This window comes from Triticum aestivum, chromosome 6D (assembly GCF_018294505.1).
Source record: "Triticum aestivum cultivar Chinese Spring chromosome 6D, IWGSC CS RefSeq v2.1, whole genome shotgun sequence".
Taxonomy (NCBI): Eukaryota; Viridiplantae; Streptophyta; class Magnoliopsida; order Poales; family Poaceae; genus Triticum; species Triticum aestivum.
The window spans coordinates 475,459,385-475,531,473 of record NC_057811.1 but is presented as its reverse complement, the minus strand read 5'-3'; the positions used below and the strand labels follow the sequence as shown (position 1 = coordinate 475,531,473).

The 72,089-nt window shown below is 45.8% G+C and overlaps 2 protein-coding genes and 1 long non-coding RNA gene across 3 annotated transcripts; all 3 read left to right on the top strand.

Annotated features, from left to right (window-relative positions):
• Window positions 1-33,141: 33,141 nt before the first annotated feature.
• On the top strand, window positions 33,142-33,782 carry LOC123142849 (uncharacterized). Its single transcript, XR_006470597.1, has 2 exons — window positions 33,142-33,301; window positions 33,398-33,782. It is a non-coding gene; the product is annotated as an uncharacterized lncRNA (long non-coding RNA).
• Window positions 33,783-36,320: 2,538 nt separating this feature from the next.
• On the top strand, window positions 36,321-40,320 carry LOC123142123 (uncharacterized). The gene is made up of 2 exons (XM_044561137.1): window positions 36,321-37,542; window positions 40,063-40,320. Exons 1-2 carry the CDS (start codon window positions 36,383-36,385, stop codon window positions 40,115-40,117), a joined length of 1,215 nt encoding a protein of 404 aa, XP_044417072.1. The 5' UTR covers window positions 36,321-36,382; the 3' UTR covers window positions 40,118-40,320.
• Window positions 40,321-49,115: 8,795 nt separating this feature from the next.
• Window positions 49,116-56,599, top strand: LOC123142745 (amino acid permease 6-like). Its single transcript, XM_044561513.1, has 5 exons — window positions 49,116-49,389; window positions 49,466-49,559; window positions 51,911-52,265; window positions 54,129-54,356; window positions 56,177-56,599. The coding sequence occupies exons 1-5, from the start codon at window positions 49,116-49,118 to the stop codon at window positions 56,597-56,599; spliced, it is 1,374 nt and encodes a 457-aa protein (XP_044417448.1).
• Window positions 56,600-72,089: the final 15,490 nt, after the last annotated feature.

Below are 72,089 nucleotides of genomic sequence, written 5' to 3'. Positions count from 1 at the left end.
GGACCTCTCCCCGCTGCCCATCGCCGCCATGGCCGCCGTCGGGCTCTGCTCAAATCCGAGCAGCCCCGAGCTCCTCCCCTCCTTCTACCACCACCAGTAGAACCCCACCACTCCGGCCACCATCCCCATGCCCTTTTCCCCTCGCCAGAGCCGCTATGGCCTCGAGTCCCATCTCCACCCGAAACCCCCTCTGCCGGAGTGCTTGCTGCTCTCAACCCGCCCTCCTCGAGGTCCGTTCTGTCCTAGAGCGGGTCGGCCTCTTCGCCCTGAGCACGTGGGTAGGTCGAGCGCCGCCTACGGTGGCCGGAGTCGCCGGCGATCGTCGTCGGGGCGGCCGGCCTCGCCTCTGCCTCCGCGCGCGTCGGGAGGAGGAAGGAGGAGCCAGGAGGAGATTGATAAGACGGACCCCACTTGTAAGCCTCTAAGCCGCCCGGCCCCGCCTTGCAACGCTGGATAAGTGGAGGTGTATTCCTCGAAATACGTCTTCCCAGCTGGAAAGTGTAGTTTCGTTCTGTTTCAGCCCAGAATACGTTTCCTCCTTTCTGTAAGCGTATTTCCTCTCTGTTTCAGCCCAAAATGCGTTTTCTTAATCAGAAAGCCTATTTCTAACTTTCCGCCTCTGTCTTATCCACTCAGGGACTTGTTTGTGATGATATTTTTGCAGAAAAGTCCCTGAACTTCAACCCTTCATATCTTTTTAACCACAACTCCAAATGAGGTGATTCTAAAGCCCACATCTTCGTCTCGTCGAGCCCGTTCTATTGGTTTCATTTTCATGATGGTTTGACACTGTGAAAATGACCTTTTTGCCCTTGCACGTAAACAGCCCCTCCGAGAGAGAACTGTTTCCGGCAAATCTTTCTGCGGCTTCACCGCACTTCTCCCTGAAGTATTCTTCATCCCCAGGCAAGCCACAATACCCACTTGCATGATAGTCATGCAGTAGCCATGGTTTTCAACTTGAATATTTATTAAATGATTGCTTGTTTAAAATATGGTTATCGTTGTTTCGGTGATGCTTCTGGGTTAGTGCTTACTTGCTTGCTATGTTGTTATGCACCTGGTTATCATGCCCTGCTAGTTGCTAGTATTACTTTCATATTGCCATGCTTGATAGTAGTACATGTGGGTTGGTCATGTTCTTCGGTGCATGACTAACGTCGGTTACCGAGTACTGTTAATATGTGTTGTTCCTTTGCTGTTAGTTGGTTAAGTGTTACTCGGTAATGTTATTGATGAGTTCTTGCATGGTATTTATGGTTGATGCTAGTGGTCATGTTATACTATGAGTAGTGTTGCACTTGTAATATTTATGCTCGTCATTATGCCATGTTCAGATTATTCATGTCGAGCTTTATAGACAGTAACATTACCATCAGCGTCAGTCTTCTTCTTGAAGATCCATTTATTCTCGATGGCCTGCCGATCATCGGGCAAGTCAACCAAAGTCCACACTTTGTTCTCATACATGGATCCCATCTCAGATTTCATGGCCTCAAGCCATTTTGCGGAATCTGGGCTCACCATCGCTTCTTCATAGTTCGTAGGTTCGTCATTGTCTAGTAACATAACCTCCAGAATAGGATTACCGTACCACTCTGGTGCGGATCTTACTCTGGTTGACCTACGAGGTTCAGTAACAACTTGATCTGAAGTTTCATGATCATCATCATTAACTTCCTCATTAATTGGTATAGACGTCACAGGAACCGGTTTCTGTGATGAACTACTTTCCAATAAAGGAGCAGGTACAGTTACCTCATCAAGTTCTACTTTCCTCCCACTCACTTCTTTCGAGAGAAACTCCTTCTGTAGAAAGGATCCATTCTTGGCAACGAATGTCTTGCCTTCGGATCTGTGATAGAAGGTGTACCCAACAGTTTCCTTTGGGTATCCTATGAAGACACATTTCTCCGATTTGGGTTCGAGCTTATCAGGTTGAAGCTTTTTCACATAAGCATTGCAGCCCCAAACTTTAAGAAACGACAACTTTGGTTTCTTGCCAAACCACAGTTCATAAGGCGTCGTCTCAACGGATTTAGATGGTGCCCTATTTAATGTGAATGCAGCTATCTCTAATGCATAATCCCAGAACGATAGTGGTAAATCGGTAAGAGACATCATAGATTGCACTATATCCAATAAAGTACGGTTATGACGTTCGGACACACCATTATGTTGTGGTGTTCCAGGTGGCACGAATTTGTGAAACTATTCCACATTGTTTTAATTGAAGACCAAACTCGTAACTCAAATATTCTCCTCCACGATCAGATTGTAGAAACTTTATTTTCTTGTTACGATGATTTTCAACTTCACTCTGAAGTTCTTTGAACTTTTCAAATGTTTCAGACTTATGTTTCATTAAGTAGATATACCCATATCTGCTCAAATCATCTGTGAAGGTCAGAAAATAACGATACCCGCCGCGAGCCTCAACACTCATCGGATCGCATACATCAGTATGTATTATTTCCAATAAGTCAGTTGCTCGCTCCATTGTTTCGGAGAACGGAGTCTTAGTCATCTTGCCCATAAGGCATGGTTCGCAAGCATCAAGTGATTCATAATCAAGTGATTCCAAAAGCCCATCAGTTTCTTCATGCGCTTTACACCAATATGACCTAAACGGCAGTGCCACAAATAAGTTGCACTATCATTATTAACTTTGCATCTTTTGGCTTCAATATTATGAATATGTGTATCACTACGATCGAGATCCAACGAACCATTTTCATTGGGTGTGTAACCATATATGGTTATATTCATGTAAACAGAACAACAATTATTCTCTAACTTAAATGAATAACCGTATTGCAATAAACATGATCAAATCATATTCATGCTCAACGCAAACACCAAATAACACTTATTTAGGTTCAACACTAATCCCGAAAGTATAGGGAGTGTGCGATGATGATCATATCAATCTTGGAACCACTTCCAATACACATCGTCACTTCATCCTTAACTAGTTTCTGTTCATTATGCAACTCCCGTTTCGAGTTACTACTCTTTAGCAACCGAACCAGTATCAAATACCGAGGGGTTGCTACGAACACTAGTAAAATACACATCAATAATCTGTATATCAAATATACCTTTGTTCGCTTTGCCATCCTTCTTATCCACCAAATACTTGGGGCAGTTCCGCTTCCAGTGACCAGTCCCTTTGTAGTAGAAGCACTTAGTCTCAGGCTTAGGTCCAGACTTGGGCTTCACTTGAGCAGCAACTTGCTTGACGTTCTTCTTGAAGTTCCCCTTCTATCCCTTTGCCCTTTTCTTGAAACTAGTGGTCTTGTTAACCATCAACACTTGATGCTCTTTCTTGATTTCTACCTTCGTCAATTTCAGCATCGCGAAGAGCTCGGGAATTACTTTCGTCATCCCTTGCATACTATAGTTCATCACGAAGTTCTACTAACTTGGTGATGGTGACTAGAGAATTCTGTCAATCACTATTTTATCTGGAAGATTAACTCCCACTTGATTCAAGCGATTGTAGTACCCAGACAATCTGAGCACATGCTCACTGCTTGAGCTATTCTCCTCCATCTTTTAGCTATAGAACTTGTTGAAGACTTCATATCTCTCAACTCGGGTATTTGCTTGAAATATTAACTTCAACTCCTGGAACATCTCATATGGTCCATGACGTTCAAAACGTCTTTGAAGTCCCGATTCTAAGCCGTTAAGCATGGTGCACTAAACTATCAAGTAGTCATCATATTGAGCTAGCCAAACGTTCATAACGTCTGCATCTGCTCCTGCAATAGGTCTGTCACCTAGCGGTGCATCAAGGACATAATTCTTCTGTGCAGCAATGAGGATAATCCTCAGATCACGGATCCAATCCGCATCATTGCTACTAACATCTTTCAACATAATTTTTCTCTAGGAACATATCAAAATAAACATAGGGAAGCAAAAACGCGAGCTATTGATCTACAACAGAATTTGCAAAATACTATCAGGACTAAGTTCATGATAAATTTAAGTTCAATTAATCATATTACTTAAGAACTCCCACTTAGATAGACATCCCTCTAATCCTCTAAGTGATCACGTGATCCATATCAACTAAACCATGTCCGATCATCACGTGAGATGGAGTAGTTTCAACGGTGAACATCACTATGTTGATAATATCTACTATATGATTCACGCTCGACCTTTCGGTCTCCGTGTTCCGAGGCCATATCTGTTATATGCTAGGCTCGTCAAGCTTAACCTGAGTATTCCACGTGTGCAACTGTTTTGCACCCGTTGTATTTGAACGTAGAGCCTATCACACCCGATCATCATGGGGTGTCTCAGCACGAAGAACTTTGGCAACGGTGCATACTCAGGGAGAACACTTATACTTTGATAATTTAGTGAGGGGTCATCTTATAATGCTACCGTCAATCAAAGCAAGATAAGATGCATAAAAGATAAACATCACATGCAATCAATATAAGTGATATGATATGGCCATCATCATCTTGTGCTTGTGATCTCCATCTCCGAAGCACCGTCATGATCACCATCGTCACCGGCGCGACACCTTGATCTTCATCGTAGAATCGTCGTCGTCTCGCCAATCTTATGCTTCTACGACTATCGCTACCGCTTAGTGATAAAGAAAAGCATTACAGGGCGATTGCATTGCATAAAATAAAGCGACAACCATATGGCTCCTGCCAGTTGCCGATAACTCGGTTACAAAACATGATCATCTCATACAATAAAATTCAGCATCATGTCTTGACCATATCGCATCACAACATGCCCTGCAAAAACAAGTTAGACGTCCTCTACTTTGTTGTTGCAAATTTTACGTGGCTGCTACGGGCTTAGCAAGAACCGTTCTTACCTACGTATCAAAACCACAACGATAGTTTGTCAAGTTGGTGCTGTTTTAGCCTTCGCAAAAACCGGGCGTAGCCACACTCGGTTCAACTAAAGTTGGAGAAACTAACACCCGCCAGCCAACTGTGTGCAAAGCACGTCGGTAGAACCAGTCTCCTGTAAGCGAATGCGTAATGTCGGTCCGGGCCGCTTCATCCAACAATACCGCCGAACCAAAGTATGACATGATGGTAAGCATTATGACTTATATCGCCCACAACTCACTTGTGTTCTACTCGTGCATATAACATCAACGCATAAAACCTGGCTCTGATACCGCTGTTGGGAACGTAGTAATTTCAAAAAAATTCCTACGCACACGCAAGATCATGGTGATGCATAGCAACAAGAGGGGAGAGTGTTGTACACGTACCCTCGTAGACCGAAAGCGGAAGCGTTAGCACAACGCGGTTGATGTAGTCGTACGTCTTCACGATCCGACCGATCAACTACCAAACGCAAGGCACCTCCGAGTTCAGCACACGTTCAGCCCAATGACGTCCCTCGAACTCCGATCCAGCCGAGTGTTGAGGGAGAGTTTCGTCAGCACGACGGCGTGGTGACGATGACGATGTTCTACCGACGCAGGGCTTCGCGTAAGCACCTCTACGATATTATCGAGGTGGATTATGGTGGAGGGGGGCACCGCAGACGGCTAAGAGATCCAAGGGATCAATTGTTGTGTCTAGGGTGCCCCCTGCCCCCGTATATAAAGGAGCAAGGGGGGAGGTGCGACCGGCCAGGAGGGGCGCGCCAAGTGGAGTCCTACTCCCACCGGGAGTAGGACTCCCTCCCTTTTCCTAGTTGGATTAGGAGTGGAGGGGGAAAGAGGAGGGAGAGAGGAAGGAAAGGGGGGCGCCGCCCCCCCTCTCCTTGTCCTATTCGGACTAGGGGGGAGGGGCGCGCGGCCCTGCCCTGGCCGCCTCTCCTCTTCACAACAAAGGCCCACTATGGCCCATTAAGCCCCCGGGGGGTTCGGGTAACCCCTCGGTACTCCGGTAAAATCCCGATTTCACCCAGAACACTTCCGATATCCAAATATAGGCTTCCAATATATCAATCTTCATGTCTCGACCATTTTGAGACTCCTCGTCATGTCCGTGATCACATCCAGGACTCCGAACAACCTTCGGTACATCAAAACATATAAACTCATAATATAACTGTCATCGAAATGTTAAGCGCGCGGAACCTACGGGTTCGAGAACTATGTAGACATGACCGAGACACCTCTGCGGTCAATAACCAATAGCGGAACCTGGATGCTCATATTGGCTCCCACATATTCTACGAAGATCTTTATCGTTCAGACCGCATAACAACATACGTTGTTCCCTTTGTCATCGGTATGTTACTTGCCCGAGATTCGATCGTCGGTATCTCAATACCTAGTTCAATCTTGTTACCGGCAAGTCTCTTTACTCATTCCGTAATACATCATCCCGCAAATAACTCATTAGTTGCAATGCTTGCAAGGCTTAAGTGATGTGCATTACCGAGTGGGCCCAGAGGTACCTTTATAATCACCCAGTTACGTTGTGACGTTTGGTAGCACACAAAGTGTTCCTCCGGTAAACGGGAGTTGCATAATCTCATAGTCATAGAAACATGTATAAGTCATGAAGAAAGCAATAGCAACATACCAAACGATCAAGTGCTAAGCTAACGGAATGGGTCAAGTCAATCACATCATTCTCCTAATGATGTGATCCCGTTAATCAAATGACAACTCATGTCTATGGTTAGGAAACATAACCATCTTCGATTAACGAGCTAGTCAAGTAGAGGCATACTAGTGACACTTTGTTTGTCTATGTATTCACACATGTATTATGTTTCTGGTTAATACAATTCTAGCATGAATAATAAACATTTATCATGATATAAGGAAATAAATAATAACTTTATGATTGCCTCTAGGGCATATTTCCTTCAGTCTCCCACTTGCACTAGACTCATAATCTAGATTACACAGTAATGATCTAACACCCATGGAGTCTTGGTGCTGATCATGTTTTGCTCGTGGAAGAGGCTTAGTCAATGGGTCTGCAACATTTAGATCCGTATGTATCTTGCAAATCTCTATGTCTCCCACCTGGACTTGATCCCGGATGGAGTTGAAGCGTCTCTTGATGTGCTTGGTTCTTTTGTGAAATCTGGATTCCTTTGCCAAAGCAATTGCACCAGTATTGTCACAAAAGATTTCCATTGGACCCGATGCACTAGGTATGACACCTAGATCGGATATGAACTCCTTCATCCAGACTCCTTCATTTGCTACTTCCGAAGCAGCTATGTACTCCGCTTCACATGTAGATCCCGCTACGACGCTTTGTTTAGAACTGCACCAAACTGACATCTCCACCGTTCAATATAAACACGTATCCGGTTTGCGATTTAGAATTGTCTGGATCAGTGTCAAAGCTTGCATCGACGTAACCATTTAAGACGAGCTCTTTGTCACCTCCATAAACGAGAAACATATCCTTAGTCCTTCTCAAGTATTTCAGGATGTTCTTGACCGCTATCCAGTGATCCACTCCTGGATTACTTTGGTACCTCCCTGCTAAACTAATAGCAAGGCACACATCAGGTCTGGTACACAGCATTGCATACATGATAGAGCCTATGGCTGAAGCATAGGGAACATCTTTCATTTTCTCTCTACCTTCTGCATTAGTCGGGCATTGAGTCTTACTCAACCTCACACCTTGTAACATAGGCAAGAACCCTTTCTTTGCTTGATCCATTTTGAACTTCTTCAAAACTTTGTCAAGGTATGTGCTTTGTGAAAGTCCTATTAAGCGTCTTGATCTATCTCTATAGATCTTGATGCCCAATATATAAGCAGCTTCACTGAGGTCCTTCATTGAAAAACTCTTATTCAAATATCCCTTTATGCTATCCAGAAATTCTATATCATTTCCGATCAATAATATGTCATCCACATATAATATCAGAAATGCTACAGAGCTCCCACTCACTTTCTTGTAAATACAGGCTTCTCCAAAAGTCTGTATAAAACCATATGCTTCGATCACACTATCAAAACGTTTATTCCAACTCCGAGAGGCTTGCACCAGTCCATAAATGTATCGCTGGAGCTTGCACACTTTGTTAGCTCCCTTTGGATCGACAAAACCTTCCGGTTGCATCATATACAACTCCTCTTCCAGAAATCCATTCAAGAATGCAGTTTTCACATCCATTTGCCAAATTTCATAATCATAAAATGTGGCAATTTCTAACATGATTCGGACAGACTTAAACATCGCTACGGGTGAGAAAGTCTCATCGTAGTCAACCCCTTGAATTGGTCGAAAACCTTTTGCAACAAGTCGAGCTTTATAGACAGTAACATTACCATCAGCGTCAGTCTTCTTCTTGAAGATCCATTTATTCTCGATGGCCTGCCGATCATCGGGCAAGTCAACCAAAGTCCACACTTTGTTCTCATACATGGATCCCATCTCAGATTTCATGGCCTCAAGCCATTTTGCGGAATCTGGGCTCAGCATCGCTTCTTCATAGTTCGTAGGTTCGTCATTGTCTAGTAACATAACCTCCAGAACAGGATTACCGTACCACTCTGGTGCGGATCTTACTCTGGTTGACCTACGAGGTTCAGTAACAACTTGATCTGAAGTTTCATGATCATCATCATTAACTTCCTCATTAATTGGTATAGACGTCACAGGAACCGGTTTCTGTGATGAACTACTTTCCAATAAAGGAGCAGGTACAGTTACCTCATCAAGTTCTACTTTCCTCCCACTCACTTCTTTCGAGAGAAACTCCTTCTGTAGAAAGGATCCATTCTTGGCAACGAATGTCTTGCCTTCGGATCTGTGATAGAAGGTGTACCCAACAGTTTTCTTTGGGTATCCTATGAAGACACATTTCTCCGATTTGGGTTCGAGCTTATCAGGTTGAAGCTTTTTCACATAAGCATCGCAGCCCCAAACTTTAAGAAACGACAACTTTGGTTTCTTGCCAAACCACAGTTCATAAGGCGTCGTCTCAACGGATTTTGATGGTGCCCTATTTAACGTGAATGGAGCCGTCTCTAAAGCATAACCCCAAAACGATAGCGGTAAATCAGTAAGAGACATCATAGATCGCACCATATCTAGTAAAGTACGATTACGACGTTCGGACACACCATTACGCTGTGGTGTTCCGGGTGGCGTGAGTTGGGAAACTATTCCGCATTGTTTCAAATGTAGACCAAGCTCGTAACTCAAATATTCACCTCCACGATCAGATCGCAGAAACTTTATTTTCTTGTTACGATGATTTTCAACTTCACTCTGAAATTCTTTGAACTTTTCAAATGTTTCAGACTTATGTTTCATTAAGTAGATATACCCATATCCGCTTAAATCATCTGTGAAGGTGAGAAAATAACGATACCCGCCACGAGCCTCAACATTCATTGGACCACATACATCAGTATGTATGATCTCCAACAAATCAGTTGCTCGCTCCATGGTTCCGGAGAACGGTGTTTTAGTCATCTTGCCCATGAGGCATGGTTCGCAAGTACCAAGTGATTCATGATCAAGTGATTCCAAAAGTCCATCAGTATGGAGTTTCTTAATGCGCTTTACACCAATATGACCCAAACGGCAGTGCCACAAAAAAATTGCACTATCATTATCAACTCTTCATCTTTTGGCTTCAACATTATGAATATGTGTATCACTACTATCGAGATTCATCAAAAATAGACCACTCTTCAAGGGTGCATGACCATAAAAGATATTACTCATATAAATAGAACAACCATTATTCTCTGATTTAAATGAATAACCGTCTCGCATCAAACAAGATCCAGATATATTGTTCATGCTCAACGCTGGCACCAAATAACAATTATTTAGGTCTAATACTAATCCCGAAGGTAGATGTAGAGGTAGCGTGCCAACGGCGATCACATCGACTTTGGAACCGTTTCCCACGCGCATCGTCACCTCGTCCTTAGCCAGTGTCCGCTTAATCCGCAGTCCCTGTTTTGAGTTGCAAATATTAGCAACAGAACCAGTATCAAATACCCAGGTGCTACTGCGAGCTCTGGTAAGGTACACATCAATAACATGTATATCACATATACCTTTGTTCACCTTGCCATCCTTCTTATCCGCCAAATACTTGGGGCAGTTCCGCTTCCAGTGACTAGACTGCTTGCAGTAAAAGCCCTCAGTCTCAGGCTTAGGTCCAGACTTGGGTTTCTTCTCCTGAGCAGCAACTTGTTTGCTGTTCTTCTTGAAGTTCCCCTTTTTCTTCCCTTTGCCCTTTTTTCTTGAAACTGGTGGTCTTATTGACCATCAACACTTGATGCTCCTTCTTCATTTCTACCTCCGCAGCCTTTAGCATTGCGAAGAGCTCGGGAATCATCTTATCCATCCCTTGCATGATATAGTTCATCATGAAGCTCTTGTAGCTTGGTGGCAGTGATTGAAGAATTCTGTTAATGACGCTATCATCCGGAAGATTAACTCCCAGTTGAATCAAGTGATTGTTATACCCAGACATTCTGAGTATATGCTCACTGACAGAACTATTCTCCTCCATCTTGCAGCTGTAGAACTTATTGGAGACTTCATATCTCTCAATCCGGGCATTTGCTTGAAATATTAACTTCAACTCATGGAACATCTCATATTCTCCATGACGTTAAAACGTCATTGAAGTCCCGGTTCTAAGCCATAAATCATGGCACACCGAACTATCGAGTAGTCATCAGCTTTGCTCTGCCAGACGTTCATAACATCTGGTGTTGCTCCTGCAGCAGGTTTGGCACCTAGCGGTGCTTCCAGGACGTAATTCTTCTGTGCAACAATGAGGATAATCCTCAAGTTACGGACCCAGTCCGTGTAATTGCTACCATCATCTTTCAACTTTGCTTTCTCAAGGAACGCATTAAAATTCAATGGAACAACAGCACGAGCCATCTATCTACAACAACATAGACATGCAAAATACTATCAGGTAATAAGTTCATGATAAATTTAAGTTCAATTAATCATATTACTTAAGAAATCCCACTTAGATAGACATCCCTGTAATCCTCTAAGTGATCACGTGATCCAAATCAACTAAACCATAACCGATCATCACGTGAAATGGAGTAGTTTTCAATGATGAACATCACTATGTTGATCATATCTACTATATGATTCACGCTCGACCTTTCGGTCTCAGTGTTCCGAGGCCATATTGCATATGCTAGGCTCGTCAACTTTAACCTGAGTACTCTGCGTGTGCAAAAACTGGCTTGCACCCGTTGTAGAAGGACGTAGAGCTTATCACACCCGATCATCACGTGGTGTCTGGGCATGACGAACTTTGGCAACGGTGCATACTCAGGGAGAACACTTTTATCTTGAAATTTAGTGAGAGATCATCTTATAATGCTATCGTCAATCAAAGCAAGAGAAGATGCATAAAAGATAAACATCACATGCAATCAATATAAGTGATATGATATGGCCATCATCATCTTGTGCTTGTGATCTCCATCTCCGAAGCACCGTCATGACCACCATCGTCACCGGCGCGACACCTTGATCTCCATCGTAGCATCGTTGTCGTCTCGCCAACTATTGCTTCTACGACTATCGCTACCGCTTAGTGATAAAGTAAAGCATTACAGGGCGATTGCATTGCATACAATAAAGCGACAACCATATGGCTCCTGTCAGTTGCCGATAACTCGGTTACAAAACATGACCATATCATACAATAAAATATAGCATCATGTCTTGACCATATCACATCACAACATGCCCTGCAAAAACAAGTTAGACGTCCTCTACTTTGTTGTTGCAAGTTTTACGTGGCTGCTACGGGCTGAGCAAGAATCGTTCTTACCTACGCATCAAAACCACAACGATAGTTCGTCAAGTTAGTGCTGTTTTAACCTTCTCAAGGACCGGGCGTAGCCACACTCGGTTCAACTAAAGTTGGAGAAACTGACACCCGCCAGCCACCTGTGTGCAAAGCACGTCGGTAGAACCAGTCTCGGGTAAGCGTACGCGTAATGTCGGTCCGGGCCGCTTCATCCAACAATACCGCCGAACCAAAGTATGACATGCTGGTAAGCAGTATGACTTGTTTCGCCCACAATTCACTTGTGTTCTACTCGTGCATATAACATCTACGCATAAAACCAGGCTCTGATACCACTGTTGGGGAACGTAGTAATTTCAAAAAAATTCCTACGCACACGCAAGATCATGGTGATGCATAGCAACGAGAGGGGAGAGTGTGTCCACGTACCCTCGTAGACCGAAAGCGGAAGCGTTAGCACAACGCGGTTGATGTAGTCGTACGTCTTCACGATCCGACCGATCAAGTACCGAACGCACGGCACCTCCGAGTTCAGCACACGTTCAACTCGATGACGTCCCTCGAACTCGGATCCAGCCGAGCTTTGAGGGAGAGTTCCGTCAGCATGATGGTGTGGTGACGATGATGATGTTCTACCGACGCAGGGCTTCGCCTAAGCACCGCTACGATATGACCGAGGTGGATTATGGTGGAGGGGGGCACCGCACACGGCTAAGAGATCCAAGGGATCAATTGTTGTGTCTCTAGGGGGTGCCTCCCTCCCCGTATATAAAGGAGTGGAGGAGGGGGAGGGGCCGGCCACCCTTGGCGCGCCCCATGAGGAGTCCTACTCCCACCGGGAGTAGGACTCCCCCTTCCATGTTGGAGTAGGAGAGGAGAGGGAAGGAGAGAGAGGGGGAAAGGAAAGGGGGGGCGCCCCCCTCCTTGTCCAATTCGGACTTGTAGGGGGAGGGGCGCGCGGCTGCCCCTTGGACGCCTCTCCTCTTCCACCACTTGGGCCCATGAGGCCCAATAACCTCCGGGGAGGTCCGGTAACCCCCCGGTACTCCGGTATATATCCGATAACCCCTGAAACCATTCCGGTGTCCGAATATAGTCGTCCAATATATCAATCTTCATGTCTCGACCATTTCGAGACTCCTCGTCATGTCCATGATCACATCCGGGACTCCGAACTACCTTCGGTACATCAAAACACATAAACTCATAATATAACCGTCATCGAACTTTAAGCGTGCGGACCCTACGGGTTCGAGAACTATGTAGACATGACCGAGACACGTCTCCGGTCAATAACCAATAGCGGAACCTGGATGCTCATATTGGCTCCCACATATTCTACGAAGATCTTTATCGGTCAAACCGCATAACAACATACATTGTTCCCTTTGTCATCGGTGTGTTACTTGCCCGATATTCGATTGTCGGTATCTCAATACCTAGTTCAATCTCGTTACCGGCAAGTCTCTTTACTCGTTCTGTAATACATCATCCCGCAACTAACTCATTAGTTGCAATGCTTGCAAGGCTTAAGTGATGTGCATTACCGAGTGGGCCCAGAGATACCTCTCCGACAATCGGAGTGACAAATCCTAATCAATACGCCAACCCAACAAGTACCTTCGGAGACACCTATAGAGCACCTTTATAATCACCCAGTTATGTTGTGACGTTTGGTAGCACACAAAGTGTTCCTCCAGTAAACGGGAGTTGCATAATTTCATAGTCATAGGAACATGTATAAGTCATGAAGAAAGCAATAGCAACATACTGAACGATCAAGTGCTAAGATAACGGAATGGGTCAAGTCAATCACATCATTATCCTAATGATGTGATCCCGTTAATCAAATGACAACTCATGTCTATGGTTAGGAAACATAACCATCTTCGATTAACGAGCTAGTCAAGTAGAGGCATACTGGTGACACTCTGTTTGTCTATGTATTCACACATGTATTATGTTTCCGGTTAATACAATTATAGCATGAATAATAAACATTTATCATGATATAAGGAAATAAATAATAACTTTATTATTGCCTCTAGGGCATATTTCCTTCACGGAAATCAGGGAGCATATGGCCTATGGGTCCAGGCGCTAGGAGACGGTAGCACAGTATACATACAACCGGTTTGGATGACGGTCCAATTATAAGATAGATGTTTAGTCATCTAGGCCTATTTTCGCCGGCTGTGGCATTATATTCCTTTTCGTTTGAGTTTGCTTGCGAACCTCTGTTGAACTTTGTAGTTTGCTGCTAATTTGTTTAGTAATATGGCTATGAGCATCACTTGATGCAGAGGCCAGGGGTAATCCTCCTTTCCCAAAAAATTGTCCTTCGATGACGTATGTGGTTCTCGTTGCCTCACATGGTGCTCAGGTTTGCTCATTTGGTGATGGACGTCGACTAGGACGCCAAGAGGGCGCGTGATGGTCATCTTGGTAGAACATTACCCTTCAATGCTGGCTCATTGTGTCGGGGCCTCGAGGGTGGCTGTGACTCTCCTAGTTCTACAAGGTGAAGGGTGATCACTGGTCGAGCTAGTACCATTTGCGTTTCTGGACATGAGGATTCGTTTCGACCAATCAAAAACATTCCTTCCTGCTCTTCTCTGGTTATTCCCCTGATAGTGGGTGCTAAATATAAAGTTTAGAGGTGTCGCTAGGCATACCTCGCTTCTGGTTCTCTTTCTCTGGTCCCCTTGTTCTTGTTGGAATTTTGCTAGTAGGCCTTTGGCCCAAAGCCCAACTAAAATTCTGAAATTCTCTTGGCCCATTCATGCACACATGTGAGTGGAGTGAGTGAGACTAGAGTTTAGTCCCACCACGGAAGTTGAGAGAGACTTGCACCTCTTTATAAGGTGAGCTCTTCTACCACTTGTATGAGCATGAGAAGAGGAGACCTACACGCGCGCTCCTCCTCGCTCGCCTCGCCACGCCACGCCACGCCACGCCTCGTCACGACGCGCCGCGGGTTGCGGGATTGAGCCGAGCCGAGGACAGAGCTATGCACGTTGTCTATATTTTTGCTGCTCAGGAAAATTAATGAGTCATTAATTAATAATTAACGGACGCGTTAATTACTGAAACGTTTTCGATTCTTTTGGATCGTGACGACTCGGACGTGGGGTTTACTCCCACGACCTACCTGGCCCGCACTATATAGTCAGGCAGACGTCTACCCTAGCCGCCGCCGCTTCGTATGGTTTCTCACCACCGTTCCAGATCATTGCGCCGCCAAGCAAGTCTTCTCCATCCCTCCTTTCGGCCTGCACCGGAAAAAGGGACAGCAGGCCTCCGAAACCCCGCCTCTCGTGATCCTGTATGGGAGAGGGGTGATCAGGTTTTTGGGGAGCGCACTCGCGCGACTGCTGGCAGCGATGACTTCGCGAACGGCGACTTCTTCCCCGACCTCGGCAACCTCATCCTCGACGATATGGGCGACAACGTCAACACCGGCGGTGCTGCTCCCGCTCCATCGTATGTGATTCTATCCTTCTTGTTCGAGATCGTCGTAGAATTCATGTTTCTAGTATGTGCCCTAGATGTGATCTGTTCATCTACTATGCTAGTTCGCATGATTAGTTTAATCTCTGCTATTGCTGTCATGATCTATTTCCTATTTATTCGGATTAAATCTCGTAGTAATTTGCTCATATTTCCAACAATCCAAAAACCTGATGATAGGCAATTTACTCCGAGTGGTTTTGCTGCGCATCTGAAGCCGCCTGCCTTTAAGGGGGCGCAATATAAGAGGTGGCGCACGAGAGCAGTCTACTGGTTTCAGACCATGGGCTGCTATGACGCCACCAAGGGAAAGCCTGAGGGCGATCTTAATCCAGCATAACTGGAAGCCTTTGAGAAGATCGATACTCTCTTTAAAGGCGCTCTTCTGAGTGTTCTGGATGATTCCATTGTGTATTCGTATATGTCGTTTGAAAATGGCAAGGACATGTGGGCTGCGCTCGAGGCCAAGTTTGATGCCTCGGACGCCGGCAGCGAGTTGTACGTCATGGAGCAATTCTATGACTACAAGATGACTGATGAGCGCTCTGTTGTACAGTAAGCTCATGAGATACAGTCGCTCGCAAAAGAACTTGAGTACTTCAAGTGTGTGTTGCCGGACAAATTTGTTGCCGGAGGCATCATTGCCAAGCTTCCACCTTCGTGGAACAATTTTGCTACTTCCCTGAAACACAAGAGACAGGAGTTTTCCGTTGCGGATCTCATTGGTACTCTTGATGTTGAAGAGAAGGCGAGAGCAAAGGACACACGTGCTCGAGTTGCTGAGGGAGCTTCTAGTGCCCACATGGTACAGAAGAAGAACTTCCAGCCCAACAAGTTCAAAAACAACAAGAACAAAACTCAGGGCAAAGGCAAGTTTGATACAAAGAACAAGCCATCACATTCTACCAACTTCAAGAAGAATTCTCATAAGAAGGGGAAGGGACTTTGCCATGTCTGCGGTGATCCTAATCACTGGGCTCCAAAGTGTCCTAACCGCTTTGAGGAGCGCGAACATGAGAAGAGCGGCAAGTCCGCTAATGTTGTCATCGGTGATACTGATATGAAGGAATCAGGGTACGGTATTTTTTCTACCATCCTTTCAGTATTTCAATCCCCTGATTGGTTAATTGACACCGGTGCCAATGTACATGTTTGTGCTGACACCTCCATGTTTTATTCTTACCAGGCAACAGGGACTTCTCCCGTGCTGATGGGGAACGGGTCACATTCCATCGTTCGAGGTGTTGGTACGGTCGATCTGAAGTTTACTTCGGGGAAGACCGTGTGTTTGAAGAACGTTCATCATGTGCCGTCCATCAATAAAAATCTCGTTAGCGGTTCCCGTTTATATCGAGATGGTTTTAAGTTGGTTTTTGAATCCAATAAAGTTGTAATTTCTAAGTGTGGACAATTTGTTGGAAAAGGCTATGAGTGCGGAGGCTTGTTCCGCTTATCTTTGTCAGATATTTGCACTAAAGTTATCAATAATGTTTGCCACAATAATGAGTCTGATGTTTGGCATTCACGACTTTGTCACATTAACTTTGGTTGCATGACGCGGTTAGCCAATATGAATTAATTACAAAAGTCTCTACTGTCAAAGGCTCAAAGTGCCAAGTATGTGTGCAAGCTAAGCAACCTCGCAAGTCCCATAAGATTGCAGAGGCAAGAGACTTGGCGCCACTAGAGCTTATACATTCTGATCTTTGTGAGATGAATGGCGTGTTGACAAAAGGTGGAAAGAGATACTTCATGACGTTGATTGATGACTCCACTAGATATTGTTATGTGTATCTTCTGAAATCAAAAGATGAGGCTTTAACTTTCTTCAAAAACTATAAAGCTGAGGCAGAGAACTAACTTGATCGAAAAATTAAACGGCTTAGGTCTGATCGTGGTGGAGAGTATTTTTCCAATGAATTTGATTTGTTTTATGCGGAACATGGTATAATCCATGAGAGGACGCCTCCCTACTCACCCCAGTCAAATGGGGTAGCCGATAGAAAGAACCGAACTCTAACTTATATGGTTAACACCATGTTAGACATTTCGGGTCTATCCAAGGAATGGTGGGGGGAGGCGCTAATGACTGCGTGTCATGTCCTAAACCGAGTTCCCACAAAGCATAAGACCATGACTCCATTTGAGGAATGGGAAAGGAAAAGGTTGAAACTCTCTTACCTACGTACTTGGGGTTGTTTGGCGAAAGTCAATATACCAATTCCCAAGAAGCGCAAGCTTGGACCAAAAACCGTGGATTGTGTTCTTCTGGGCTATGCTTTTCATAGCATCGGCTATAGATTTTTGATAATAAAATCTGAGGTATCCGATATGCATGTTGGTAAGATTATGGAGTCAAATGATGCAACTTTCTTTGAGGACATATTTCCTATGAAGGATATGTCGAGTTCATCAAATCAGGAGATATCTACTCCATCTAGTGAGGAATTCGATGTAATTCCTGAACCCACCATTGCGATGGAACACGTTGAGAATCCTGTTGAGGGTGACAATGGAACTCCTGTGAGGAGTAAGAGACAGAGGACTGCAAAGTCCTTTGGTGATGATTTCATTGTGTACCTCGTGGATGACACACCCAGGACTATTTCAGAAGCCTATGCATCTCCTGATGCTGACTACTGGAAGGAAGCTGTACGTAGCGAGATGGATTCCATCTTAGCTAATGGAACCTGGGAGATCACTGACCGTCCTTATGGGTGCAAACCTGTAGGATGTAAGTGGGTGTTCAAGAAGAAGCTTAGACCTGATGGTACGATTGAAAAGTACAAGGCACGGCTTGTGGCTAAGGGTTATACCCAGAAAGAAGGTGAAGACTTCTTTGATACTTACTCACCCGTGGCTAGACTGACCACAATTCGGGTGCTACTATCACTGGCTGCCTCACATGGTCTTCTCGTTCATCAAATGGACGTCAAGACGGCTTTCCTCAATGGAGAGTTGAAGGAGGAAATTTACATGGATTAGCCAGATGGTTTTGTAGTACCTGGTCAGGAAGGAAAGGTTTGCAAGTTATTAAAGTCTTTATATGGCCTTAAACAAGATCCTAAGGAGTGGCATGAGAAGTTCGAAAGAACATTAACTGCTGTCGAATTTGTAGTAAACGATGGTGACAAGTGCGTGTACTATCGCTATGGTGGGGGTGAAGGAGTTATTCTTTGTCTGTATTTCGATGACATATTGATCTTTGGAACCAAACTTGATTTAATCAAGGAGGTTAAGGATTTCTTATCTCGCTGTTTTGAGATGAAGGATCTAGGAGTAGCTGATGTTATCTTAAACATCAAGTTGTTTAGAGATGAGAATGGTGGGTTCACACTGCTTCAGTCTCACTATGTGGAAAAGGTCTTGAGTCGTTTTGGGTATAGCGACTGCACGCCTTCTCCAACTCCATATGATGCTAGTGTGTTGCTTCGAAAGAATCGACGGATTGCTAGATATCAACTGAGGTATTCTCAGATTATTGGCTCGCTTATGTATTTGGCGAGTGTCACCAGGCCTGACATCTCTTTTGCTGTGAGCAAGCTGAGTCGGTTTGTGTCAAAATCGGGAGATGATCATTGGCATGCGCTTGAGAGAGTTATGCGCTATTTGAAAGGCACTGCGAGCTATGGGATTCACTACACCGGGTATCCAAGGGTACTGGAGGGTTATAGTGACTCAAACTGGATATCTGATGCTGATGAGATTAAGGCCACAAGTGGTTATGTTTTTACACTTGGTGGTGGCGCCATTTCTTGGAAGTCTTGCAAGCAGACTATCTTAACAAGGTCAACTATGGAAGCAGAACTCACATCATTAGACACTGCCACTGTTGAAGCAGAGTGGCTTCGTGAGCTCTTGATGGACTTACCTATGGTTGAAAAACCAATACCCCCTATCCTGATGAACTGTGATCGTCAAGATAAACAGTTCTAAGGACAATATGAAGTCCTCAAGGCATGTGAAGAGGAGACTAAAATATGTCAGAAAATTGAGGAACTCCGGAGTTATTACGTTGGATTATATCCAAACGTCAAAAAATTTGGCAGATCCCTTCACAAAGGGTTTCTCACGTAATGTGATAGATAATGCATCGATGGAGATGGGTCTGAGACCCACCGCATGAGTTGTCCATAGAGGTAACCCACTCTATGTGATCGGAGATCCCGTGAAGTAGAAGTGGGAGACAAGCTGTTGGTCAGCTAGGAGGAGAGTATCCGTATATTACCTATCCCACTCCGTGAAGATGCAATACTCTCCTGATCTGCATGGCAGGTTGATACTTATCTTAATGTGTTCCAAGTGGCTTATTCGGGTAAGCAGAGATGTTGTCCTGCAGAACATCTTCTGAGGAACACACCTATATGAATTTGACTGTTAACGTCGCAGTCTGTGAGAATTGGGTGTTCTCTAATAAATTCATGAAAAAGCCCTGGAGTATGACGTATACGCTCCACCCGCGGGGAAGCCTTGCGGCAGCCCAGTATCGGTCAAGAATTTGTGTGAAACTAGTCTCGCAGAAAACTTGTAGTTCAAGGCATAGTCCACTATTCAAGTTGTGATCTAGTGTAGCATAAATCTCTAAGTGGAAGTTCAACTTCACAGTATCCACTAAGCACCGGTATATAAACAATGTTTTGGAACTAAATGATGAGATGTGCCAATGAGACTTTGTGGGGGATTGTTGGAATTTTGCTAGTAGGCCTTTGGCCCAAAGCCCAACTAAAATTCTGAAATTCTCTTGGCCCATTCATGCACACATGTGAGTGGAGTGAGTGAGACTAGAGTTTAGTCCCACCACGGAAGTTGAGAGAGACTTGCACCTCTTTATAAGGTGAGCTCTTCTACCACTTGTATGAGCATGAGAAGAGGAGACATACACACGCGCTCCTCCCCGCTCGCCTCGCCACGCCACGCCACGCCACGCCTCGTCGCGCCGCGCCGCGGCGCGGGTTGCGGGATTGAGCCGAGCCGAGGACAGAGCTATGCACGTTGTCTATATTTTTGCTGCTCGGGAAAATTAATGAGTCATTAATTAATAATTAACGGACGCGTTAATTACTGAACCATTTCCGATTCTTTTGGATCGTGACGACTCGGACGTGGGGTTTACTCCCACGACCTACCCGGCCCGCACTATATAGTCAGGTAGACGTCTACACTAGCCGACGCCGCTTCGTATGGTTTCTCACCACCATTCCAGATCATTGCGCCGCCAAGCAAGTCTTCTTCATCCCTCCTTTTGGCGTGCACCGGGAGAAGGGACAGCAGGCCTCCGGAACCCCGCCTCTCGTGATCCTGTACGGGAGAGGGGCGATCAGGTTTTTGGGGAGCGTACTCGCGCGACTGCTGGTAGCGACGACTTCGCGAACAACGACTTCTTCCCCGACCTCGGCAACCTCATCCTCGACGACATGGGCGACAACGTCAACGCCGGCGGTGCTGCTCCCGCTGCACCGTATGTGATTCTATCCATCTTGTTTGAGATCGTCGTAGAATTCATGTTTCTAGTATGTGCCCTAGATGTGATCTGTTCATCTACTATGCTAGTTCGCATGATTAGTTTAATCTCTGCTATTGCTGTCATGATCTATTTTTTTCTATTTATTCGGATTAAATCTCGTAGTAATTTGCTCATATTTCCAACAGTTCTTTCTTGTGTGATTGTCTTGTGCCAGGTTTTGTAACCGATGTTGTTCTATTTAGTGAAAATAATCCTGGCTGGCTAATGCTCGTCGTGGTTGCCTCAAGTTTAATTCTTGTCTTTTGCACACATGTTACTCACATATTATAGAACATACATACCCAGCTAAACTCAGTATGAGACGCAGATCGAAGATCTCGATTGATAGATTTGCATCAAAAGGCACTACCGAAAGAATGTGCGAAAAGGAAAAGAAACGTGCGGCTTTTCAAAAATTTATCTGGATAAATGCCCATGGATCTGGGAGAGTTTCATACGTTTCTTCAAACAGCTATGAGAAAATAAAAACTGACTTGAAGATGATAATAGGATGAAAAGTTCATCCTTTTGCTGGCTTTGTCAAACCACCGGTTTGTTTACACCATAAGTTGAGCCTAGTCATGCAGCATCGAGAGGGGGACGAGGTCAGTCCTGCTGCACCGTGCGCGAGACGAGCTCGGTCCTGCCGCATCGGGCGCGAGACGAGCTCGGTCCTGCAGCACCGGGGCGCGAGACGAGCGGTGGACCGTAGCTGGGAGAGGACCAGCCCATTGATAGGAGTAGCACCCGGGCGCCGAAGAGATGGGTGAAGGTCGAGACGGCCCGACCGCAGACGAGCCGGTGCCGGAGAAGCCGGCCGCTGCCGCGGATAGATCCGTCGAGCCACCGTGAAGCCGCCACGACACCGGGAAGCCACCACCGAGACCTCCCCATGCCGCCGCCCACGGCCGGAGCAGCGGCCATGCGGCATGGCCTGCCCGCGACGCCTGACGACATCCAAGTGCCGGAGCCGCCGGGCCCGCACCACCGGAGCCACGCGCCGCCAGTCAGCCCCCAACGCAAGATCAGGTCGGATCTGGCAAGAGGCTGGCCGCGCGCCACCTCCCGAGACGGGAGCAACGCAGCCGCCCCGCCGCGCGCGGAACGAAGGGAGCCGGAGCGCCACCACCCAGGCCACCCCGCCGCCCTGCGAGACCGCCGCCGTGCTGCTGGATCCCGCGGACAACCAGCGCCGCCACTCGAAGGAGCCGTCCGGCGCCGGCGCCTACAAGCGGAGGGGGGAGAAGGGCCCCGCCGCCATCGTGCCCACCGGGCTTTGCCCGACGGAGCTCGCCGGCGGCGGCGGGGGGGAGGGGAGGGGAGTGGGACGAGGGGCGCGGCAGCAGGAGATCCTCGCCAGCGCTCGCGAGCGCGCCGCGGGAGGGGAGGGGAGGAGAGGGGGAGAGGGGGGAGTGGGACGGGCCGGGAGGAGCGCCCGGCGGCCGACGGCGGCGGGAGGAGCGCCCGGCGGCCGGCGGCAGCGGGGGAGCGGGAGGCGCCTCCGAACGTTGCCCTTCAACGCTGGCTCATTGTGTCGGGGCCTCGAGGGTGGCTGTGACTCTCCTAATTCTACAAGGTGAAGGGTGACCACTGGTCGAGCTAGTAACATTTTCGTTTCTGGACATGAGGATTCTTTTCGACCAATCCAAAACATTCCTTCCTGCTCTTCTCTGGTTATTCCCCTGATAGTGGGTGCTAAATATAAAGTTTAGAGGTGTCGCTAGGCATACCTCGCTTCTGGTTCTCTTTCTCTGCCCCCCTGGTTCTTTCTTGTGTGATTATCTTGTGCCAGGTTTTGTAACCGACGTTGTTCTATTTAGTGAAAATAATCCAGGCTGGCTAATGCTCGTCGTGGTTGCCTCAAGTTTAATTCTTGTCTCTTGCATACATTTTACTCACATGTTATAGAACATACACACCCACCTACTTCCTTCATTCGGTGAAGAGTGTATATCTAGAAATTTTAGGATAAATTATGGAGTGAAGTAAAAAATGCATTGGAAATGTGCAATTCACCATCTCTCTCCTTTTTAATTATCCAACCCCCAATGAGCTAAGTACATGCACAAATTAAGAAGACCATGTGTAGATTGTTATTGGTCTTGATTACCGTGTAATGAGAGAGAATTTTTTTTACTTTAAAGTGCATTGGGAAGATAGAAGTACACTCTTTTGTGGACAAATTTTGATGCTAAACGTACACTCTTCACCGGACAGAGGAAGTAAACTCAGTATGAGACGCAGATCGAAGATCTCGATTGACAGATTTGCATCAAAAGGCACTACCGAAAGAATGTGTGGAAAGGAAAAGGAACGTGCGGCCTTTCAAAATTTTATCTTGATAAATGCCCATGGATCTGAGTTTCATAGGTTTCTGCAAGCAGCTATGAGCAAATAAAAACCGACTTGAAGATGATAACAGGACGAATTCATCCTTTTGCCGGCTTTATCAAACCACCGGTTTGTTCACATCATAAGTTGCTGGTACAACCAAATTGAGACGGAATGTTTAAATTCTGCATACCCATTAGTTCCTAACTTAACATGAAGGATTTATGAGCGAGTGATGCGATTGCTATATCTATCTGTGCTTTAGTTAGGAAAAGCTGGAAGCGATAGGTGTTGTGTCGTGTACGAGAAAGAATTTTGAGCTGGGACAAAACTACTGATTCAGCTTTTTTTTTAGCAATGGTACTAATTTTTTCGCGTACCTTTTCTCCTGCAAAAGGCGTATGAATGCGCTAAAATGATCACTGAATTTAGCTTTTTCGTTCGAGAAAAGTAGATCGCGTGAGTGGCATTTCCCTGATCCAAGGCTATTATTCTTTGGCACATTTCCCTACTTTCCGCCCACATTCCTTTTTTTTTTTGCTTTAAGATCACTTATTTTTTTAAAGTTTTTCTAAGCGGATGGCGAAAGCTCTGCCTATTCATATCATACACAAAAATAGTATTACAAACATAGCCATATGTCCCAATAAACATGCCCAGGAAAATAAAACCACTGCACATATATGAGTGGAGCGAATTGCCGCTCATAAGAGTTGATGGTGATTTCCTTTCCCAGAAAAATAATAGATGATGATGTACAGTTGTTACATTTAATTTTGAGTGAGCTATAAAAAAATTCATGGACTTTTTTGTAGCTTACTTTTTTTTTGCGGGGTAGCACAAAAACATATTTCATCATGAAAATTAAAAGAGATGTGGTAACCATCCCTATGAACGTGTGTTCCTTTTTTTTCTGAAACTTGGAAATCTGATTTTGTTTTTCAAAAGTCCAGGCTATATGGAGCCTGTGATTCAAAAGACATTTCCGCATACGTCCCACTGCGCATGTATATGATATATTAAGCCAGATTTATCTTAGATAATACTACAAGAGTTTTTTTTTTTTGAAACGGAGGATAATACTACAAGAGTAGCTCTTGCGGCTTAGGCGCTTAAAGATGCACACATCCAGTTATTACAAAGTAGGCGTTGATTTGTTTTTTAGAAAATAAAAAGGTAGATGATGATGCATAAATGTATACGCACCAAAACCCCATCAAGTGGGATGTGCACAGGTAGGTGTGCGCAGAGATACTACCAACGAATAAATGGTTGCTGCAAAGCATGGAAAATAATCGACAGTGGACATGCATAAGCAGGTCTCTGTCACATAGATTTCTGAATTTCCAAACTTACTTTTGACCCTCCATGCTTTAAAAGAAACCAATTTTGATCACAAAATAATCTGCTGATTTGATCTGCCCGGTGGAGAAAATACACTGCAAAATTTTGCAGCAGCTGTGGTGAGTTTCAGACAAGGATTGGACTTAATTAGCTCCCCTAATTAATTGAGTGGGCAAGATTAGCCTTGGGTGGATGCTGACGTCTCCCAACCGAGGAGGTGCCGTTTGCCTCTGCTCCTCACATTTCTAACTGATCTGATGGAACACGGAAAAGGGGCCCAACAGAGAGGTTTTCAGCTGTAAAGATGAGCACGAAAAAGCTCCTTTATTTCCCTTGTTGTTCTTGCAATTTTTCATTTTTATATTTTTTGTATTTTTTTGGGTGGAAATTTAGTTGTGCTATGCGACGACACAGACCGTTGGTCAGATTTGAGACGGATGTGGCCAAGATTTTGCCGGAAATGCTTTGGTCATTTGCAGTGTGCTGACCTTGGGACTCAAGATCCTAGGCGACTGGAACTGTTGGTGGCTTGCATGCTTTGTCACCACTCACCAGCATGCAACGCAACCTCTTATCACCATGACATAACATATGTCCATATCTCATATCTTGGCCATCTGATTATTATTATTTTCAAGGAGGAAAAAAAACCATCTCATGCTCTGAAGCGGTCGACCTTTTTCTTTTGTATACAATTTGGAGAAAACAGAATTGAGTTGACTGTAGTCTACAGTCCAGATGAAAAGATGCATTCCACTCAGAAAAAGGAGAAGATTGCACTCCCTTCATCTCTGTCTTTTTCTTTAGTTTCTTCAGAGCAGCCTTGAGTTCCATGGACTGGAAGAACATACCAGTTTCTGCATGCAGTGCTAGGCTGCTACGTAGAATCTCCACCTGTCAGGTAAGGATGGCACTCTCATGAGAATATGCCACTATCTGATTTTTGGGACATTGGGACCATGTCCCAGTGTGTGTTTTCGACTATCTGATATGTAAACATTGCCATTGCAGCAGTTCACACACTTTCCTCAGAAAGAGAAAGATGCAGTGCACTTCTATTGCTTTATGGATTTCATTGCATCCCAATCCAATGCACACAGTTACACCCACAAACACAAACCATTTGCTGACTGAACCCACTGTTGCATTGCCCTCATCCAAGATGAATCACCGGGACAATGGATCCACCGAGGCGCCACCGCGCCAGTGACGCTCTTGCGCCTCGCGCACAGTTGACTGACCAGTTGCCGACTTGGATCCCATAGGAGCCTCACCAGTCACCACCCCACCTCAAGTGGGGAGCAAGCTGAAATTCTGTGAGCTCATGCACACTAGCAACCTGATTCAGATCATGTGATGTGTTGCACTCACCCGGTACTGCGGTGTGCCATCTTTTCCTTGAGAACGCTGTTACAGTGTCCATTTCAGGGTCCATCCATCTGTCTTCTGAAGCAGTGGCTGAATGGATGGTTGAGCAGGGACCAGTGCGACACCCTTGGTTAGTTTCTGCAAATTGACCTGTGGGATAGCATGGAAAAGTTTGGACAAAATCTGAGTGCATACATAAATGCTATACTATTCCTTTCTCTATTCAGAAATAGCATGCTTGATATTCTTTTCGTATCGTCTATGACGTAGGTTTGATATCCACTGAATCTTAGCTTAAATTTGGCAAAAACTTTGAGCAAAGATCAGTAAACTTACATAAAGATATGTTCTCAACCTTAGAGATGACCCAATTGTCATAGTTTCACTATCTGAAGTTGGTAATTATGGACAATTTTTTTTGGGTAAGATCTTCAGCAAATCAAATGGTTGACAACAAGAGACGAAAACGTTCAGGTTATTCCAGGATGCAGGAAACGTGTGTCTGTCAATCACTTTTGCATGGAGTAGTTGTTACTGTCATGATACTATAGAGAAGTTGTGTAATTGGATCTCTCTTGTACCACTCATCCACATTGTGCGTGACACTGAAAATTGAGTAAGTGCATCCTCTTTTTTCAATATGTTGGACCTTCAAGATAATAATTAATATATGCACAGCCTTCAGTGGATACCAGATCAAAAGACATGGGCCTGATTTGATACCTCAAGTACTGTTCTCCTACTTAGTCCATAAGTTTCAGAGGCTAAAGGACACAGACATGTCCTCCGGTGTTCCTCATTCCATCGGTGGGGTAGCACCGCGTCGATCCCAGCTCCGACGAAGAAATCTGCTTTAGTGGCCATGATGAAATTGACGAGGGGATTGTTCGTGCAGGTCTCAGACTAACTTCATACATCGCCATGGTCACCCTAGGATAAGACGGCATATGCACAATTTCCGTTACACATTCCAATTGACCCGGTACAAAATCCAGTCTGAGAAAATTCAAGATTCCAACCCAAATACACTGCAGATATAAACAAATGTTGCTTCCCGACAGTATCCACATGGTGGGTTCTCACTACTCACTATGCAAGGAAACAGAGCTCGCTGCTCCTCCTTGATGGCACCCGCCATTGCCGCTGACATCTTTGTTCCTGACGTAGCATCTCTGCGGAACTGCAAGTCGAGGGAAACTCTTGCATCAGTAAACTGGCAACAATAACTTTTAATGCAACTATGCAAGCCTCGGCTATGCAAAGGGCATGTTCTGGATAATTTAAGTGGAACGGAACAAATGAACTGAAAGAACCAAAAAAAGAAGGAAGACAAAATCACAGTAGCGGATGGAAACCATTACACCGAAATAAGACCATTTTTCACCGAAATCTGTGATTTTGTCTTTTTTTTTTGTTCTTTCAGTTCATTTTTCTTTGCGGGGTTAAAGGGATTTCATTGCTCAAACTGGAGGAAGCTCCTCCAAACAAAGTTGGGGTACATTAGCAGGGCCAGATTTTAGCCAAACTGCCGCCCTAGCTTCTACACGACCAAAAGTCGCCAACCTATGACTGACAGTATTTTGACACCTACTAATATGAGCAATGGAACAATCCCTATCACCAAGAAGCGACTTCACTTCATTTATCATCATCGCATGCGGCGACCTATCCTCCATTGGTGCCCGAATCGAGTCCACGGCAACCAGACAATCCATCTCGACATCCACAGAAAGTGGCGACCATTGCATAGCAAAGTTTAAACCCTCCAAGCAGGCTGCAAGCTCAACTTGCAAGGGATTTGCGCAGTTAACCAGGCTTCTGCAAGCCGAGAAAATGATGGCACCATTGCTATCGCGCAGTACCATGCCCGCACCTGCCTTTCCAGAAGCTTCACAGTAGGACCCATCAACATTTAATTTTACACGACCATGGGCTGGAGGTTGCCATTTCATGGGGAGAGACTGAGTGCCCTCTGCATGTGATAGCAGCGGCAGCCGGCCTCCATCATCAATCACCATTTTACCTTTAGCAAGATCACCTGTAGGATACCTCTTGATAGCGAGCAACGACGATTCATAGCTGAGTAAGAATCGGCAAGATACTTCAACTGGGGGCAGACGTTTGTCGTGGACGATTTCATTTCTAACGTGCCAAGAGCGCCAGAGTACCATCAACACTCGCATGCGGTCATCGGCTCCCTGATTGTGCAGGACGTCGAAGAGCCATTCAACGCCCGTAGGACGCACAGTGGTTAAGTTCGGCAAGTTCCAATGTTTGGCCATAGCTCGCCAGAGCTCCACCGCGCGGGGACATCTGCAAAACACATGAAACGTGTCCTCCCGCCCCATCGCACATAGTGGACATGTATCAGTAATCTCCAGTTTTCGTGTCTTTTTATTAGCCCAAGTGGCCAATGAGTTTGATGCAAGCTTCCACGCAAATATACGCACCTTAGGCGGAGCAGGGCACCTCCATATTAGTGCCCAGACGGCACGTCGCCCGTCCGGTGCCCTGCTCGCTGCGACCGACGATGGTAGGAGTCGTTCGTTGAGGGCGAGACGATATGCACTCCACACCGAGAAGACGCCAGTACGCTCCGCTGCCCATGCAATAAAATCACCAGCTTGACTTGAAGAAGCTTTAATCTTCAATATCTCCATGACGTCCACATGCAAGAAGTGTTGCTGGAGAAGAGGTACGTCCCAATTGCCATGGTCGTCCAAGAGTTGACTGACTCGCCGTAGTCGACAGCCCCCTTGCTGGGAGATCGGGCCTGGTGCAACCGGGTGCGGAATCCATTGATCTCGCCAGATGCGGACCGACGCGCCGTCCCCAATGCGCCAAATTAACCCCTTCTTAAGGAGGTCGAGGCCGTGTACAATAGACTGCCATGTCGAAGACGCATTGCCAGAGAAGACTGTATCCTCCAGGCGCCCATTGGGGTAGTACCGAGCCTTGAGAACCTGCGCGCACAAGCTGTCAGGGTTAGAGAGAAGTCGCCAAGCTTGTCGGGCAAGCAAGGCTTGATTGAAAAGCCGAAAATCCCGGAAGCCAAGCCCGCCTTGCTCTTTTGGCCTGATCATAGTATCCCATGCCCTCCAGTGGGTCTTTCTTCTTCCTTCCTTCGCTCCCCACCAAAAATTCCTAACCATGCGAGTAAGATCATCACAGACGCTACGAGGAAGCCGAAACACCCCCATCAAATATGTGGGTAAGGACTGCGCAACGGCTTTAATAAGAATTTCTTTCCCTCCTTGTGATGCACCTTCACCCCATATTAGAATTCTCTTTGTGAGTTGTTCCTGTAGACTCTGGAAACGTCCCTTGGACATGCGTCCTGTAGGTGTAGGTAATCCCAGGTATCGTTCCTCAAAATTCATATTTTGTACCTGCAATGCTTGGGTGACTGCAGCTTGGTCCTCAGGCCGGCATCTACTGCCAAAAAGTATCGAGCACTTTGAAGGATCTATGAACTGTCCAGTAGTTCTCTCATAAATAGCCAAGGCATCTTTGATCTCCAAGGCCTCTGCTGTCGTGGCACGGAAAAACAATAGAGTGTCGTCCGCGAATAGCAAATGGGAAATGCCGGGCGCCCGGGGACATACTCGCACTGGGGTGATCTGTCTCTGTTGTACCTTATGTTTCAGGATAGCATCAAGTCCTTCAGCCACAAACAAAAATAAGAATGGTGATATTGGGTCTCCCTGCCGTAATCCACATGACGGTGCGAACGAATCCGAGTTGGCTCCGTTGACTTTAACACTATATGTCACCGAGGTCACGCACATCATAATCCAGTACACCCAACGGTGAGCAAAGCCTAACTGTTGCATCATTCGCCTTAGGAATTCCCAATCCACCCTGTCATATGCCTTGGACAAATCAAGCTTGTACGCACATACACTTCTATCCGGGTCCTTTTCCTGTTTGATGGTATGAATACACCCAAATGCAATAAAAGCATTGTCAGTGATTAGTCTGCCTGGAGCAAAAGCGCTCTGCTCCGGGGCCACAATATCATCCAACAACGGCCTTAGACGGTTTACAAGGCACTTAGAGATCACTTTGTAGATAACGTTGCATAAGCTTATGGGACGAAACTCGGAGAGCCGTTTTGGGTCGGCTACCTTTGGAATCAAAACTATGGATGTGGAGTTGACTCCCTCAGGCATGATACCCGACTCAAAGAATTGTCTCACAGCCACAATTACCTCCTCCTTCATGATACCCCAGTGGCGCTGAAAAAAATCTAGCCGGAAAGCCGTCAGGACCTGGCGCTTTGAGGGGCCCTATCTGAAAGAGAGCGTCACTGATTTCCTTATCTGTGAAGGGGGCACACAATTTCTCATTCATGTCTGCAGTCACTTTTGCCTGAAAAAGCTGGATAACCTCCTCGGGATCAATGTTAGGATCAGCCGTAAACATATTCTCAAAGTACTCCTGTGCCATTTTCAGCATGGTATTTTGTTCCTGCTGCCATGTTCCGTGGTTGTCCATCAGCCCCTTAATTCTGTTTTTTCTGGCTCTCCACATTGCTTTACGGTGAAAGAACTTAGTATTTCTATCTCCTTTTAGCCAAGCAACGCGAGACCGTTGGAGCCACAACATCTCCTCTCGATATAGCAACTCGTTCATAGCATCCATTTCCTTCATCAGTTCGGCTCGGTCGGCATTCATGTGCATAAGCTCTTCTAGGCGTGATGGGGACTTCTCAAGCTCTCTAGTAACATTGCCGAATTTTTTATTACTCCAAGAGTGCAGCGTACCCATCACCTTCCCAAGTGCCAGGTGAACATCACGCAAACTTCTTTTGCTGCCCGCCTCCTTCCATGCATCTGCGACCACCTCCTCAAGAGCTGGCTCACGCTCCCACATCAGTTCGTACCGGCGACACCGGCCCGGCCTAGGAGCCGTATCTGGGATGCACCGCACCAAGAGTGGGCAGTGGTCCGAACACGGGGAAACAAGGTGTACCACTGTGGCCTCAGCAAACAAGTCACGCCATGAGTTTGTAGCCACAGCACGATCTAGCCGTACCTGGACATTGGCTCGCCCTCCTCTTCTATTATCATATGTGAAAGGGTAACCTGCAAAACCCAGATCAATCAGTCCACAAGTTTCAAGTGCATCTCTGAAAATTAGCATTTGTCCCGGGGAGCGCGGCGTTTCAGACATATGTTCATAGTCCCACATAGCCTCATTGAAATCTCCAACTAGTAACCAAGGCATATTAGTACTACTGTGCAACCGGCGAAGACCATCCCACATAAGATGTCTATTTTCGACTCTTGGTTCACCATACACAAATGTGATCCGCCAAGGAGGGTCATCAGTTGCTGCACGCACATCAACATTAATCCATCTGTTATTAGCTTCTTTGATCTCCACTCTTGCAGAGTCATGCCAAAACAGCGCAAGGCCTCCACTACGACCATCACTACTGACTCCTTCGAAACCAGCGAGCCCCAAACGAGAACGAAGACGATGCATTTTTTCTTTTGGCTGTCTAGTTTCACACAAGAACACAAACTTCGGAGAATGAGCACCCACTAGTGCTACGAGATCACAAACTGTACGAAGGTTCCCCGTCCCTCGACAGTTCCAACTTAAGCAATTCATTGCTCCTGACGGGGCACCACACATGGCCCCGTCAGTTCACCGGCGGCCCCATGGCCGGTTGCCTCCATATCCACCGAACGCTCCACACTGCTTGCTTCCTCATCCATAGCTGCAATTGAGGCCAGTGGCCTCCATATCCACCGAGCACAAGAGTTATCTTGTCGGCTGAAGTACACACATCAGTGGCGAAGCCAATGTATAGGCTGTGTAGTCAAATGACTACACAACTTTGTGGAAAAAGTATCATATATAAGCACAAATCATGCCAAAAATAATACAAAATTTGTAGAAATACATATATCTTGACAACACAAGATTGAGTTGACTACACATGATTAAAATCCTGGCACCGCCACTGACACACATGTGTAGCAGAACCAAGGAAGTTGCCCATACTGTATCTTGTAGTCTACCCGGGCTCTCTTCTCTTTGATCGTTTCTATCATTGCGTCGGGCACTTCCAATGCCTGTTCATGAAACACTCCTTCCTCTTCAAACTCTGCGAGCACTTCCTCTCCCTCCATGAACTCCTCCGAGCCTGCTATCTCGAGCCTATCCATGTTGCAGTCTTCTTCTTGTGCCATACGAATTGATGGCCTCCTTCTGTCCGCAATTACGAGTGCACACGCATCCGGGTTGGGCACCAGGAGTGCTTCGGTTCCCTCACCGGACGGCTTCGGGCGGGCAGCATCTGCTATGGGAGCCCCATGATCGCCCCCACCGCCTTGCGAGTTCACCTCTTCATTCACCGGCGACTTACCCATGGTTCGTGACGACGACGACATCGGTTGTGCGGTGCAACGCAGTTGCTTCGACAACATCTGGGGTAGGGATCGATCTGGCGGATCACTCGGTTTCTGGTGCCACCATGGACTACCCCTAGGATTAGATGTATATCCAGCCACGAGCAGTTTCATGGGGGAGTAGTAGTAGGACGAATCCATCCCAGACTCATGGCGTGATCTAGGTGGAAACCTAGACTGGGCCTTTCCATGGCGGTAGACAGCGGGATCGCTTCCACCCTTGGGGCCAAGCGATCGGGGAGCGGACGCAGCCGCAACAGGGCCACCATGGCGCGGGAGCGCACATGTGGCAGCGGTTCACTTAATTTGTTCATTTGTTCCGTTTCACATAATTTGACCTGACGACAAGGCTTCGTTTTTGGCATTTTTGAGTGTGGGCTGAGTAGTGGAAGCGAAAGTGAGGGATGTTAGTTGGGTGGGACAAAACTGAGCAAAACTAAGAAACCAGGGGCATGAAAAGAAAAATTCCTTTTGTATATGTAGAATAAATTCCGTGCATTTTTTTCGGTGCATTTGCATTTACGTGATTACTAGTGGCTTGGAATGCTTATCCATCGTCAAAATAAATACAGTAAAAAATATGAATATATATCTTCACTCGTTGACTATTAATTTGGTACCTCTCATCAAATCAAATAAATACAATTTATTGATGACTATTAATTTGATACATCTCACCAAATCAAATAAACAGAACATATTGATGACTATTAATTTGGTACATGTCACTGAATCAAATAAACATAATTTCTTGATTAGTGTTAATGTGCTACATCTCACCAGATCAAATAAATAGATGACTATTAATTTGGTACATCTCACCAAATAAAATAAATAATTATATTAAAATTATATATTAATTTACATAGTTGCTATTAATTAGGCAAATCTCACCAAATCCATAGTTTAATTAATGTGGTAGATGCACTATAAAATAGGCTTGCCATTTCGTTTGCTCTTTCTTAGAACTTACATATATCACACAATAATCTGCAACTCGCTCCTTTAGCACAAACACCAGTTAAAATGAGGACTATCCAGATGTTGCTTCTGTCCCTGGTCTTTCTCATGCTAGCATCAGGTACTCATTTGTTCATGCAATGCATTTGTTCAGAATCTCTCAACAAATAATGGTCTTCTTGTGACCGTCCCTTTTCTTAATCGTGAAATTTTGCAGATGTGGTAGTGGAGGCATCAATGGATGATAGCATGAAACTCTACACATGTGTGCAAAAAATTCTCCCATCGACAAAGCCATGTGATAGCAAAACTTGCGAGAAAAAATGTGTGAAACGTACAAGGCAAACCAAATCTACCATGTGTGTTCTTGAGGGGTGCCAGTGCACGTTATGCATAGATCCGGCTCCAACCATCCATGATAATGAACAAATGGGTACCAATTAGCTAATATAGGATAGTGTGTTAAGCAAATAAAGTGACGAAATCACAAATGGTGTAGTAGCAAGGTTGTACACTCATAAGCCCTTGTTGTGTGAATTTGGTCTTGCTTCTTGAATTATCTGAAATTATGAAGTAGATATAAAATTTGTATGCTTGAAAAATGTTTTTGTTTTGTTTGTATTAATTGCTATGTGGCTTACATGTGGATGGTGAATGAGTGTCGTTCCCTTCCTGAAGGCGTTGATGTTGAAGAACCTTGTTATTCTTGTGGTGTCAAGCTTGATGCGCATATGGTCGTTATTGTAGTTTATTGACTGTTGTTTTGATCGCTTCGATATATTTTTATTCTTTTCTTGCTTAGGCATATCTTTGATACCGTATGACTTTACTCTTTGCCGGCGTTTTTTTGTATCCGCGCGTTGGTGTCGCATGTGTGCATCCTATGCAGAGGCCAGGTGTGTGCTCATTGTTTTTATATTCACTTGATGTTTCATTTTGAGTAGATAAAATCCAGCCTTTGTACCAAAGAAAACAACAGAGTGTGAGGTTTTTAGCTATAAAGGGGAACATGAAAAAGGAGGTTGCTTTCTCCCAATTTTGTTTTGTATTTCTTCAACTGTAAAGAGGAACATGAAATTTATTTATTTTATTTCTGACCCTTTGGGGGGGGGGGGGGGGGGGGGTCTTGTCCTAGGCGATTGAAACTGTTGTGGTATGCATGCTTTGTCAGCAGCATGCATCCAACCATTTATCACCATGACATACTCCATCCGTTTACATATTTTGTCAGCAGCAGCAGTATATATATATAAGGTGTTTTAGATATTTCAATATGGATCACATACAACTAAAATGAGTGAATAAACACACTATAATGCGTCTATATACATCTGAACCAGAAAAAATAACATCTTATAATAGTGAACAGAGGAAGTATCATATATCCATATCTCATATTTCGGTCATATACGCAAATTCAAATAAACTTTTTTTCCGAGTGTTTTTTAAGCACACGGTAAAATATATCTTTGCAGAGTGTACGTAGAAACAACTTGACAAAGTTGTTTTTGCCGAATGTAAGTTTACCGAGTGTGGTTTGCCGAGTGTAACACTAGATAAACTGTTTACGAAGTGTATTTTTTGCCTTTAACAAGGGAGTACATGGCATTCGGTAAAGAAAATGATTCTGATATATAGTGCTAGTTATTATTTAATAGAAATTCCTGCCCACTACTCGATTGGAAGGAGGAATCACATGTTGCAAGTCTTGGGTATCACAAGTAAACTCGAGTTTAACAGAAACTAGAAGGGTTGGGTGAGCTTTGCTGCGCCATTGGTGTTGTTGGGTTTCTCCAAAAAATAATTACTCTGTTTCAAAATATAAGATGTATTACTTTTTTGAAAAGTCAAACCTTTTAAGTTTGATCAAATTTGTAAAGAAATATATCAAAATCCATAGAAATCAATATTTTTAAATTCATCATGAATGAATTCTATACTTTTTTGTTTAATATTGTGGATGTTGATATTTTTGCTCTGAACTTGGTCAAAGTTGAACAAATTTGACTTTCTAGAAAACTAATACCCTTTATGTGTTGACCCATGAAATATCAGTTTGGCGGGTGGGTATATGATAGAGTGTATTTTTTTTTATAATGTGGTTATTTGGTGGGGCTTTCGTTGTGTGATTCTGTGTTATCTGCTAACCAACCTACATATACGTGGGTAAATTTCGGTGGTCGCATGTACTACTATATTGGTGCTACAATATCACATGGTGACGCTTATTTTTTTTAGGTGGTGGGAGGGTGCGTGAGATTGATATATTTTAGGCCAGTTGCTGCTGATTGATTTGAAAAATCGTTGGCCCGATCAAAATCGTAAACCAAATCCAAAATTGAATACCTCAATTGAATGCAAGAGATTCAAAATTACGAAACATAAGGAATTAAAAGAATTGAATGAAAGAGCTTGAGAGAGTGTTGAGCCAGTCAAAATAGGTTGAACCAATATCAAATTGAACACCTCAATTAATTGTGAGGCCTTAAAAATTAGAAAGTATAATGTATAATATAAAAGAATTGAATGAAAGAGCTTTGAGAAATCGTTGACCCGGTCAAAATAGGATGACTCAATTTTAATTAGAGACCTCAATTTAATGTGAGCTTTTTAAAACTAGAGAGGTTAATGTTATAGAGGATTATAGACACAAGTCGGTTTAGTAAACTGGAGTTTCATCGAAATTATAGACATGAGCCAGCTTCGCAAACTAGCGTTTAACCAAAACTCAACTCCAAAAATAGCCGAAGCCACTGTGTCGCATGTTATGCAGTCCCGTTTCTCTAGTTTCGAGCCAACGAGTAGTAGTTTCTAGCCGGCCATGCAGTGTTAGATTCGTTCACAATTTCACGTAGCCTTTTAGTAGTTTCCCATTGCTCATGTTATGCAGTCCCATTGCCTTTTTCTTTTTCTTTGATCTTCAAATCCTCTTCATGTTGTTCTTCCGTTGCTTTCTGCTAAATCTAATTGAAGCCAATTATTTGAAGGATCTTTCAAAAAAAAAATCACGTAGCTTTCATGGACGTAGTTTTTCTGTTAGCTATCCAAACCATCACGAGCAGATCGTGGGATGGCATGCGCCGCTTTACCCGTTGAGACCTCGTCTTTCTGTTGTGATCAAACAGCTCCACGACCTGACCTCGCGTAGAGTTCACAACCGACAGCCAACCCTCCTCGATCGACCTCACCTGCTCCGCCCGACATGAGTGATCAGGAGGGCGAGATCATGGAGATCGACGACCTCCTCTCCGAGATCCTGCTCCGCCTCCCGCCGGAGCCGTGCTCCCTCCCGCGCGCCTCCCTCGTCTCCACGCGCTGGCGCCGCCTCTCCCGTGACCCCGCCCTCCTCCGTCGCTTCCGCGCCCGCCACCGCCGCCACGCGCCCCTCCTCGGCGCCTTCTTCACCGACTACTCCGCCAGCACCAACCGCCACAGCCACATCTCCTTCGCCCCTACGCTCGATCCCCCCAACCGGGTCCGCTTCTCCTTCCCGGTCTTCGAGTACCCTTGCATGGTCCTCGGCTGCCGCCACGGCCTCCTCCTTGCCTCCTTCTATTACCAGCCCGGGCTCCTGGTCTGGGACCCCGTCACAGGCGACCAGCACCGCCTCGATCATCTTCATCCTCCTGGAGGGTTCAAGTTCAAGACGATGAACGGGGCGGTGCTTCGTAGTACCCAAGAAGACATCCATTTCAAGGTGGTCATGGTAGGCCACGACGAGCAGCATACACAAGTCATCGCCAGCGTCTACTCGTCGCAGACCCGTGAATGGGGCAGTGTCATCTCCGCACCCATTCCACCCACTGTTTCTGTAGTCACGGCGGTTCCAAGTGTCCTCATCGGGGATTCCCTTTACTGGTCGTCTTCTAGGAATCCGGCTCATCCGACCACCGTTCTTGAGTTCAATCTGGGCACTAAGAGCCTAGCTGTGATAGACGTGCCGGTGAATATGTACGCCCACGGCAATCGAAGCTTCTCGGTTATGCGGGCAGAGGATGGCGGGCTTGGTTTCCTCTTTCTGTCGGGCCACAATGCACAACTATGGAAGAGGAACACGGACGGCGATGGCGTTGCTTCATGGGCGATCACAAAAACTATTCAATTGGACAAGCTACTTTCCCTGAATACGAATACAGAGGAGGAGGAGGAGGACGAGGAGGAAAGGAGCCTGTCGATTGAAGGGCTTGCTGAAAACACTAATGTGTTGTTCTTGAGAACATCTATCGGTCGCTTTATGGTGCATCTTGACTCACTATGGTCATTGAGGTGCAAGGAACTTTCCCAAGCCGGGGTCACACATGTGCTTCACCCATTCACAAGTGTTTACACGGCTGCAGATAACAACACACTTTCACCATACAGGTACAAAAATCTAAGCCATTTTCTATATATAATTGGTTGAGCGCGTGTCTTCCACGTCTTTTTGTACGTATTAAACAACAATCTAAAGTACTGTTGTATTATAATCGCTTGAAGAATTCTCGAACATATACAGATATACTGTTGTTTTCAAGTGTTTTGTTCTGATACTTGTGTGGTGTAATTGTTTGTGACGTTTATGATCTTGATTTCATAAGTCATAGCTAGTTTCCTTTTTATGTTTGTTATTTCATTAGTTTTGCTTCAATAATCAATGGGTGTCGGTGTTCTATTTTGCCATGATTTGGGGTTTCCCTTCCTAAAGAAAGTTGTTGCAACGTTTCCCTTATTTACTCATGTCATTACTATTATTTGTATTTGGTTTGAGTCAAAGTTAGCGAAAAACTAGTTTATTCTTTGATTTGTAGAATAAAAGAATGAATACAAAGATTCTGAAATGGTTCGTGTAATAATTGAACTAAATATAATTGTTTCATCCTTGCTGAGGTGTATAAGAATCGTATGCCAGTATAATGTTAGTGCATAGCTATAGTGTTACATAGCAGGTTGAATTTGAATAAACAAAATACATGAATAAACTATCTTGAAACAGATAATTGTGAAGTTGGTAGCACTAGTAGAAAACAGGGCTTTGGTCACAGGGCAGTATTCACATTAGTCCCGGTTCAGTCACGAACCGGGACTAATGTGAGCATTCGTCCCGGTTCATGCGGCTAAGGCATTAGTCCCGGTTCACCTGGGCCCTTTAGTCCCGGTTGGTGCCACGAACCGGGACTAAAGGGTGCGATGCCCATTAGTCCCGGTTGGTGCGACCAACCGGTACTAATGGGCTTTGAGGCATTAGTACCGGTTCATGGCACGAACCGGTACTAAATGTCCCATTTTCAAACTCTACCCCCCCCCCCCCCGACCGCCTTTTCAGTTTTAGAAAAAACAAAAGAAAATGATGGAAATGTCAAAAAAATAAAATAAAATAAGTTTCCCATGTGATATGTGGTCTAGTTGTTGGGAAAATTAACAAATATGAATTTCGACTTTATTTGCAAAATCTCTCTGGAATTTGTAAAATGGGCATAACTTTTGCATACGAACTCGGATGAAAAAGTTTTTTAATGAAAAATCATCTACTCGAAAAGTTACGGGGCTTTTAAGATCTAGAGTGGATAAAATCAAAAAAATTTCAAACTGTGGTCAAACAATGGTCAAACTAATTATTCTAGAATATTAGTGTTAATAAATAATTATTTCGGTTATTTTGAATTTTGGTCAAATCTGGTCAAACTGTGGTCAAACTATGGTCAAACTAATTATTCAAGAATATTAGTGTTACTAAATAATTATTGTTTTTTAAAACAATAGTTTCAAACTCAAACAGTGAAATGTGTCACTTCATGCTCAAGCAAAATTCCTGAGGGTTAATAGGATTGACATCTTACTATTGTCAGGAAAACAACAAGTGCAGACTTGGAAACGAGGGAGAATAGAACCCGGAAGTTAAGCGTGCTCAGGCTGGGGGAGTGGGAGGATGGGTGACCGTTCGGAAAGTTAGATGATTTGGAATGATGAGGGGTGATTAGAGATTAGAGGATAAATTGAGCAGTGATGAGGGGTGATGATTAGAGATTAGAGGTTAAAATAATTCAGAAATTTGAAAATCAAAAAAAAATTCAAAAAAAATCATAAAATTTCCTTACCAACCGGGACTAGAGGTGGAGCTCCACGTGGCTGCGGCCTTTAGTCCCGGTTCGTGTAAGAACCGGGACTAAAGGGGAGAGGCATTAGTAACGAACGACCCTTTAGTCCCGGTTCAAAAACCGGGACTAAAGGGCCTTACCAACCGGGACAAAAGCCCCTTTTTCTACTAGTATAGCACAATCGGCATGCTTGAAGTTTAAAGCTGATTTGTTTGTCTTCAGCACATATTGTTATATCAGTTGGCCATGTTAATAATATAAGTCCATACTTTAGAGTAACAACTTTGCTTGATATTTACAGAACATTTATGTGTTTTCCCCTCTTCATAGGTAACTAAGAACTAACAAGTAATACAATCCTAGCATTGGGGCTCGCTCCATTATACAAGGTTATAGTTGTCCATTTAACATTGCTGCTCGATATGATATGTTTCGAAATAGTGGTGTTCACATTACTGGAAGAGCGTGGTATTCAATCTTATACTACCTTTTTCATGCAAGTAAATCTTATAGCACTTCATTCTTTTGCTTATTGATATTGTAGTAAACAGTGTTGCTTCTGTGATCAAGATAAATCTATCCACATCTTTTCTTAAATGCCCACTAGCCAAGTTACTGTGTCTTACATTACATGTGTCATTTAATGTCACTCCTCCCAATAGCATTGTCACTTTATTTAAGACATGTGCAAATAGGGTAGAGCCTAAAACAGCGATGATAGTCACATCGGAGTGTGTGCATTACTTTGGGCTATATGAAACTGTGAGAACATGATTTTCAACAAACAAAATATCGTATTTTTTTGCAGGTCATCTACCAGGCAACTGGCTAAATATGTACGTGGTCGTTACTCAGCCATGTGAAAGTCAAGGAGTATATGACATATTGGTGCAACTGTTGGGAGACGATAGCACGGGATACTAACAAGCGGTTTGTACGACGGTCCAACAATAGGATAAATGTATAGTCGTCTTGTTCTACTTTTATCGATTATGACAATTTTTATTTTATTTCAGTTCTTTCTGTATCGAACTACGTTGTATGCATCATTTTAATGCAACACGAGATCAAGGGTAATCCTTCTTTTTGAAGAAAAAAACTAATAGATTGGTTCTATTATAGGAACAAACAAATTCGACGAACCCTTACACCGTAAGGAAATCAGCAGACTTTTGGTCAAAATCACCGAGCCGTTCCACATCCGTCGGCTCCGAGCTTTGCCCCCGACGGCGCAAACCCAACAACAGCGCGCAAAACTGAAGGTCGCGGCGTCTCCACAGGATCGACTCGGGCGGCCCGCACCAGTCACCATCGACCACAGGCCCCGCACGTTCTCCGGCACCCACGCGCTGTCAAGCAGCAGCTAGCCCTCCTGCGCACATCTAACACGGGTGCAGCCAATAGGAGTACATGCAAAAGCCATGGCAGGCAACGGCTACATCGTGCTTCGGGCTTCTGCGACACATCGTGCGCCGGAGCCGATACGAGGACCACTTCCAGATGCAAACGCACACGCGTCCACACGACCATCGCGATCTGATCTACCACACGTCGACTTCAGCACCAGCCGGATCATCATCAGTTCGCACCGAGCACACGAGCCGAACGCCTTCACGGGTCCTCGTCGGTCCACGGAGTGGGGTCAACATCGACAACGCCCACTTCCGTGTAGCGTGTCTCAGACTACCCACAGTAGAGGGCGAACTCCCACATGCGGATGACTCGCTCCTGCGACCCAAACCATGCATGGACCAGCAACTATGCATTTCTCATATGCACGAGCACCTCCAAGGAGCCTGTAAGCAACCCAGTGATATATCTCTCGATCTATTGCAATACCTCACGAATCTGGTGGCAATTAGGATTACAATCACGGATACACGAATTGGGGAAGAAGGGAAATGGAAAGAGAGCCGCCGCCGGTTCTGCCGTGATCCACTGGATACCTAGCGCTTGTGGGTGGAATCGCCTTAAGTAGTTGGTGCGGTGTCACACTCACTCTGGCCCGCTGACCTTGCTGTTGGGCCGCTTCTGCCTGATGGGCCGAGCTGGTGGCGAGGCCCGTTCCTTGCCTGGTGTGGCTGCAGCGCTGACAGTGGCCTTGACACCCCCTCCTTCTTGCGATGAGGCTTGCCCCCAAGCCTCTGCAGCAGGGAAACGAGCTTGGAGTTCTTCTTTGTCTTCCCAAGTGTCGCTGAGTGATGCAGGATCGGACCACCGAACAAGGATCTGTTCAACCATGGCACCCTGTTTGCGACGCCAGAACCTGGACTGGGATTGCAGGCACATCAGTGGTGGTAGGAAGCTGTTGTTGAATTGGCGTACCTGGCAGTAGGGTCTTCCATAGCAGAGATACATGGAAAACTGGGTGAACTGTTGCGTTCGCTGGGAGTTCCAATTTGTAGGCCACCGGATTGATCTTGGCGATGATGGAGTACGGCCCGTAGTAGCGGAAGGAGAGCTTGTGGTTGGCTCGTTTGGCCACCGATGTTTGCACGTACGGCTGTAGCTTCAAGTAAACCTTGTCGCCGATCTAAAACACACGCTCTGAGCGTTTCTTGTCTGCATGTTGTTTCATGCGCAGGCGAGCTCGTTGAAGATGTTGCTGGAGCAAATCCTGAATCGTGGCACGTTCATTCAGCCAGGTCTGGAGAGCGGGAACTGAGCAAGACGAGGTGGCAGTGATGCCCCAATGGCGAGGCTCATGGCCAAACATTGCCATGAATGGAGTCATGCCAATGGCTGAATGTGGTGCTGCATTGTACCAGAATTGCGCCAGAGGAATCCAGTGGCTCCAGCGCTTGGGGCAAGAATGTGTAAAGCAGCGAAGAAATGTTTCGAGGCATTGATTCACACGCTCCGATTGTCCATCGGTTTGCGGGCGGTTAGCAGTGCTCATGCGGAGATCGGTACCGGCATGGCGAAAAAGCTCTTGCCAAAAGTGGCTAGTGAAAACGGGATCGCAGTCAGAAACAATGGACTGAGGAAAGCCATGGATGGGGTGAATGCGTTGCATGTATAGCAGAGCGACACGAGAAGCAGTGTAAGGGTGGGCAAGCGGTAGGAAGTGTGCGAATTTGGTCATTTTGTCGACCAAGACCCAGATGCAGTTGTACTGACCTGATTGTGGGAGGCCATCAATGAAGTCCATTGTGATCATATCCCATGACTTGTTAGGAATCAGGAGAGGTTGAAGAAGCCCGGGCGAAGCCACTCGCTCTCCTTTAGCTTGTAGACAAATTTGGCAGCATTGAACATATTGGAGGATATGAGTTTTCATTTTTGGCCACGCGAACAAGCGCCTAATCCTCTTGTAGGTGACTGGAAATCCCGAATGCCCTCCCACTGGACTGTCATGGAAAGCAGAGATGATCTGCTGCTGAAGCGCAGTGCTGCCTCTGAGCCAAATGCGATTTGTGAAACGCAAGAGCCCTTGCGACAAGCTGAAACGCCCTTTCAGATCCGGTCTGACTGCCAATTGTTCCAGGAGACGCTGTGCTTGAGGGTTGGAATTGTAGCTCGCTACGATGTCTTCGAGCCATGCTGGATGGCAACTTGAGATCGCCATGGCCTGCTCTGGGTGGTGTAAGCGAGATAATGCGTCTGCGGTTCCATTCTCTACACCCTTTTTATACACAATCTTGTATTGCAACCCAAGTAGCTTGGTGAATGCTCGCTGTTGCCAAGGAGTAGTGAGTCTCTGCTCTTGCAAGTAAACCAAACTGCGTTGATCCGTCTTGATGATGAACTCCGCGGACTGCAAGTATGGTCGCCATTGGTCAACGGCAGCGATCACAGCTAGGTACTCCTTCTCGTATGTGGACAGGCCTTGATACCTGGGGCAGAGTGCCTTGCTCATAAAAGCGATGGGGTGCCCTTCTTGCTGTAGAATTTCTCCAATTCCTGTATTGCATGCGTCCGTTTCCACTGTGAACTGTTTCTGAAAATCTGGTAGAGCAAGCACCAGCGCTGTGATCAGACCCTGTTTGAGTATTTGAAAGCTTTGCTTAGTGTTATCTGTCCATACGAACGGTGTCCCCTTCTTGAGGAGGTTGAAAAGTGGTCGAGCTAGGATTCCAAACTGTCGGACGAAACGCCGATAGTATCCTGCCAGCCCCAAGAACTGCCTGACTTCCTTTACACTTGTAGGTGTGGGCCACGCAGCTACTGCCACAACCTTAGTGGGATCTGTTGCCACACCTTCAGCGCTGATAACATGGCCCAAGTACGTTATCCGCTGTTGCCCAAAGCTGCACTTGCTTCGTTTCACCTTCCATTGATCACGCCGAAGGAGTTCAAAGACTTGGCTGAGATGTGCTGCATGCTCTTGCAGCGTCTTGCTGAATACTAGTATGTCATCGAAGAAGGACAGAACACACTCACGCATCAAGGGGTGAAGTGTGCCAGTGATAGCACCGTTGAAAGTCGCAGGTCCACCAGCCAGACCATACGACAGCACCTTGAATTCAAAATGTCCCGAGTGGGTTTGAAAGGCGGTCTTGAATTCCTCTCCTTCAGCCAGTCGAATTTGGTGGTATCCTGCCCTCAAATCAAGCTTGGAGAACCACTTAGCCCCGTGCAGTTCATCTAGTAGCTCTTCGATTATGGGCACATGGTACTTGCCCACGATGGTCATGGCGTTGAGCTGCCGGTAATCTATGCATAGCCGCCAAGTGCCATCCTTCTTCTTGACTAAGATCACAGGTGAAGAGAAGGGACTGTGGCTGCGCTGAATCACACCTGACTTCAGCATCTCCTGTACTTGCTTTTCAATCTCATCTTTATGTTCAGGCTTGTGCCTATACGGTCTCAAGTTCACCGGCTGTGCTCCAGCCATCAGTGGTATCCTGTGATCACAATCTCTGCGTGGGGGCAGACCTGTTGGTTCACCAAACACATCCTCAAACTAATCAATGACCTTCTGAATATTGTCCGGTGTTGGTGTGTACACTTCGTCTCCTTCAGTGACTTGATATAGTTGAACCACTTGTGTCAGAGAGCCCTGTTTCTGCAGGGATTGCAGCTGCAAAGCGTTGATCTCAGGGCAGGGGCCAACGCTCTCTTGATGGCCTCGCAACTGCGCTGGTCCACGCGGAGTAGTGATCAGCAACTGTTTGCCCCGCCAGTCCACACTCATCGGGCTGTGTTCCTCAAGCCAGTCCATGCCGAGAATGGCGTCATACGCGCCCAGGGTTAGCACTTTCATGTCAGTGATGAATTCGTGTGTTTGGGACACCCAACTGCAGCGTGGTATGTGGGAGAGGCAGCAGAGTTCTCCTCCATCTGCAACCTTGACGCGGCAGGGTCGGCGAAGAGGTAATACTCCCGTCAGCACAGATGCGAGACGCGCGTCGATGAAAGATGTAGAACTGCCAGAATCCACCAACAGTAGCACCTCATGGCCTTGCAACCATGCGTGAAGACGAATTGCTTTTGGAGATTTGCCACCAGTGAGGGCGTGGCAAGAAATTGCCATCGCTGTTTCTGCCAACGTGTCGTCGAGCTGTGGTCTTGGGGAGTCGCCGTCAGAGTCGAGGCCGAACAGCTCGAGGAGTTCCTCGAGGACGTGGAGCTGGACGCTGGTAGGGCAGTTGTGGTCCTATCCCCATCGCTCCCCGCACTTGAAACAGAGACCCTTTGCACGGCGATATTCTCGCAGTGCCTTGAGCTTGGTGATGTCTGCACGGCTGGCTTCCACCGCGCGCCGATCCGTGGCTGTCGGCGTCGTCAGCGGTCGTCCTTGGGGTGGCGGTGGTGGAAGTGCCATGGGCACGCCCGTGCCGCCGCGGTGGCTCCAGTCCGGGGCGATGCCACGCGCTGCGCCCGTACGCGCGCGCTCCCGCGAGGCGCCATCTGCCACCTCCTCTTGGAGTAACGCCAAGGCGCATGCGGTGTCGAGGTCGGGTGGCCGCTGCACCAGTACCACCGCGCGGATGTCGGGTCGGAGTCCCTCGACAAAATGAGTAAGATAATAGTAAGGGTGGATGGATTCAGAATATGCAGATAGATGACTGATAATCAGCTCAAATTGCTCAATGTACTCAGCTACAGTTGTTTTCTGTGACAGAGAATAAAACTGGCGGATTAGGAGCTGGTGACGGTCGCGGCCAAATCTCGTACACAAAAGTGACGAGAATGACTCCCAATCAAACTCAGTTAACTTCCTCTGCACCGATTGCAACCACACCGATGCAGAGCCAGAGAAATTCAGTGAGGCCATCGGGACCCAATATTTCTCATGGATATCAATCGATGGGTGAGCCTGACCAATCCCCGCGAGGATCTGACTGGCATGCGCGTATGGAGATGCGATGGTAGATGGGACGGGGGGTTGTGACTGACCGTTGGCCGGGGTGGCCACCGACGCGAACGCCGGTGCCAGGCCCTGTGGAAGAACGTCGATGCCGTGGTCAATCGACCCGAGGGCGTTGCCCTCCGCGCGCTTGCTGGTGCCGACGTGGTCACACAGTGGCGCTGGTGGTGGTGGTAGTAGGTCGCGCTTGAAGTTCGGCGACCGCCGCGGAGAGCTGATCCACACGCCGCTCCAGATCGGGGCGCCACTGGCCCAGATCGTCCAACTTGGTGGTGTGGGAGCGGATATCGGAGTGGATCGCGTCGAGGGAGCTGGTGAGCTTGTCGAAGTAGTCCTTGAAGGATGGATCCATGTCGCCGATTCGATCCTTGATCGATTTCTGTAGCCTTGTTTCGATCAGATGCGCCAGGGTGTGGATCTATGGCTCTGAATACCAGATGTAAGCAACCCAGTGATATATCTCTCGATCTATTGCAATTCCTCACGAATCTGGTGGCAATTAGGATTACAATCACGGATACATGAATTGGGGAAGAATGGAAAGGGAAAGAGAGCCGCCGCCGGTTCTGCCGTCATCCACTGGATACCTAGCGCTTGTGGGTGAAATCGCCTTAAGTAGTTGGTGCGGTGTCACACCCACTCTGGCCCGCTGACCTTGCTGTTGGGCCGCTTCTGCCTGATGGGCCGAGCTGGTGGCGAGGCCCGTTCCTTGCCTGGTGTGGCTGCAGCGCTGACAGTGGCCTTTACAGAGCCCAGCAAATTCACGCCTCAATCTGCACGACCACCGCGTCTGACAGTCCCCGGCCGGACCGACTCCATACTGATCGCTCTCGGCTCCGTTTCGTCTCGCCTCACCGGCCCGCAAATCAACCTCGCTACTGATCTCGCCATGGACGCCAGGTCCATAAACCTCGCCGCTGTGCGTGGTTGTCTCCACGTGATTCACGTTCTCACTGAGCGACTCAGGGGGTGTTTGGTTCAGGGACTTTTTAGTCCCAGAGATTAGAAAAAGTCCCTAAAAAATCCCTAGGAACCAAACGGGAGGGACTTTTTCTACAGGGACTAGAAAAAGACTCTACTAGAGAGTCTTTTTTGATTAGTCCCTGGGACTAGAAAAAGTCCTAAGACTTCTGAACCAAACACCCCTCACGTCGCACGGCGGCTACCGGGTGTCCTACGTACCTATGCCACGCAACCTAGCCCGACTCCCGCTGATGCGCCCCACCGCGGGGTTGCCCGTGGAACTCATTGCCCTCCCACTCCTGCAAGTACACGGCCTCGCCAAGGCGTCGACGCTGCCGGCGACCCGTGGGCTGGTGCTGACCGGGATGCTTGTGGTGGAAAGAACGGGCCGCAGTTAATGAGAAGACCCACGCCCAGCCTCATAACTTTGTACCTAGCGTATCATGTATACGTTTCAAAGTTGCATTCATGCTAGTATTTAATGGATTCCCCCGTGCAATACACAACCTATATACGTATGCCTTGGCTCTCCACAATAATGGCCTGGCACTGGTACCATGACCAAGCGCGCGCGCCCGAGCGCTCTTCGTCCACCGGCTGTTTGATGATTGTCTTGCACAGGGAAGAGATGCTAGAGTTTGAATGCCATCTGCGAGAGCCAAAGCTGCATCGCTACTCCATCGCACATATTTGGAAACTACGGTACAGCGCTGCGGAGGGGCCGGCAGACGCGCTGCCACCCACGCACTGCACCATTTGCTACTTCGGTCGTCATGCCTATCGCCGTGCATCCAAGCATGCATGCATGGTGCTAGCTGTCCAGCTAGATGTTTTTTCCGTCTCGTCCGATCATATGCCAGAATTTAGGGTTGAATTAGGGCTGCTGATAAGCCTTCTCGCTTATAGTTTCGTCCGTGGGCCCTAATTCCGAAGTAGTAGTACTAGTACTAATTAAATTCTAGCCGTAACGAGAGGAGATTAAACCATGCAGGCGTGATCCGTGGGCACGTGAGCATGCATCACGCAGGCGATTGAGCTAGCCAGGGAGGGCAATCGGCAACTCGGCTGCATGAGTATGGGCAATAAATGACGCGCCAAATGAAGCACTGGGCACCTTAATGCCTAAATTGTCGTGCATGATTACTCTACTTTCTTCTTTCGTCCTCCTTGGACCCTTTCTTTCGTCAAGTCTTGAAGCTGCACTGGTTGGGTACGTCAATATCAGTGTTGGTCCTGCTGATTTGGGCCATCCCGCCCGTCCAAACTTGCCTTCATGAATCACAGCCGTCCATGGGTGATAGCGCCGATGTGGTTTTACCTTACTGTCCTCCCCCTGGAATAAGAAGAGGGGACTGGGGTTTGTGGGCGCAGGGGAGCGTCCGAGGCAAGACAAGCTGCACTCTCTCCCCCCCTTGCATTCTCGATCTAGGGTTCTTTCGAAGTGTCCCGACGCAGATTGCATCAGGGGCTAGCTACATTCTCCATCTAGGCAGGCAGGCAAGAGGCATGTGGCTTCGATTTGACTTCAAGTTTTTGCTCTTCTAAAATGATGGTCTTTCCTTGAGGTCTTTCGTCCTCCTATGAAGTTTCTCCTCTCCCCTGGTGGTTTTTGATTTCGATCTGTGGCTCTCATCAGATGAAGTTTCTTGGAGTCTCAACTTCTTCTTTCTGTTTTGCAAGTTTTATTTCTTGTTATATGAGCGGATCCGCTCCCTCTTTATCTGTCTAAATGAAGAAAACAAGTAAAGAAAGTGCGTAGTTTTTTTTTTGATCTCCGTGTTGTATGTTCCTATGATGATTCTGTTGCTTTGCGTCCTGCGGCTCTGCTCTTGTCAAGTGGTTTGATTTCGATCTGTGGCATGACTTGATCCCTTCCCTCTTTATTTTTCTGTCTCCGAATGAAGAAAAACAAGCAAAAGAAACACAGTTTCTTTTTTTGTCTCCGTGCTGTATGTTCGATCTGCAAAATCTTTTCCCGATTTCTATTTGGTCTAACCTTTTTATATAAACCGTGTATAAGGGTGAAATCTTCTAGTATAAAACGTCAATGTTGTTGTCTTCCTTCCTAGATCGTGTTGTTATATAAAATGTGTATAAGGGTGAAATCATCTAGGATAAAACATGAATGTTGTTCTCTTCGTTCCTAGATCAGGTGATGGTTGCAGTTGAAGGGAATGTATGTCAAAGCTTTGTTTTCCTATGGACTGGAAGATTGGAAGTCAACGTTTATTCCCTTTGTATATAGAACCAAACCTGATGCTTTTTCTCTCATACAGAATGCACCAACTCTTCTCGCCAAGTGATCTCTTATGTCATCTTTGTTCTTTGTAGAATGGAAGAGTTGCCCTTGTTCTACACTTCCATAAAACATGTTGTGTAGCTCTTGTTGGAAGGTAGCATTCTGAAGGGTTGGTCAGTTTGAGTTGTTTAGTTGTAAGTATTCTAACCTTGTAGTTTACTTGTTGATGCTTCTGTTGTTTTGCGTCCTGCAGCTCTGCTCTCGTCAAGTGGTTGAGTTCTTTACTTGATTGTGTGCAGTACTACAGGATAGAGCAACAGTCACTGCCAGGTATTTGCACGCCAGCATGGACGACAACCCGATGAACATAGGGATAGAGAGGAGGGGCACTGTTTTAACGGCGATTTGGCATGTCATAACAATCTTGCTCGGATCTGGAGTTCTAGCACTGGCGTGGTCCTTTGCCCAACTTGGCTGGGTAGCCGGGCCAATCGTGCTTGTTAGCATGGCTGCGTTAACATACTTTACGTCGGCCCTGCTTGCGGATTGTTACCGGTATCCAGATCCAGTGACAGGCACGGTGAATCCGGAGTACATCGATGCTGTTCGATGCTACCTTGGTATGAATACCTATTCGTCATCTCTATGCATTTAGTCATTAGTCACACTAATGATACTTATGAAATTAACCTGCAGGTCCACGAAATGTGTTCTGGTGTGGGTTTATTCAGTATGCCAGCATTTGGGCCACCCTTTTGGGCTATACCATAACCGCGAGTGACAGTGCGAGGTAATAATATTTTCACTTGTACATGCTCGCCCTTGGTGAGCGTGTGTAAATTCTGATTAAAATGGTCGTTCTATACATCCTTGACAAAAATATAAAACTCACTATTCTAATAGGACTTCTGCAACTACTAGGTTATTTGTTAACACAGTGCATGAAGCTTGTATCTCTATCAGGAAAATTTACAGGCCACAAAAGATATGAATGCATGAAATGTGTAGACATATATTGTCTTCCATTCAAGGACTCAGCCAATTTTTTGATATTTGAAAATTTCAATTTAGAAAAATACAAATTAAGCAGCATGTACATCTGACTCGTGTTTTCCTGCTGACATGAGTGTGAAGTCAATAGTATAATAAGTCGTGCTGACCGAGGTAATTAATATATGTTAACAAATGCTTTTAGCTTAGTAGAACGATGAGTTGGATTTTTGTTCACCTAATGCAAGTTCTGGATTTCCTATATATGGTTACATCTGTCATTTTAGAATCTGATACAATCACCATGCATAACTTTGGCTATTGTTTTTCAGTACCAACCTCACTATTTTTATAATATGTACTATTGATGATAGCCAAAAATGTGTGTTGCCTGCGCATTTCCATGGTTGTTTTTATTATAAGTGTTAAATGTTTTTGACAATATCTCTCAGCTCAACATGAGGTGATTTTTAATCTAATATTATGAATTATTGACCACTTAATTTATTTGACTTAATCCAAAGATTGTTCTGAAATATTTGTGTTCCATTCTATCTTAGTACAACCCGCTTTGACTACGTGGCTTAATCATTGTCTGTAGATTTTTTTTGAGGGAAGAATCATTGTTTGTAGATTTATTTTCATTTCATTTAGCGACGTTATTTATGAATCCCATACACATTTAAAAGCCTATGCGTGTGCGTGTTTAGTTTGTCTTTTTTTTTTGGGATCATGCGTGTTTATAGTCGAAATCACTAATTAAGGAGTACTCGTTGCAAAGAACACTCCATCTTCCCAGGTCACGACAAGTGGCGCACATGCATCGCGCCACTTGTCGCAACCTTGGACTTTTTTCTTTTTTCGTAGATTCGTTTATTCAAAACGTTTTATCACTTAAACCGTGCGTCCAAATCTCAAACTGTTTTCACCATTGGATTCCTCGCGTCGAGATCTTCAAAGCTAGATCCCATGTTGATAGATTTTGACGAACTTTTTTTCACGAAAAAAACCGGACGAAAAAACCAAAACGGGAGCACGGTTTTTTCCGTTTCCGAAAGAGGCACGCCCGTGCCTCTCGCGAAATCACAACCGTGACTCTCGTGGAAAGAAAAAAAATAGAAAACGCGTTTTTTCCTTTTCCGAAAGAGGCACGCCCGTGACTCTCGCGAAAGCACAACCGTGCCTCTGGCAAAAGCAAAACCATGACTCTCGCGAAAGAAAAAGAAAACAGAAAACGCATATTTTTTCCCTTTCTGAGAGGCACGGCCGTGACTCTCGCAAAAGCACAACCGTGTCTCTCGCGGAAACAAAACCGTGACTCTCACGAAAGAAAAAAAAAACAGAAAACGCGTTTTGTTTTTTCCTTTCCGAGAGGCACGGCTCTGACTCTCACGAAAGCACAACCGTGCCTCTCGCGGAAGTAAAACTGTGACTCTCGCGAAAGAAAAAATACAGAAATCGCGTTTTTTTTGTTTCCGAAAGGCACGACCGTGACTCTCGCTAAAGCATAACCGTGCCTCTCCCGAAAAAAAACGTGACTTTTCACGAAAGAAAAAAAAAGTAAACGCGTTTTTTAGCACAAAAAAAATTTTCAAATTTTTTTGGTCGAAACGCTAACGAAGACCGGGGAAAAACCAAAACGTCGAAAAAAACCGGGAAAAACCGTTTAAAAAGCCGAAAACAGGTGCGGAAAAATAAAAAAAAAACAAAATCTGGAGGGAACGTCCAGAGCGCGACACGTGGTGAATGACTGAGAGCGCGCCAAGTGGTGCTGATCGTTGCGAAGCTCCCGAAAGAGCGCTCGTTAACTAGTTGCTCCCGTTTATAGTTTGTCAAGCATTATGTCTTAGCGATTGTGCCCAATAGCTAGCCCATACTGAATTAATTATGGCCCAACGCTGCGTCCCCCTGGGCCAACGGCCATTCTTGTGTTTTTCTTTCTTCTCCCGGTATGTTTGACAGGGTCATATAGAATAGGAAACTTCAGTCTGGTTTATTCAAATTTGTGACTTTTCAGTCTACGATTCTGATTGCTACAAAAATTCCATATTTTTTGTATGTGAAGTTTACATATAACCGTACATGTTTGTTTCTGCTTGTACGTGACAGATATAAAATAAAACAATACTAAGCCAATTATCTTCTCTGCAGTGCGGTGCGTAAGGTTAATTGCCTCCACCATGGAGACGGGAGTAAATGTGCCAGCAGTGACTACTTTGCCACTTACGCCATCATCGTATTTGGAGCAGTCCAAATTCTGCTGTCCCAACTGCCAAGCCTTCACAACATCAGCTGGCTCTCCTTCTTTTCTGTCGCCACTTCATGCATATATTCCACGATCAGCCTAGGGCTGTGTTTCGCGAAGTGGGCGACGCACAACAAATCACACGGCACTGTTTTCGGGGCAGTGGCCGGATCAGGTTTGGACAAGGCAACAAACGTGTTCCTTGCCGTTGGAAATATAGCATTCACATATGCGTACGCCGACGTCCAGATCGAAATCCAGGTCTGTAATGCACTCCTGTATGTTTACTACTGAACTGATATGTCCAACTGAATACATGCTATTTATTCATGGTAGGTTAGCAAAGACACCAACATTGTACGGCATATTATGATATTTTTATAATTTATAATTAAACTTTCACCAAAATCTAAATCTACATAATTATACCTTAATTGTTTTATTTCTCCACATGGGCCTCACCATTACAGTGTAGTGACTAGGGCATTCGGACGCGTAAATTTATTACATATTGCCGTGCTTAGTGTTTTTTAGTAGTTTGTCCTTCATCGTTAATTCTTATATGATTGTATTCACCTGTTCATTGTGTCTTATTCATATGTCAAGATATATGTAAATTTATATAAAATTATATTCCAAGGAAACACATTAATTAGCTTGGTAGAGTCATTTTTTATCATTAGCTCAAAGCCCTACTACTTCAATGTTATTATACAGGTCATACTAATATTTCTATTACAGGACAAGAATCTCTACTCCTCTTTTGCTGTGACATCCATTTTTTTCAGCAATAGTTTTTTTACAAAAACCTGCAAGATAGAACTAACAAAAAAGATGATCCACACATATAAGTGACATTTTTTTTCATTTTTACTCTATGAGAAAACCATTTTGCATTTGGTGTAGTTATTTCATGGCTAAGTATCATCTATGGATTTCATTATTTCTTGGAGCAACCTTTTATTTTATTCTAGGTCGGAAATACATGGTCAAAGAATCAAAGTAGTTACGTGGTTACATGCAAAATGAACGAAGAAATTTCCAGTCATGTTGGAAAAATAGTTTTGCTAATTCACAATACAAAGCAAGTATGATTAGTTCTCATATCAGTAAAAGAAGTAGATCTGGTGAGTTTGTTGTTCAATGATGACACAGAGGGTAGTACTACCCTATAATAAAATACACATTGTAATGCATAGACATTCAAGTTGTTTTTGTCTTTACTTTTTCCAAATTCATATTTTTTGATTTGTCATCTTTTTGTAAATTCCTGTTTTCTCAAATTCTTGAAATTTTCTTAAATTTATGAACTTTTCCATATTCATTTTTTTCAAATCTGTGAATTTTCCTGAATAAGTTTTATTTCAAATTCGTGTTTTTTTGTATTCCTGAAGTTTTTCAAATTCATGAGAATTTTTAAAATCCATGATTTTTTTTTCAATTTGCAAACTGTTTTTTTAATCCACAAAGTTTTAGTTTTTCAAAATTTCTGAAATTTTTCTTTTCAAATTGAGGAAAAAAATTCATGAACATTTAAAAAAATTAAACTGTTTCATATTCATGAACCTATTTTGCAAATCTATGAAATTTTTTGAAATCCACGAATTGTTTTCAATTTTGTGAACTCTTTTTGAATACGCGAACTAGTTCGTGTTCACAGTCAATTTCCAAATTCATGAACTTTTTAAAGATGTGAAAATTTTCAAATATGCGAACTTTTTTGATATTTTTTTTTAATTCACAAACTTTTCTTCCTCTCATGCTGGCCAATTCCAGATAGGTAACAGGCCTTGGCTTTGCTTTGAAAAGCCCACTTACGTACACAGGACACGGTTTATCGTATGATTATGTGACATCTCCTAATCAAATTCTTAATTTGATTAAAAAATCTTCTGGCCGTTTTCTTTCTAGGAACTCCTAATCAGTTTTGACCATGCATGTGGGTTCTAGCGAACAAACGTACGGCCGCAGTCTAATTCTCACTCTTTCTAAATTAGTTGTTTTGTACATGTCAAGGTCCGAACCGTTAATTGCTTTTATTTGTTCTTGCTTAATCTGAGGTGTTCCTTTTCTTCTGTCTTATAATAGTATAATAGAAGATTCTGAAAATTTGTTGACATGCAGGATACGCTTAAAGCACCCCCTGCAGAAAACAAAACCATGAAGAAGGCCTCATTGTACGGCCTTTCAATTTCCACAGTCTTCTGCATGCTGCTTGGGGTCTCTGGCTACGCAGCCTTCGGAAATAGTGTATCTGGAAACATCCTGACTGGCACTGCTGTCCACGAGCCTTTTTGGCTAATACATTTGGCTAACATTTGTGTTATTCTCCATTTTATTGGAGCATACCAGGTTACAGCTTATCCAAATCTCATCCATTTATTTGAACTAGCAATGTGACCTGTGTATATGTTAGATTTGTTAGATTTGTGTATGTTCTATAATATCAGCAGGTAGATGTTGGTAGACCTTTACCTGCACACTTACAATTATTGGTAGCCAAAATACACCATGCAAATATTTTGTTGGCCATGTTCCCCAACCAAATATTTGCCTCAGCTACAATAAAGAATTATTTAATGTCCTGCTAGATTAGCGCCAATGGAATCATTCCACTACAGTGGTAGATCTGGGATTGGGTGCCCCTTTGTTAATTGAGCTTCTTAAATTGGTTCTTTCTGGGTAGACGAAACACTTTGTCATCTGTAGCTCCCTTTTTTACAGGACTTGAAAGGTTCTATCTGGGTCTATGTTTACATCAACATTTTTCTAGAATCCTCTATGAAAGATTAAATTTAAATACTGATGGCTTTACTTGGTGCTCTCTTCCTCCATTCTCACATTGATACTTAAGTCATTGTTTTCTTATTTTGCAATCCCTTGAGATTGCATTCACTCCCGTCTTTCTATAATTACATCTGCTTTTTTGTCATCATTTGGAATGTAATTGTTCGTGTGTAGCAAAAATTGCTAAAATATTAATTCACTCCTCACCCACCCTTGCATAGATCTTTTTTCTCATGCCCATCTACAAAAATCAACTAACTAATCATTTGAAATTTCATTGCTTCCAAACTCTCATTGTTTCACCTGTGGAACTTATTTGTTTTCTTTTTGTGATGCACTCACAACATAGCATATTGGCACCTAACTACTTATTCCTACCAAATATCATGCTTGGCATTTACTCGATGTTTATAAACTTGTATTCTTTCTGAGCAACCACTTCTCCATTGCTTTCGGTTATTATGAATTCCATATTGTTGTTCATGTATGGATGCACACATTTCCATTCTACCCCTGCTTATAACTTTATTATATATCTAAGCAGTCGATGCATTTATGCTGGTTCAAGGCATATTGCCTTGAAATAGGTCATGACTCACTAGAGATTAAATCCTTCCGTCTCTAACTAATTATAGGCACTGAATCATAAAAGCACAATTGAGAAAATGTGCGCAGCAAAATAAATTCTATGACTCACAGTTCATATAAAAATTTATTGAAGTAGCTTGCCGCACATTTGCACAGCAAGGTCTCCTTAGTATAGTATCAAATTTGATATGTCCGTATGATCTTATTATACATACAGTAAAATGTAAAATAAAAACTTTGGCCAAAATACGTGATGCGGAAAGTTATTTAGCATTGTATTCATGACTTTAGATGCATCCATCTTGTAAACGAATGCAGTTGTTTCCTTTTTATAGTCATAAGAAATTTCTGAAACATGCATCGCACTCACTTTCATCATTATTTATTCCTTTCATTTATCATGCTAATGTTTAGTATAAATGAAAATGTAGCCCCAACAGTAGTCTCTTTAGTGGCCGTCTTTTTTTATGTGACCTGTTTTAAGGAACAATGGTAGTATAGAATATTGTATTGACATGATAGGTTGCTTTATGTCTATTGCAATGACAATACCATTTTGCTTCCTGTGTACAATACGCTCATTCATGCACATGCAGAATTGGCATAGATATCTATTCTTTATACCTCATGCACATGTCTTGCATTCCTTCTACTGGATGTTTGTACAATAAGGAAAAGTTATGTCAATATTGGTCTTTTGTCATGGTATATTACATGTTACTGAATATAAATCAAATAGCTAATTTATTGCTTCTGTCATGACAAGCTATCCATGTATGTTGGTCTCCTCTGTGCAGGTCTTCGCGCAGCCCATTTTCGCCAGGATGGAGACTTACGTAGCCCATATGTGGCCAGCCTCATATTTTGTAACCACTGGCTATGATCTTTATGTGATGGGCTGGCTCATACGGCTATCCTTCATGAAACTGGTGCTACGTACAGGGATAATAATTTTCACGACGCTGGTGGCAACGTTGATGCCATTCTTCAACCCAGTTTTAGGGTTAATTGGAGCTGTTGGCTTTTGGCCGCTTTCGGTCTACTTCCCTGTAAGCATGCACCTGACAAGGCTCAAGATAGGGCGTAGGGATTCGCGGTGGTGGCTGCTACATACCTTGAGCATGCTCTGCCTGGCGCTCTCCATCTTCATGGGCAGTGCGTCGGTTCTGGACATAGTGACAAAGATGAAAGGAGCCACAATTTTCAAAACTGCCGACTAGAAGGGCCGGTCGTCGCACCTTGAGGTGAGCCAGTATCCCACATGAAAATACTTTTTCCTGTGCGTTGCAACTCCAAGGAAAATTAATACGAGTTGCAACACAAGCATATTCCAACGAGCTTATGTCCTTCATTATTACAATGACCTGTGTACAGTACGCTTCATGTGTACAGTACGCTTATTCCTGATAATATGGACCTGATTTGGTATCTGGTCTGTACTGTGTATTGCTAGCAAGTTAGTCATCTTTTTCTATTGGAAACAGCTAAGTAAATTTTGACTGGCATTTTGGTCATCTTCCTTCAAATTTGGTTTCGGTACCATAATTATCAAAGACCTACACAATAACGCATGATGAAATTTCCGAATACACAACTTATAATGTAACAAAATTCTACTTTGTTGCAATAAGTACGTAATTGCAATGATTTTATATTTATTGCAAAAAAAAACTCATTGCAGTAGATCGTGTTCCTTGCATTGTATAATTGTTTGCATGATGGTGCCAGCCTCTTGTAGCTATTGCTTTGTTTTGCCTATGTATTTAAATTAGTGGCTGATGCAGCTAGTGTGTTGCTTATGGGATCTGTGCTGGCTATGATCTAACTTTTGCTCATTTGGTCTCTACATGTTGTTCATCATCTCTTACTCCTTCTAATGTTGCTTCTCATTAGTGATGTATTTGGCTTTGTAGGAAACACGTGTTCATCACAAATAGCTTGGAGGACAACGCAATGGACGACCACATCAATAATGAAAATTATGGAGGTAGCAATGATTGTGAGAACGTTGTTGGAAACAACTGTACATCTGGAGGAGGATCTCACTAGTCCACTTGCAATTCAACTAATGAGTGACTATCTTATGGTATCTCGGTTCTATGTAGTAGTAGCACATTAAACTTAGGTGCTTAGTATTGTGTGGCAATCACTATTATGTGGAATATGATGGATGTAAGTGATGACCCTACTAATGAACTTAGGTGACTTGAGAAGTTTACTTATTCTTTGCTCGGTGCAATATGATGGATGAGAATCAGAGTAGTGGTGGCATGTATGTGTGGAACTGCTATTGCCTTTGACAAGTCCATGTGCAAAACTTTTGAGTAGACTTTTGAGGGTCGGTTAGAGTTGCCCTTAGTTGCGTGCTTTGGCTATATCCTTTACACTGCAAAAACTAGGACAAAAATATTAATTGATAAAGTGTCCGAGATAGTTGAAGAGGAGGAGTTGTCACCCAATTAAAGCGTTACTTGATACCCTTACACACTCATTGGTTGGGGGAGGGACGAAAAATCAATGTCGATTGTGTGGGTGAAATAGTCGTGCGCCTCCCTCTCCAGTAGTGCATGCCATGGCTGATGAAGCTATGTACCTAGGGTAGGGTCATAGGCCTGACCTAGACACCCTCCCCTAGGACATCACCCTAAAAACATAAGCATTCGAGGAGAAGTCATCATCCACTCAACCACGAAGCATTCCACTCGGAAGACTCGAAGTCACTCGACCATGAAGACTATCACTCGACATCCAGAAGATCTAAAGTCACTCCGTACTGCAACGGTCGGACGTTTTTGCTTCATAGATTTAATGGTCTTTATGTCTATTTATTACTAGCGCTACTAGTAACGCCCCCCCCCCCTTTTTATGTACCTTAAACCCCTTGTAACGTGGGCTGGCTGGGGTCCTGGCGCACTCTATATAAGCCACCCCCCTCCACGGGCACAAGGGTTGGCACCCCTGTAACACACACATTCATAATCCAGTCGACCGCCTCTGGGCTCCAAGACGTAGGGCTGTTACTTCTTCTGAGAAGGGCCTGAACTGGTAAAACTCGTGTGTACAACTTCGCCATAGCTAGGATCTTGCCTCCTCATACCTACCCCCCATTCTACTGTCAGACTTAGAACCACGACAGTTGGCTCCCACCTTGGGGCAGGTGTCTTAGCGACTTTTTGGTGAGGTTGCAATTTTTTCCGATCCCCATCGTCATGGTTTCCGGCGGAGGAATGGCTGAGGGCCGCGAGATCCGTCTCGGCGCGCTCGTTTTCGTCGCCGACGACTCCGCTTGGCTTCAGGAGGCTCCACTCGACGTGGAGGTGTTCCCCATCCGCGGGGCGACGCACTTTCGCGCGTGCGTCCGCAGCGTCCTTCTTCAGCAGCCATCGACCCAATATCGGTCGGCTCCTGTGGCGTCCTCGCTCCCCGCTGTTCGCCGGCGCAAGCGTTCTGGTCGGTCGCGGCTCCAGCGGTGGGTGAGGCACGCGGTGGCCCGCCAGTCGGCCACCCCACAAGTCGCGGCAATCGAGCCCGACGAAACTCTCTACGGCCTATTCGACCTGTCGACTGGCTCCGTCGAGACCGCATCCGAATGCGACAGCAGTGACCCCGCGGCGGAAGTCTTGATGGTCAATGGACCACGCAGTCCTCCTGGCTTCCCTCGCGACGACGGTGGCGATGGCGGTGGCGATCCGTCGCGTGCTCACGAGGAGTACCGCCCCGAGCCTCTTTCTTCGCAGCAGAGGGAAGAGCTCCGCCGCCGCAATATGGATGCACTTCACACTCCTATCGTTGGAGAAACCCCCGAGGCCCGGGCCTTGGAGGAGGTGCGCCTGGCCAACTTGGCTGAGCGCACTCGACTGGAGAACCTCCAGCACGCACTCGACGAGCGTGCTCGGCAGCAGATTCCTGAGTCCAGTCGACGACAGCTCTTTCCGCCTCCAACTCAGGTATACCGAACTCCGATCCAGAATCTTATGGCTGCATCCCGAATAGCAGAGTCGATTCAGCCTTCCCAGTCGGAAGCTGGTAGAGGTCTGATGTAGATCCGGGCTTTACTCCGAGCAGCAGGAGAGCAGAACACAGCAGTATCTCAGTCGCGGAATAGGATTCATAGCAGATCTGTGATGGCAGACACAGTTCAGTCGGCTCACAGCCCAAGATCGCCCCCGCGGCGTGAGGGACGTGGGGACCGGCGAGATCAGTACAGAAGTCGTGAGCAGTATGATCACCGACTCGACCACGATGATCGTCGTCGAGTGCCCACGCCTCCCCCGAAGAGTGGGTCATTCGTGCCTCGGCAGCACGATGACAGACGTCCTCACAGTGGCGGGCGAAGAATTCCAGTCGACCCCAGGGAGCCAGGCTTTGACGCGAGATCTATTCTCGTTCAAGGTTTGGTCGACAGGAACAGAGCTCACAGGGAAGGCCATGACAGAGATTATCCGACTGGCAGCAGAGTGCACGTTTCAGGACCAGAGTGTTTCAGCAGAGCCATCAGGGCTGCAGTGATTCCTCCCAACTTCAGGTTGGCGACTGGAGTCAGCAAGTTTACTGGTGAGTCCAAGCCTGACACTTGGCTTGAGGACTACCGAGTGGCTGTACAGATCGGCGGCGGCAATGATGAAGTGGCCATGAAACACCTCCCTCTGATGCTGGAAGGCTCAGCCAGAGCATGGTTGAACCAGTTAGCGCCCGACAGCATATATAGTTGGGAGGAACTTGCCCGAGTGTTTGTTAGAACCTTTGAAGGTACATGCAAACGACCAGCAGGGTTAACAGAGTTGTAGTCCTGCGTGCAAAAACCGAATGAAACATTGAGAGATTATATCCAGAGATGGATCACATTGCACCATACAGTGGAGAATGTGTCAGATCACCAAGCAGTATGTGCCTTCAAGGAGGGTGTTAAGTATCGAGAGTTGAATCTAAAATTCGGTCGAACGGGAGATATGTCCCTGAGTTGGATGATGGAGATCGCCACCAAGTACGCTAATGGTGAAGAGGAAGACCTTCTCCGGAGTGGCAAACACAAAACAGCCGCCCAAGAAACCGGGGGAGGGAATTCCAGTCGGAAGCAGAAGCGCAAGGCCGAGCCAGCTGCTCCCGGTGATGCTTTAGTTGTGGCTCAAGGAAAGTTCAAGGGGAAGCCCAAAGGGCCCTGGAACCCCAAGAAAGGGAAAGATCAAGATGGAAATGATGTGTTGGATTTGCCATGCCACATTCACACCAAGAAAGATGAAGAGGCTAATATCATTTACCCTAAACATACCACTCGACAGTGTCGACTCCTGATCCAGCAGTTCCGAGAGAAACAACCCAAGGAGAAGGAAAAGGAGTCAGACAAGGGTGAGGATAAGGATGAGGATGATGATGGTTTTCCCAACATCAACTCCACTCTGATGATCTTCGCTGATGTTAAGAGCAGAAGTCGATTGAAAGTGATCAACAAAGAGGTGAACATGGTTACTCCTGCAACGCCAAGTTATTTGAAGTGGTCCCAGACTGCCATCACATTCGACCAGTCAGACCACCCAGCACGTATAGCCACCCCTGGGAGGCAAGCGTTGGTGGCCGACCCGGTTGTTGAAGGCACTCGACTGACTAAAGTGTTGATGGATGGTGGTAGCGGCCTGAACATCCTGTATGCTGAAACCCTGAAAGGAATGGGCATTCTGATGTCCAAGCTCAGCGAAAGTAATATGAGTTTTCATGGCGTCATACATGGCAAGAAGGCTGAATCACTCGGCCAGATCTCCCTTGACGTGGTTTTCGGTGATTCCAAGAATTACCGCAAAGAAAAGTTGACACTTGAAGTAGTGGATTTCCAGAGTGCTTATCATGCTATTCTGGGTAGGCCTGCCTATGCACGTTTTATGGCTCGACCATGTTACGTGTACCTCAAATTGAAGATGCCTGGTCCCAGAGGAGTGATCACAATCACTGGCAATCGACAGAAGGCAGAAGAGTGCTTCCAGAAGGGCTCAAAAATCGCCGATGCACAAATGGCAGCAGTCGAAATGCAAGAATATAGGAAGAATGCGGATCCGAGTGATTTGCTGCGCTCCAAGAAACCTGCCACAGATTCTGCATTTCAGTCGTCCGGTGAAACGAAGCCGATTCACATTCACCTGACCGATCCTGACGCTGCTCCTACTCATATCTCAACATCACTCGACGGCAAATAGGAAGAAGCGCTCATCCAATTCCTCCATGAGAACTGGGACATCTTCGCATGGAAACCTTCTGACATGCCGGGTGTACCTAGGGGACTGGCTGAGCATCGTTTGCGAGTCGACCCGAAAGTGAAACCTGTCAAGGAACATCTTCGACGGTCCGCCGTGCAGAAGAGACAAGCAATTGGTGAGGAAGTGGCTCGGCTCCTGGTAGCTGAGTTCATCCGAGAGATTTACCACTCCGAGTGGCTCGCCAATGTTTTCATGGTCCCCAAGAAGGACGACTCACTTCGCATGTGCATTGACTTCAAACATATCAATCGGGCCTGCCCGAAAGACCATTTTCCTCTCCCTCACATCGACCAAATCGTCGACTCGACTGCGGGATGTGAGCGTCTGTCTTTTCTGGACGCCTATTCCGGGTACCATCAGATCCGACTGTATGGGCCCGACGAGATAAAAACAGCTTTTATCACTCCATTCAGGTGCTTCTATTATGTCACCATGCCATTTGACCTCAAAAATGCCGGAGCCACATTTATGAGGATGATTCAGAAGTGTCTGCTCACTCAAATCAGTCAGAATGTGGAAGCATACATGGATGACATTGTGGTCAAGTTGCGCAAAGGTTCCGACCTGCTGACTGACCTCGCTGAAACCTTTGCCAACCTGAGAAGGTATGATATCAAGCTTAATCTGTCAAAGTGCACATTCGGAGTTCCTGGTGGAAAGTTACTCGGTTTCCTCGTTTCTGAACGAGGGATCGACGCGAACCCAGAGAAAGTTGGTGCCATACTTCGGATGAAATGCCCTGTGCGTGTGCACGATGTCCAGAAGCTTACTGGTTGTTTGGCCGCCTTGAGTCGATTCATCTCTCGTCTCGGTGAAAAGGCATTGCCTCTTTACCGACTGATGAAGAAATCTGACAAGTTCGAGTGGACTGATGAAGCTGACGCAGCGTTTGCAGAGCTCAAAGCCCTGCTTTCCACCCAGCCGGTGCTTGCTGCCCCAATCAGCAAAGAGCCTTTACTGCTTTATATTGCAGCCACTGGACAAGTTGTCAGTACAGTCCTCACGGTCGAGCGGGAAGAAGAAGGAAAAGCATATAAAGTTCAGCGCCCAGTATATTATGTTTCGGAAGTCTTGACTCCGTCCAAGCAGAGATATCCACATTATCAGAAGCTTGTTTACGGAATTTACATGACCACAAAGAAGGTTGCTCACTATTTTTCAGATCATTCCATTATAGTCGTCAGCGACGCACCATTGTCTGAGATTTTGAACAACAGAGATGCAACCGGTCGAGTGGCAAAATGGGCGATTGAACTCCTTCCATTGGATATCAAGTTCGAGGCAAAGAAAGCTATCAAGTCCCAAGCAATTGCAGATTTCCTTGCCGAGTGGATCGAACAGCAACTCCCGACTCAAATTCACTCGGAGCATTGGACCATGTTCTTTGATGGATCCAAGATGCTGAATGGTTCTGGTGCTGGGGTGGTACTGGTATCCCCCCGAGGAGACAAGCTCAGATATGTCCTCCAGATTCACTTTGATTCCTCCAATAACGAAGCTGAATATGAAGCACTCCTATATGGGTTGCGTATGGCCATTTCACTCGGCGTCCGTCGCCACATGGTCTACGGCGACTCGGATTTGGTGGTTAATCAAGTGATGAAGGAGTGGGATGTCAGAAGCCCAGCTATGACTGGTTACTGTAATGCAGTGAGAAAGTTGGAAAAGAAGTTTGAAGGGTTAGAGCTCCATCATATACCCCGACTAAAAAATCAAGCAGCTGATGATTTGGCAAAGATAGGTTCCAAGAGAGAGGCCATTCCTAGCAATGTCTTTTTGGAACATATTCATACACCTTCAGTTCAGGAAGATCCTTTTACTGAAGAGCCCCCACAACCAAAGAGTGCCACTGATCCGACTGAAGTCGAAGTCCCAGCCGTGGTCGACTTGATCATGGAGGTTTTGGTCATCACTCCCAACTGGACAGTGACGTACATTGCATACATTCTTAGGAAGGAACTCCCAGAGGATGAAGAAGAGGCTCGACAGATCATCCGTCCATCCAAAGCCTTTACTGTGATAAGAGGACAGTTGTTCAGAGAGAGTATAACTGGAGTCTGCCAGAAATGCATAACGCCAGAAGAAGGTCGAGTGATCCTAAACGATATCCACTTGGGGACCTGTGGTCACCATGCGTCCTCTCGGACTATTGTGGCCAAAGCATGCCGAGCGGGATTTTATTGGCCACGAGCAAATGAAATGGCAAAAGAAATAGTCGACAAGTGTGAAGGTTGCCAGTTTTATTCCAACATGTCTCACAAGCCTGCATCAGCCCTGAAGACAATTCCACTCGTCTGGCCCTTTGCTGTGTGGGGGTTGGATATGGTTGGACCTCTGAGGACTGGTAGAAGTGGCTTCACTCATGTTCTCGTGGCAGTCGACAAGTTCACCAAATGGATTGAAGCAAAGCCTATCAAAAATCTTGAAGCCAGTACTGCTGTCAGTTTCATCAGAGAGTTAACATTCAGATATGGTGTTCCGGACAGCATCATCACTGACAATGGGTTGAACTTTGATTCTGATGAGTTCAGAGCCTTCTGCGCTTCCCAAGGCACTCGAGTCGACTATGCTTCAGTCGCCCACCCCCAGTCGAATGGACAAGCTGAAAGAGCAAACGGATTGATTCTCAACGGGCTGAAACCCCGACTGATGCGTGATCTCAAGAACGCAGCAGGTGCCTGGGTTGATGAACTTCCATCAGTGCTGTGGGGACTGAGGACGACTCCCAATCGGTCGACTGGCCCAACTCCATTCTTCTTGGTTTATGGAGCTGAAGCTGTACTTCTGACTGACCTGCTCCACAATGCACCCAGAGTCGAGCTTTTCTCAGAAGATGAAGCAGAGCAGGCACGGCAAGATGCAGTTGATCTCCTGGAAGAGGAAAGAGAGATGGCCCTAATCCGGTCGACCATCTATCAGCAAGACCTGCGTCGATTCCACGCCAGAAACGTGAGGGGTCGGGCATTTCAAGAGGGAGACTTGGTTCTTCGAGTGGATCATGAGAAGCCACACAAGCTTGCTCCTGCCTGGGAAGGGCCCTTCATTGTCACCAGAGTGCTCCACAACGGAGCATACCACCTTTACAATGTCGAGCACAAGAAAGACGAGCCACGTGCTTGGAATGCGGAGCTGCTCCACCTCTTTTATACTTAAGCACTCAGTTTGTTGAGATGTAATAAGAAATACCTTTGTAGTTTGTTTATCAAAGACAATAGCTTTATAGTCTTCTAAAATGATTATCGTTGCTTATATTTGTGCCTAAAATCCCCCAGTGGGTGACATAGCCGCGAATCCGTTTCGCCTAAGTTTATAGAATCCTACCGAGTGATGAGCAAGCCTCTCACTCGGGAGGCTTAGCTGCGAATCCGTTTCGCCTAAGATTGAAAAATCCTACCGAGTAGTGAGCAAGCCTCTCACTCGGGGGCTTAGCTGAAGTCCAGTACTCGCCTAAGTTTGAAAAAATCCTACCGAGTGGTGAGCAAGCCTCTCACTCGGGAGCTTAGCTGCAGTCCAGTACTCGCCTAAGTTTGAAAAAATCCTACCGAGTGGTGAGCAAGCCTCTCACTCGGGGGCTTAGCTGCGAATCCATTTCGCCTAAGTTTATAAAATCCTACCGAGTGATGAGCAAGCCTCTCACTCGGGGGCTTAGCTGCGAATCCGTTTCTCCTAAGTTTGAAAAATCCTACCGAGTGGTGAGCAAGCCTCTCACTCGGGGGCTTAGCTGCAGTCCAGTACTCGCCTAAGTTTAAAAAATCCTACCGAGTGGTGAGCAAGCCTCTCACTCGGGGGCTTAGCTGCAGTCCAGTACTCGCCTAAGTTTGAAAAAAGCCTACCGACTGGTGAGCAAGCCTCTCACTCGGGGGCTTAGCTGCAGTCCAGTACTCGCCTAAGTTTGAAAAAATCCTACCGAGTGGTGAACAACCCTGCCACTCGGAGGCTTAGCTGCAGTCCAGTACTCGCCTAAGTTTGAAAAATCCTACCGAGTGGTGAGCAAGCCTCTCACTCGGGGGCTTAGCTGCAGTCCAGTACTCACCTAAGTTTGAAAAAATCCTACCAAGTGGTGAACAACCCTCCCACTCGGAGGCTTAGCTGCAGTCCAGTACTCGCCTAAGTTTGAAAAAATCCTACCGAGTGATGAGCAAGCCTCTCACTCGGAGGCTTAGCTGCAGTCCAGTACTCGCCTAAGTTTGAAAAAATCCTACTGAGTGGTGAGCAAGCCTCTCACTCGGGGGCTTAGCTGCAGTCCAGTACTCGCCTAAGTTTGAAAAAATCCTACCGAGTGGTGAGCAAGCCTCTCACTCGGGGGCTTAGCTGCAGTCCAGTACTCGCCTAAGTTTGAAAAATCCTACCGAGTGGTGAGCAAGCCTCTCACTCGGGGGCTTAGCTGCAGTCCAGTACTCGCCTAAGTTTGAAAAATCCTACCGAGTGGTGAGCAACCCTCCCACTCGGGGGCTTAGCTGCAGTCCAGTACTCGCCTAAGTTTGAAAATTCCTACCGAGTGGTGAGCAACCCTCCCACTCGGGGGCTTAGCTGCAGTCAAGTACTCGCCTAAGTTTGAAAAATCCTACCGAGTGGTGAGCAACCCTCCCACTCGGAGGCTTAGCTGCAGTCCAGTACTCGCCTAAGTTTGAAAAATCCTACCAAGTGGTGAGCAACCCTCCCACTCGGGGGCTTAGCTGCATTCCAGTACTCGCCTAAGTTTGAAACACATCCCTATCCGCAGGGACGTCGAGGTGTAGGTCGACTGCCACCTACTCCTCGGAGGTGCGACACAAGTACAACATGCGCTCCATCCCTATCTGCAGGGACGCCGAGGTGCAGGTCGACTGCCACCTACTCCTTGGAACTGCATGACAAGTGCAAAGTACACTCTATCCTCATCCGCAAGGATGACGAGGTGCAGGTCGAATGTGACCTTCTCTTCAGAGCTGCATCTCAAGCGCAAAGATTATTCCGAGTGAAGAATAGGTTCCACTCGAAGGCAAACACAACCGTATTCAGAGATAAACCAAGTTCAGATGAATCCTAAGGTTCCAAGCCACGGATTAAAGTACTCGGGCATCCAGCCCGAAGGAGTTTAACGGTTACAAAATCACTCGGCATTCCGAGGCAAATTTAAGGTGAGGCATAAAAGTCTGTTCACTCCGCAGGAGGAGGACTAGCAGGCTCGACGAACTCATCCAGGTCGATTCCGTCAGCAATCCGAGTGGCAGCGGCGATAAAGGTTTCCATGAAAGATTGGAAGTCATGCCTCTTGGTGTTGGCAACCTTGATCACCGCCAGCTTCTCCTCTCGCGCTACCTTGCAGTGGACACGAACCAAGGACAGAGCCACATCAGCACCGCACCGAGCAGAAGACTTCTTCCATTCTAGCACTCGACCGGGAACCTCATTAAGTCGAGTCATCAGAGACTCGAGGACATTCTGGAGCGTTGCCCCTGGCCAGTGCGCCGTGTCAAATCGAGACACCGCAACTTTCAGTCGAGCTAAATAGTCAACAACTCCAGCGACACGAGATTCCAGTCGGAACACGTTCATGGCAGCTTCGTCTTTAATAGGAGAGTTGATTGGATCCAAGTTTGTCTCAAGTCGACTGGTCTCCTCCTCAAAGTTCTGACAGAATTCTGCACACGCAATATAGCAATGAGTCAATGGTTATATATTTAATCGACAGCAACAGGTCAGTCAGACAAAGGAAAGTACCTTCAAGCATGATGTACAGCTTCTTGGCAAGTCCTCCCAGATAGTTCTCCAGATCGTCCCGCTTGCGAGCAATGCCTTCCATTTTCTCAGTCAGGTTCTTCTTATCCTTCTTCAGCCGAGTCGCCTCCTTGTTGGCTTCGTCAAGGGAAGCTTTCAGCTTAGCATTCTCCTCCTCCAGCTTGCCGACTGAAGCCAGTTTCTGTTCAGCGAGAGCAGTTTTCTTATCAGCTGCTTTCTGCGCGGCTGCGAGGTCCTGATCCTTCTGCGCCAGAGCGTGGTTCAGACTCTCTGCAAGAAATAAAGCTCGGATTCAAGAAAAGCAAATAACATTTGGTTCAAAAGCAAATCAGTCGACCAGATTTTCATACCAGTGGCTTCGTCCTTGGCCTTCTGCAAGTTTGTCTTGGCCAGCTCCAGGTCGAGGTTGAGTTGAATCTGCTTCTTCTCCAGGTCGGCAAAACGAGCTCCAAGTTCACAGGAGCAGCCATAGCCATCAACGAGCTGGGATCTTTCTCGAACACGAAGCAGCCATAGCCATCAATGTCACGAACGCCCCACGCATTGTACTGCATGTGGTTTGATGTAATGGTTTGGTCAATTTGGTACTTGCGAATGAGCATCAAATGACCGCCGTCAGCTGAACGAGCGATAAACCACCACCCATCGGCTGGTATGATTCCAGGTCCTGGAATCATGAAGGCCAACGCATTTGCGTCTGCTGCAACAATTCAAATTGGAGACCAAAAGGACAGAAATAAACAATCATGTTCAGAGTATGTGTGGAATTAAGATTATTATAACAGTGACACATATCATAGACAGAGAATTGCAATGTCGTGGTCATATCATACCCCAAGTTAAAAAATAAGCCAATGGCTTTCATATTCTAGCAATATGTCCTGGTTCAAACATCATGTAACAATGAGAGGAAAACAGCTATGACAGCGCCTACTCATATTCTACCATAGCACTTACTACTACTGTTCTCATATCAACTCTAAGCAATAACATGCGTTGTTATAAAAATCTTGTAAACGAGAGTAACATATAGCAATCTTGTGGAGACACATATACATAATTAGAGAGTGAGTGTGTGAGATACACATGCGGACATGAGGAGAGATGAGGATCCAAATAAATGGGTGTTTGTGCGTGTCTCTGTGTGTTTGTGCATGCGTTTGTGTGTGAGAGGGAGAGAGTGTATGTGGAGTAGAGAGACCACTGACGATGTAAACCTAGTATAAGGGAAGGGGGAATGGTGTGACATGTGTAGTAGCGAGATAGCACGGGTGCGGGCGGGGGGAGCAGACTATTTGGAAGAGACATCGAGTGTGTGTGTGTGGGAGAGGGGTGTGAGAGCGAGAGAAAGAGAGAGCTAGCGACGGAGAGAGAGAGAGAGAGAGAGAGAGAGAGAGAGAGAGAGGAAGAGAGGGGGCGAGAGGGGTCGTTTGTGTCCATAAATGGCGTATAGATAGGGAGACAATGTTGATGTTGTCCGAAATTGGCCTATGAACAGAGACGCAAGGGAAGCGAGTCATCGTGTGTGTGATAGGGACTTCATGAGAGATCTAGAATAGATGGTGTAGAGAACAATGTGCGAAATCGAGAACGATTATACATTAGGGAGCTATGCAAAGAGTCACAACATATATGTATACAGGGAAGGAGCTGGGGCGGGTCCGCATGTGGGAGATATAGAAAGAGGAGAGTGGTGCACAAGGAGACAAAGTGTGCTTGTTTGTAGTGGGGGTGGTGTGTGAGGTGAGTGCGCGAGAACCACATGACTAGGGAGATAGACGTTTGGGGGCGACATTTTGTGTGTGGGAAATATACACTCTACATAGTGTGTGTGCTTGGGTAAGAGAGATAGCGGGAGACCTAGAGAGTGAGGGAAGAGATGTGTGCATGCCCGAGAGACAAAGTGATAGAGACCTATGTTGGGGTCCGGACTTTACAAGAGAGAGGGGTGTTAATGTGCTCGTGTGTTGGTGTTTGGGGGAGAGAACGACTTCTCTATGTGTGTGTGTGTGGTGGTGGTGGGGGGGTTGACTTCAGATGAAGAGTGAGGTGTCTATATTTGAGGGACTTTAGCGTAATTGAGATATTGTGCACTCATGGTTGATCAATTTGTTTCACAGTTTGTACTATGAGATAACGATACTTTTGAACATGCGTGATATACCTTGATGTACCAGAATTACAAACCTAAGATTGGAATTTTGGAATTCGACTCCATCATTAGCTTTTGGAATTCATTTAAACGGAGGTACATTTTTTAAGCCGGGATTTCGTGATTTCAAATTCATATATCAAACCTAGAGATATACACATACGGGCATGTTCAAACTTTATAATCATCCACTTTATTCATACACATACACATTTTTGCTTTTGTCATCATATTTAGGATAAACACATTTGGAATTTCATTTGAATTGGACCGTATGATGGTATTTGCTTGTAGTAGCTCAATGATCCATATTTGAATTGAATGGACAATCTAAGTTTCGAGTTGGAGACATTGATTTTCAAAACTTGCACATTTTTTTGCGTGCAAAACAAACAAATTGTCGGCCATGATATCATAGTCGGCCGTACGAGAGCAGAATATTTATAATTTTAGGCGCCAAAAGCTTTCAAACTTCCCGCTCACATCGAAATATCACGCGCCCGAAAGTTTAGCCCTGCGATATTCCTGTTTTACCCCTGCCACATGAATGGAAAAGGGCTGCTTTGGCAACTCCATTGTTTTCCCCTCTTTGCCCCCAACATTTTTCCCCAGAGCACCTCCCCTTCCCCTCCCCGACCCCCCCCCCCCAACCACGGCAAGCCGCCGAATCCAGTCCTCCGCCGCAGCGGTGGACCTCACACCCCGCCGGATCTACCTTTCGCACCTTGGAACCCCCAACTGCCAACTCACCACTTCACCGGAGCCGCTTCAGCGACTGGCTTGTCCATCGCTCCAGATCTCCTTGACCGCCATCATGGTCCACCGCACCGGATCTGCTTAACCGGCGCCCTCGTCCACCACAGCGTAGGCCCTTCACTGACTCTCTCGTCCACCCCTTCGCTGGCCCTTCATACAAGCCCTCGTCCGCCGCAACAGATCCGCCTCAACGAAAGCACTGTACAACGCGCCCGCCGAAGCCTTCGTCAACTGCACCGGACCCGCTCCACGGACGCCATATTCAACTCCACCGGCCCTGCTTTACCGACGCCGCAGCCTCATCAGGTTATTTCGATTTGTACTCCTTCGGTTTTTCTCTTTATCGTGCAACTGTTCACTTACCACAGATGAGCTTTCTTGTATGTCGACAGGCGCCGCAACCGTAGCACCGGAGCCGCTTCAGCGACGGCGACAGCCGGCCCAAACTCAACCGCAACACGAGCACCATCGACGATCCTTAGCTATCAAGTATGACAACGATACCCATACGCCGCCGAGAATCAGGTACTATTATCCAACGGTCGGCGCCTACGTTCACTTTCCTAGCATAAGCACCGCACCTTTGAATTTCTTCAGTGCATCATTCAGTTTTTCATGAGACGCGTTATTCTGCTTGCACCTGTAGGGCCATACTTCTGGCAGTGAACATGTTACATGTGCTAAATTACATACCAGTGCACATATAGTTAATATGCTTTAGTTTTGTTCTGATGCCACCTATTGGTTCCATCAGACTGCTTAATGTTCTCTACGCTTAATTACACATCAGCAAACTAGCATGTGGTTCCGCTGCTTTTTGTTCGTTTTACCCTACATTTTCTGATGCTAGCTATTACATCACTGCTCCGAGCCTATGTTCATTACTTGTTTGTGTGTTCTTGATCTTCCCAAGTTGCATGACTAATTTGATGCTTCTATTAATTATGGAGCTGCCAACCCCATCAAGCAAAATATTTGTTCTTTTGGGGCTGGCACCTCGAACAAGCATAAAAATAGAGGGAAGCAGATATATTATCGTGTATGCACACACCCTTCTTTCATTAGTTTAGATGAACCATTGATGATCAATTCAGATTAGTGCATGCGATTAAAATTAATTTTACCTAAATAGATGGTGCAGAATAAACTACAACAACTAGATTTGCAACCACGGGATGCTGACGATATCTTCAAAGAACATTGCAACAGCAGCTAGGCTTCACAGCAACATATGCTAAGCCAGTGTGTTTTAGTACATGTGAAATGTAATGCGAGTGGGCTGCTTTCTTGGCTTGTGCCCTCAACGTGTAATCCTACCAAATTACAAATAGTTCAGTTGTCTGCTTTGCTGTATTGCTTGATTCGAATGCTTATTTGTTGTTACGCTATACCTGAGTTGGCCAATATGTCAGCAGTGCCTACTGTACTATCGTAAAGAAATGCATGCCTATTTCATTTGAGTCCTTAACTTTTCCTCTCAGCTTCATCACAAGACTGTCTTCGTAGTTTATATGAGGCCACACTGTTAAGTGCTTTCTCAGACTATTTCAACTGCTTAGATGCCTTGGCAACTTAAATATAGCGGTTGTACACTCCCTTTCAACTAGGGATGTCAACTGGGTCCCGTTTAATCCCAATTAAAGTCCACTAGTGGTATGATAGTTCAAAAGAGTTTTTGTTTTTTGAGGAAAATGAACTAGGGAGGTAGCAAAAACTAACTAGATGGGACTGGCGGATGTCGTTTATTTGCCACTTACATCCCTAGTTTCATCTTACCATTTTAATTTTTTTTCGGCTGATGCTGCTTCGAACCATTTAAATATAGTTTGCCATGCT

Coding starts and splice junctions, on each gene's coding strand:
- LOC123142123 (XM_044561137.1), top strand. CDS start 36,383: ATGAGTGATCAGGAGGGCGAGATCATGGAGATCGACGACCTCCTCTCC. Junction 37,543..40,062: donor AACACACTTTCACCATACAG/GTACAAAAATCT, acceptor ATTTTTTTGCAG/GTCATCTACCAGGCAACTGG.
- LOC123142745 (XM_044561513.1), top strand. CDS start 49,116: ATGGACGACAACCCGATGAACATAGGGATAGAGAGGAGGGGCACTGTT. Junction 49,390..49,465: donor TGCTGTTCGATGCTACCTTG/GTATGAATACCT, acceptor ATTAACCTGCAG/GTCCACGAAATGTGTTCTGG. Junction 54,357..56,176: donor ATTTTATTGGAGCATACCAG/GTTACAGCTTAT, acceptor TCCTCTGTGCAG/GTCTTCGCGCAGCCCATTTT.